We start from the raw sequence: 72,089 nt of genomic DNA, 5'->3' as shown, positions 1-72,089 counted from the left end.
GTTTTGTTTCCTTTCCAAAGGTGCGAGTCTGCCTTCAGTCTGGCTACAGAAGAGCTGGGAAAGGCCGGTAGGCAGCCAGGACCATCATCACCAAGAGCACATGTGCCTGGACTGTGCACATGTATGGCTGACACTCCACAGCCAGAGGCACTTGCAGGGACTGCAAGACATGAAAGGCTTCGTGCCCAGGAGCTGGGATCTTCAGGGAGGCAAACTGTAAAAATCACAGTAGGAGAGATAGTCTCCATCCTCCTGGTGTTCCTTCCCCTTCCTCCATGGGTTCTAAATGCTGGAAGAGATATAACAAAGTGAATAATTGGATAAATCTCAAGACAATTTTTTTTTTTTTTTTTTTTTTTTTTGACAGTGTTGAAGTCAGGCAGGTTAATAACAACTCCTCAATCAACAGGAGGGAAAGGGAAGGGAAAAAAAGCAGTGACAAGGAAAGTAGATTAACAGGCTGCACCTAAGGGAGCCCTGGGTCAAAGGAACTGGTATGCAACCAGTATCATTTAACAAACATTGAGGTTTGCCTGGGGCAGAAAATTCTTTTCTTTTCTGGCTAGAATTAAGTGTGAGCACGTGTGGTAGAGACCTCAATGTATCTGCTGCTCCCCAAATGTGGGCTGATGGTTGCAGGCTCTGCTTCCCAATGAGGATATACAAGTCACTCTGTCTGTGAGGAAACACCACAGAGAGCTGTTGCTTGGGGCAAACTCCTTGTGAAAGTGGGTGGTGGCATCCAGCAGGCCACAGCTGTGCCCTCAGCTATTACTTCCTTATCTCCTCACCCCACGAGAGGGCTTCCCCAGCTTCACACAGCCACGGCAGCAAGATGCCCCTATCAGGAGTAGTGAGAGACAGCAATGGGAGATCATCGTGGAGAGAAGGATGTGCAGAAGCCTTCTTAGTAATTCACTGCTCCCAATAATATCATATCAATAATCCCCTCTAAAGTACAGTTGTGACTGTAGCCTGGCAATTTCTTTGCCTTTTGCCTTAAACCAGTTGTAAACTGAGATAATCTGTTTCTGTGGGAATCACACATCTATGTGATCCTCAAATCAACCGTTTTTGCACCTTGTCTTAACTCCCGTGCCCTTTCACTCACACTGGAATATAAAGAAACCAGAAGTAGTTTGTTACTCAGGCCTGCTTTGCTGGCTACCAACACCACAGCAGACATTTCTAGCAGGAAGGCAAGCCAATCTGGTCAAAGCTCTTCAACACCTTCCCAAGTGTTACAACCCGTATCTCCAGGGCTTTATGGTATCTTTAGTTAGTGGAGCACAATATGCCACTACAGGAGACCAAGGAGGCCAGCAGTCTTGCTCTGCTAATAGGGATCACCCCAAAGTATGCTAAAGAGCACGATAACACAGGGTTACATTTAAGGATAGCAGTAAGAAGTTCAGTGAAGCTGTGCGCTACATTGGAAGCATGTATGTAACATTGTGTGACTATGTAACATGACCTAGCAATTCTCTGTACTGAAACACCAGTCTGGCTTCTAAGCAAACCCTACGGCCCAGGTACCAGCTTTCTGACCCACCCCAGCTGCAGAACTGCCAGAAGCAGGTTTGCTGTGCCACCCGCCTCAGTTATTATCAGGCAAGGCTTCCACCTGCTCCCCTCCTGCCTCAACTTGCACAGCAGCTGTGCTGGAAGGGTGGAGGCCTTTATATGTGCTCTGCAGCAGCACTGCTCAACAAATTTAAGCATGAGCGTGAGGGGTGTGTTGTGTTTTTCTCAGCTATCTTCTGCTTCAGCATTACTGGGCAGCAGTGGAGGCTTAGCTAACTTTGAGGATGTGTTCCTGCAGGATCTCTGGCTTGCTGATGTCCGGTGCAGGGGTGGCTCCGAGAGCTGTGGGACAAGGGCTGGGCTTCAGCCGGCCCTGGGGGAGCCTCATGGCAGCACTGCATCAGGCCTCATCCTGAAGGCTGCCACCTCTCTGCCCTGCAGGGATTGCCATGGGTCAGGCTCTTTGAAGTGTATCTCCTCTGTACCCAGGCCTGTGTTAAAAGCAGTGTTCTCACATTGCTGAGAGTCAGGCCTCTTCTTAAGGCGTCTGATAACGGCTAAAGGCGCCATATTGGCCCCTGCAGCTCTTCCTTCACAAAGGATGTCCCTCCAGTAAGAGAGGTTCACCAAAAAGCTGAAGTATTTCCTCTGAAATCCCCTTCTGGACGCAGCATGTGAAACCTTTTCTGAACAGTGCAGAGGTCTTTAATCCAGTGCTGTGTGCTCTGCTATGAACATCACATTTCCTTTGATAACGACTCCTCCCAGGCCCTCTGTGAGGTGATACGGAGTCACTCCTTGGGCACAGGCAGTTGGGCTGTGCTAATGCAAAGATGCTTGAAGCTCTGGTGTCGCCACTATCATGTTTAGGCATTATTATCTGGGTGCATACCATCCCTGAGGCAGGCTGTGTGGCTGAGAGCAGCTGAGGAGGAATATGAACAATTATGTAAAGGGGGGTCTGATCAATAGTTGCCTGAGCTGGGGGCTTGGTCACCTTGAATCACTCCCCCAACGCAGCTGCCCTACTGCCTGCGTGGTGTTGGCACCTACACAGTAATTCATAAAATGCTGCTAAAACTGGGGAAAACAACAGCCATTTTCATTAGCAAGCTGTCTGAAGTAACTGCTTTGATTATGGGGTAAGGCAAAGAACAGAAGTAATGCAGTTTCCTTGCAGCATTTTTGATATTCTGTTGGTATTTCTAAGATTTCTCATCTCCTGTCATGCCGAAACATCCATCTTCAGATGCAGTGAAAACCCACAAGCTGGCAGAGAAGTCAAAAATTTGTCCTCATCTGCTGTCTGTGATCCAGTCAAATGTTTCAGCCCAGCAACTCCTGAGCATCTCATCCCTTTGGCAGTTTGCTCGAGTGAGTCCACTTGTCCCAAGTTTTCTGCTCCTCTCGTGCTGTTTCTCAGATAATGGCTGTGTTTGAAGAGGGCTTCACCATGCGCTTGCAGCGAATGAACATCAAGAGCTTTCAAGGTGCTCTGTGAAGAGGTTTTTAAACCACTGTGCAGCTGGAGGAAAAAAAAAAATGATATTGAAAGTAAAAGTAGTATGGCACAGCTGTTATACCTCACAGAAACACAGCAACAAAAACCTGAGGGGTGCAGGAGGACCGAGTTAAATGGAACTACAGGATGGTGCCAGTGGGGAGAATGCAGAACCCGATGCATTTCTCAGAAAGAAAAAGAAGGGAAATATATTGTAATTCTGTGCAAAAATCTGAAGCAGAATATACCTTCCAGCTGTTGATTGTTTTTTCCTGAGCTGGTGAACAGAATAATTCCTATGGAAAAAACAGGGCAAAGATGGGAAGAAAACATATTAGTAAATCAGAATACATTTGTCAATCCAAATCACTGAGCCTTAAAAAAAAGATAGAATACAAATAACATTCATAGTGTAATCCACATTCATCCACACAGGTTTACAAGGTGCTGGGGCACTTATGGGCAGAGGAAGGCTTTTGGAGGGGCAGAGGAATGAGTTTTGTGGCACAGGGGTTGTGCAGCAGCTTCTCTCTGGGCAGCAGCCTGGCCTCAGCCATGCACAGCTCACACTGTGCACCTCAGTGCTGGTGTGGGAATGGCAGCACCGAGTGCACTGTGCTGGGGAGGAACAGGTACCGCGTCTGGAGGGGTGCTCACCTCTGTGATCTCTGTGGATCAAGAAGTCCTAAATTAGAAGGATTTTTTTCAAGTGTGAACAATCACACTTTTTGGCTTTAACGGAGAATATACTTCATTCATATCAAAATTTGGTAACATTGTGTGAAACATATTGTGTATTCCAGCATACAGTTCATAAGCAAAAAAGCTGGTGCTGCGGCTCTCTGAAATCCCCCAGGTAATTGCATGTAATTTTAGAACTGGTGGAACAGCGGATGCCCTGAATTAACTACAGCAATTAGAAACCGATTTTGTGCTGCTGGCACAGCCCTGAACGTGTTCGCTGCCAGCAGACGGAGTGCTGTGATTGAGCTTGGCTGTAGCTGGGCAGCAGGCTGAACTGATTTGGCTGGGCAAGGTGGTGTTGAGCTGTGGTAACTGGAGTGCTGGTGTAACTAACTGGGGTACTGGTGTAACCAAGGTGCTGGGGCTGTTTAACATTGCACCTGGCACTGCTGCTGGAGGCATTTCTCTTTGATGTGAGGGTTTCTTTCAAGGCCAGGCATCCTTAATTCCTGACTGGAAGTTGTAAGAAGCTGCAGTGGATGTTTCTCCAGCTATTGCTTGGGCATGCTCCTCTTCTTACCTCTTCTCATGTGACAAAACAACAGTGATACCCTGCACTTTGGTAGGCAAAAATCTCCTTAGCAGCAGGCAAAGGAGCTATCAATCTCTTCTCTTTCCCCTACAGTAGCTATGAAATCATGTATCTATATCTCCTGTATTTTTTTTTTCTTTTAAATACGCCTTTCCTTTGGAAAGAGGCTCTTCTGGGACTTTGAATCTGCCTGGCTTCAGAGGGTGATGTTACCAGAGCCCTTGGATATACAGAGATTGTGCCTTGCCAAGCAGCAGCCAGTGCTCCCCTTGCAGACGAAACAAAGCCAGTCCCATTTTCCCTGTGGTCCCACATCCTAGTGAGCTGCTGCTTTCCTGGCATAAATGGGCAGCCCCACCCTTGGCCATTCTGTGAGCCTGAAAGCCTCAGAGCAGCGAAGGGGAGCAGTCAAGGAGAGCTGTGTTAATTGTCTTGAGTAGAGGATCCTTTAGGTCTTTGCCAGTTTTATCAAAGCATAAAAAGCAATTATTAAAATTAATGCAATTTACCATGTGTTCTACTTCTAGCAAAGCTATTTTTGGCATGGGTTGCCATCTGTCCCATTCAGCAAGCTCAGACGCAGACTTTTGCTCTCAGTTCCACTTCCCACAGCCCTCACGTGGAGTGAGACAGGCACACGCCTGCTTGCAGAATCAAGTACCTCACCTGCAGTGCTTAACTCACCAGAACATTGTCCATTATCTGGTGGGAGAGTCCTCTGCATGGAAAACACTTCTTTGTTTTTCTCCTTCGCTCTCAGATGATGTCCTTCATCTGAGGTGGGTGGGTCAGTGAGGGTGATGCTCTTTCCCAGACCTTGCAGCCATGGAGCTGCAAAGACAACACAGGGGAGCAGCTAGAAAGGATGCGCAGAGCTTGTCTCTCTGCCCAGAGACATGCCCTGGCACTGCCCAATATTTCAGTATTGGCACAGTATTTGAATCCAGCAGCATAGCTGTGACCTGTCCCACCACGCTACTCTTTCCTTCCTTCTTGCTTCAGCTTATGGAATTCAATTCTATAAAATACAAATGATGCTGTTTTTCTCAGCTGAGAGCTGGAAAGTCAGGTCCTGGCCTTTTGTAACTCTTTCTAGTTCTTTAGGGACATGGGTCAGTGGGTATGGTGCTGATGGGATGACAGACTAGATGATCTTAAAGGTTTTTTCCAGCTTTAATGATTCTATGACTCGCTCTTATAAAAGCATCAGCAGAGCCAAGCATTAGAATACCTTGTCCCCAGGTGTTCACAAAATACTTTGCTGGGGGCTTCAAACTGAGCCAAACTGTGTTCATTTACTGAGAGAAGACCAACTTTTTAATCTGTTTGGGAACTGTTGAGTCACAGCCTGAACTACTGATTGCTCACCTGAGGAAAGGACTTGTCAGCCCTGAGAGCACGGGTGAAGGCAATTCAGCTGAGTGACCAGAAGGGGTGAAGCCTGGCTGCACCTCTCTTAGACCCCATTTAAGGGCTGACTGCCACTGGGGAAAGGTCTCTGGTTAGAGATCCTTTCCTTGTGCAGTCCTTTCTTTGAGCCTACATCTTTGGAAATGGGTGAGCACCTTTACTTTTCCTCTGAAATACAATTCTATCTGCACTGGTCCCCTTGCTGCTACATTCTTGTGTTGTCCTTCCACTGCATTAATCTGTCCAACTGCTATATGGTCTGACTGGAGTCAGTAGAAACCAAATCACTTAAGCTTTTGTGCTACTGAAGATGAAAATGGTGCACAGAGAATAAGTTATGTCCAAGAATATTGAAAGCAAAGCCCTGAGTCCTGGTCAGTGTCTGTGGGATGGGGGCGTTCAAAGTGCTCTCAAAAGAAGACCTGGGGAACTAGTGCAAGGTTCTGAGCATGTGGGAAAACTACAGCTATGGACAACCAGCAAAGGAAACTTCTGAGTGAGTGGGTGTCAGAAACAGAAAGGATGACTGAGTCCATCCTCACACCACTTGTCTGAAGCTGGGCAGATAAATGAGGCTGCTCTAGAGATGTGGAGTTGTGGTGAGCCAGTTAAATCTCTGCTTATTGGATTTATTTAAAAAAGAAATTGGCATTTTTAACTGTTCACTGAGCACAGCAAGAGGAAGGAAAGTACAGGTATAACAGTGTTGTTGAGATACCTACTTATTGGCTTTCAGCTAGTTACCTATTTGCACTTCACAGTGCAGGAAGTTGTAATAAATGGAGTGTATGGAAACTGCTGAATCATGGCCTGAACCTCTGATTGATCACCTGAGGCAAGCACTGAGTCAGCCTTGGGAGCACAGGTGGAGGCAATTCACCTGTGCTGCTGGAATGGGGGGAGCCTGGCTGCACCTCTCCTAGACCCATTTAAGAGCTGGGTACCCCTTCTCTGGAGTTTCATAGCGTAGCCCAGGATACGGGTAAGCATTCTATCTATTCTTTTTTGGTATAATTACTGCGTAGCCAAACTCTCTGGTATACTTCATAACTATAACATCTGTACATTCATTGATTATACATGGAGTGGGAAGAAACAGTAGCGATGTAATTAAGAACAGAAAGCTATTAACAGATATGTTAAATGCAGAATAGAAGCCTAACGACCGAGAAAAGATCTGTGGTATAATCCTTAAGGAGACAATTAAATGCACGAAGAAGGAGCTCTGACTCGAGGTCTGCAGCCTTGCGCTGCTCTATGGGTGGATCTCACAGCATCCATGCCTGGCAGTGTGACAGCACGTTGCTTTCTGCTTGCTGTCCTTCCTGAATGGAGGAGTCTGAGTGGCAATTTAGCAGCAAATTAGTTTGTGTAGAGAGCAGTTAGCATTCCTACCTGGTGGGAGACAAATGTTGGTGGAGCAGTTACTGGGCGAGATGTCGAGAGGAAGAATTTGGTTGGGGCCATCTTGAGGTCACTGCTGCATTTGTTGAAGTGCTAGGACTCTTCCTGCATGTGGACTCTCTGCTTCGTGCTCTTCCTTCCTTCCTCAAAATTAATTTTCCAAACAGTGCCCAAATATGCCTACTGTACTGCTATCCCAATGTAACTGCTGTTCCCTGGAAGTGATATTTCTTTTGCAGTTCTTGCCCACAGCAGCTCCCTGTCTCACCCTGCTCAGAGGCACTTCTCTCTCCTTGTGTCCTTTCTCTGATTCCCTCAGCGCTCAGTGAGAAGCGGCATTTGCCAGGATACTCCATGCACATTCTTTGCATTTCATCCTCTCTCCCAGGCATTAAGCCTGATAAAAGATTCTTGCCTCTTCTAGGTGTTTAAAGACTGACACTGGTGATTTAAAGTTAATTAAACAAAAGATCTCAGGTTAAAATTCTATTCTCCCGAAGACTGGGGAAACTCTAGCATGTGCTCAATGAGCTGCATAGTAATATGAGAGCCTGCCTTCTAGGCCAATGGAGCTGCCCATGTGTTAAGTGCAAACACAATTTGGTGCTCTGTCAATTAGCTCTGTGGAGTAACTGTGTGTATGGCAGTGGTTGAGAATATTGTCACAGAATATTGAGTATATCATCCTGCTCTTTTTGGTTATATTTCAGCCATAAAATACAAAATGGCAGCTTGCTGAGTTGTAGTAACCGCAAGGCTCAGTGTTCTGCTCTGATTCCAGCAAAAACATGCGGAGTTCTGTGTGCATACATGTGCATGGGGCTGGGGAGGAGGGGGTTGTAAACATATGTATAATGTCTTACTGTATGCAAGGAAAACTCTGGCTAGGATTTCATCCCTCTGGAGAGAGAAATCCTCAGTCCCCAGATGCACTCTTCAGCCAGTCACATTCTTCTTCTCACCTGACAACTTTTGGACTTATGCAGTAGTTGAGCATCCTAGATTTTTTTTAACTGCATAGAAGAAATACCAACAGCCTAGCTAAAAAAATGTGTGAGAGAACACATAAGAACACATACATGTCTTAGAAGGTGATCAAGACTGGTTTTTCCTCTCTAGTCTGCATTCTTTCAGTTGTTGTTGCTAAACGCACAAACACAGGTTGAGTTCACAATTATTGAAATTATAGTTACATCCATATAGAATAGCCTAATAATAATAATGACATCAGCAGAGCACAAAGCTGAGAAACATACACAATGGTTTCCTGGCATGGCTCATATCTCTACAGTGCTGTGAGGAAATGTCTGTTCCCCCTCCTCACTGTGGAGGCATAACCCATCCCTTTTAGGGAAGAGTGCATTTGTGGGATCCTTCTGTGCTTTGCAACTCTCCAAAAGCACTATAAACAGTGAATTCTGATCCCATGCACGTGTGTCAACTTCTCAGCTGAATCTTTTTCAGTGGAGCAATCCTGGTTTGTGATGGATCAGACCAATACAGCAGCACAGTTTTTATTAGCAGTGCAAGGGTAAGTATTACAAAGTCTCAAGAGCAGTTGCTGCTATAATAACTGAGGGCTCAGCATCTTGCAGGATCATGCCAAATTCCACTGTGTGCCATTTTCTTGTGAAGAAGACTGCTTGGGATCAAAGAGCCTTTTGCTTTAACAAATGAAACCTACAGAAAGGAAAATGAATTATCAGAAATAATTGCAATTTGCTAAGTAAATTATGCCAGTAACTACTTCAGAAATCAATAATTGGGCACAATAAGAAGATCAGTTGAGGAGATGATAGAAGAAAAAATAAATCTCATGGGCAACTTGCCACTCTTGGGATTTTAATTCTGAGTTTTCCACTCCCAGCTATCCATCCTTATTGCCCATCCATCAACCTCCTGATGAATATAAAGGACTATGATATGACACACCAGAAGATTGCTGGGTTGGTATAACAATGGAAAGGGAGTCCTTTGGATCTGGAGGACACAGGGTAAATTGCCAATGACAGTTTAGAAAAGCTGGTCTCTGCTCTTGGATTTTTTCTCCCAATATCTCTCTTTAACCATCTAGTAACCATTTCAAAGATAACTGGAATTGTACTCGTGGCCAAATAGTCTGGAAATCTCCTTCTGATTGACTCTAACGACTGACATAGTTTGTAATAGAAGTGCAACGTGATTTATGCCTTTGCTTACTGGTATAGTTTTAAGCAGGCACAAAGTGGTTGTTTAATCTCACTCTCATGTTAGAGGCATTTATCTTCTATCTCTTTGTCTTTGCTGTTTACATCTTCATAAGAATTCCGGCACTGCACCCTTTGCCATTAGCAATACTCTTTGATTGAACTGCACTTATGAATACCTGTATATTTGGGGGTTATTAATGAATGTTGTGAGTTCTTCTGTCTGCCTGCTTATGACAGATTATCTGCAGTGGATTTTGATCAAGAGGGAGCTAAAGGTGGGGGTCAAGGAGAAAGCCTACATGAAAAACATTTCAACCACCAGCATGCTTAACAAGGTGGTTGCAGAAGCCAAGACCTCATCACCACAAGAGTGATGAGTTACCATGCCTGCTTTACAAGAGCAGCAGTGGGGAGGGAGAAAGGCCCAGTTGGCCCATACCAAGTGAGAGCTGGAGCCTGCCACGAGCAGGCACTGTCATGGTCTCTGGGGCACTGGATGCCCAGGCTCCTGTGAAGAAAGCTATGTAAAATAATTCATTGTTTTTAAAGCCATTTCTGGAAATGTAGTGCATTTACCAGCAAATGGAGGCTACTTATGGAGAGGCATTCACCAGCTGGTGCAAGCTACTGCTCGCTGACAGTTGCACAGTTCTGCTGCTCTTAGTGATCTCTTCAGAAACCATCTGAGTGACAACTCCCTTGAGGAGAGCAGGGGCCAGCGCTTTGCAGGGAGGCAGATCAGAGAAGGGGCTGAGCAGGTACAGCTCTGCCCAGACAACACAACACTGACCTTGGGTAACAAGTACAGATCCTGCAGTTGCATACTGTCACCAACACAACAACTATCAGCTGCTCAAGGACCACTGGTACTGGAAAAGCTGTATCAGTAATGCCACCAAAAAGTGTCTTAGAGTTCAAAGTACATCCCATGTGCATTGCAACGGCTTTGTGTTTGGTGCCTTCGGGGATGGGGAGGGGAGGAAGGGGATGGAAGACAAAGGCAGAGGCAGGCTTGCAGGCATGTGTGCAAGGAGAGGAGAAATGTGCAGGAGCAGCTTTCATGTTTGCAGCTGATGGCTAATCTCTGGAATAAACAAGGGCTCTTGCAATCATGAATACCTTTTATGCTCAGTTACTGTTAAGTAGGTTAACAATTACCAAGTATCATCTGAGACTATTTATAGCCATAAAATTGGTCAGTTAGATGTATAATTTTTAGTTTTGCTGCGTTGAAGACTTGTTTTTACATACACAATCTGCAGAGATTACCTGTCAGAACATAATCTGGGTACTGATCTTTTCATTTTAATTCCCCTCCCCCCCATTAACTAGTCATGCTTGATCTTTTCAGATTAAAAACTAAAAAGGAAAAGAGATGTGGAATTTATTTGCAAATTCTCCTTGTTGAGCTGTCACTTCAGTGGCAGTCCCCCCTGAATTCTCCCCTCATTTGACTTTGAAGAGTGGTTGTAACCCTTGCAAGGCCAAAATGATTCTTTGAATTGTACTTTGAATCATTCTCCTCTTTGATTGGAGGGTCAGAGACTGATCTTCATGGAGCTATTGAAGGATGTTATTAATTATGGGGGGGAAAAAAAAACAACAACAAACATAATTAATCTGGACTACTTTCAGTCACACACACAAAGGTTTAGATCCTTGAATAGCAGAGAATATCTTGGTGAAGGACTTCTTCAATTTCAAAAGACAGGTAAAACTTCCAAAACATCAACAAAACTTTTTTTTTTTTTTTTTTTTTTTGTTACACAGAAGCTGAATTTCCTTCGATGAGTACAAAAACCTTAATTTTAAAAAAGAAGCCAGTGGGCAACTTACATCATTATAAATACAAATGTTCTTCACTACTGATGGAAACAGAGCTGTGGGAGAGCTCAGCTGCTGCTACCTGCACAATCCTCCACCAGAAAGCAAAGCAGGAGCCTCTCTGAGACCCATGGTATGAAATAGAGTGAGGTGGGTGAACAGAACTGAAACAGTACTGGAAGTGGCTTAGGGTAGCAGCAGCATTTTCACCGCTCATCGTGGTGCCTTTGAGCCATCTATACCTATATGATTATTTCCCCTCCATCTGTAACTTGACTTTGTTCTGTAGCACTGAAGCCAGTGTAGCTGGGGTGAGTGCTTGTCGCTGAGTGCTTGGTGCTCTTTGACTACAGCAGAATTCAGCCACTGGTGCCCGGCTGAAATGCCAACACTTACATACATGGTTCAACCCATATTTCTGAAGATGCAGTATAGCAATGCCTTAATTTTTGGGATGACTGGAATTCAAAACGTTCCTCTAAAAGATTTTTTTCAATGAGTTAAAGTATAAGCAAAAGCAAAGCTGATGCAGATAGGAGTGAGCAGGACGGCTGGAATTTGGCATGGTTTTGGAGCACTCCCTCCTCTGCATTACTGCTGCTCGCTGTAGTACTGAGGGGTTGCCCTTCCCATGTGCTGTTTTCCCCAGGCTCACCCTTTGGACTGAGCACCTCGGGCTGAAGGAGTCATGTTGTGCCTGGGGACTGCAGAGCACCTTTCCTTGACAAGATGTTTGGTTTTCTCCCATTTTTCCCTATCCCAGTGGTGAGACAACAGTACCCCCCCTCTTTCAGACACACAAGAAAAATTAACATGCATGTTATGCTTCACGTCTTTAAGGCTCTGTGTGAATATTAGCTAATTAGTCAGTGAGGGAAGGAGCTGTGGGCAGGCTGCTTCAAATGGCAGAAGCTGCAGGGGACGCAGCTCACAGGGCAGCCCCAAAGGAAGGGGAGGTAAAGGAAAAGGACAAAGAAATGTAGTAATGGTCACTGCATTAGGACAAGCAGCATCTGACCTTGGTGTAATAGTTTTGTTAGGAATGGACGTCCATCTTCATTTTTAGCCTTTTGTGTGGAGAAGAGATAATATTCTAACAGAAGTGGCTGTAACTGAGTGAGTCGATGCTTTGACAAGTCACTCCAGGGCAACAAATGTCCCATCACAAAAAGAGGATTCTGCATTTTCCTTGTACCAAAGTACTGAGCCCTTCAGTGCGTAACTTCTCAGCCCTTTGATTTTTCCACTTTCAGTTTCCTTGGAAAATATATTTTTACCAAGGATGACCAGGTTCCTGAAGCACTGGTGTAGAGCTCACAGTCCCAGGCAGTGTTCCCAGCTAGCACACAGTCTTCATGGACAACTCAGCACAAGCACCCTCTGCTCACCTCTGCTTGCTCAGGCTGTGATGTTGTGGCTGGCTCAGACCTTCTTGGAGAGAAAGTCTGCAGGAGTAAATGAGCTTCAGAGATGGCTGACAATACACATGAAGATAAATCTGAGTATTAAGGAGATAAACACGGTAGGTTGGTAGGAGCTTGCTTTAAGATCCAGCATTCCAGAGCTAGAGCATGGAACTGAGCACACGTGGCACACTGCTGCTGACCTGTCACCAGGTCACTGTGGCTTGGCAGAGCACGATGAGTTGGTGTCCATCTGAAGGCTCAAGAGTGCTCCTTGAGTGTAAGGTGCAATGGAAGCATGGATACATCCTGGTGCCACAGATGACGGAACGCAACACCCCGAGGGCCATCCACAGTCTGAGGCACAGCTGTCACTCTACACAACTTTTCTTCTTGCACAGACTAAAGAGTGGTGTTGAAAGCCTTTTCCTGTGGGGCAGGGAGAGCGATGAGATAGAACAATAATCCTCCCGATGTGTTCCGCTGCCTTCCCGGGCCCTGAGTGGGAGCCCTTTGCTGAGGGAAATGGCTCGCTTGTGCCAGAGCCAGATAAAGAATCACTGAAAGATGAAGCGTTAAAGAAAAAAATAGAGAAAAAGAAAGGGGGAGTGGGGTATTTAAAAGTGTGTGAAATGGAGGCTTTATCAGGAGTTTTCTGGGGAGATAAGGAGCTGGGAGGGCCCGTCTCTGCGTGGCATGGACACACTCACTGCCTTTGAGTCTCCCAGGAAAGAGCAAAAGGAGCCGCTGACATTTCTGCTTAAAAGGAAGAATCAATGAATCTTTGTTTCCCACTGCCTGCTTGTTTGACCTTATTGTGTTGTGAAACAGAAAAGAAAGAAAAGAGTGCGGGGGGGGGGGGGGGAAGGGAGAGGGAATTCGTGCTAATAAAACCCGAGACAAGATCACAGCCCTCTGATCATCGCTGGAGATGCTGTTATTTGGTTGTTGTCCTACTACTGCCGCCGCTCATTTCAGATTCTTGCCTTGCCGTAATAAGTCACACTCTTTCCAGCCATCATCCCTGTATTGACAGGCAAATGTCACCCACGTTTGATTGACGTCCATTGCTCCTGAATACAGAAGTATGATTTAGGAATCAATTCTGTTTGTTTATTTAAGCAGCTCTTTGTGTACTTTGTGTATCTGTGAGCAAGACGAGTTGCTTAATATTTCCTTGGGAAAAATGCCACCAAGATTGCACATTCACCTTCTTACCGTGGCACAGAGGTGCACACCAACCCTTGAGGGAGGAGAAACCTTTAGCAAAAACAAAACAAAAATACTGAACAAAACGCTTTGCTACCCTCGAGGTAGGGCAGAGAGCTTCGTCACAGCTCTGGGCATCTGCTGGTCCGTGTATGCCCCGCACTTTCCCTGGGTTTTTGAGCACTAGGGAACCGTGTTCCTCTGTGTCACCGATAGCAGAGGGGTGGCTGCTTTTAGCACCGGCGATGAGAACATCGGTTTTAATTCAGGGAAAGGAATGTTTCCCTCTCTGCACTTATGGCCGTAACTGGGGAGAGGTAAAGAGGGAGCTCCGGAGCTGTGAGAGGTGCCGTTCTCCGTGCCGGTGCTGAGCGGCCAGAGTACTTCCACCTGAGCAATCGGGAACCGCACGGCACCCCTACAATTAAAGCGCTATTTCGCAGCAAATAGAGGCGCGGCGGGGCGGCCCCGGGGCAGCATCGGGCGGGAGGTGGGGTGACCTTCCAGTTCGCCGCCGGTGACCCCGGGGGTGCCCAAAGGCCGGGCACAACTCTGCCTCTCGCTGCGCTCCGGAGGAGCCGTCACCGCGCGGCGCAGCACTGAGCGAGGCGCACGATTTTGCTGTTCATCCGCCTGCGGGGGGGTGAGAAGGGGGGGGGGGGGGAGACGTGGGGAGGGCTACGGGGGGGAGACAGGAAAAAAATATATATCTCCCACACTGCCAGAGTAATGCCAAACTCCCTGTGAGTGGGAAGAGCGGAGCAGATGCTGGAATGAGATGCCAAAGCAGCTCCCCTTTCCCCTGCGCTTTTGGGTGCCTATAAATTGCTCCAGCGCGCTCGGCAGCCTCCTCCTCTGCTGGCAGGTGGCACCGGGCGGGATCCCGCTCTCCCTCCGGCTCCGGCGGCACCGCGGGCTCTGAGCGGCTTCGGGCAGCGGGCAGCGCGTCCTCGCTGAGCGCCGTCACCTCTGCGGGGAAAAAAAAAAACAACAGCGAGCGAGAGAGAGAGAGAGAGAGAGCGGGGCGATCGCGAGAGGAAAGGCAAGTTGCAGGGAAAGTTGACTCGGACTGGCACGGTGTGCAAAAAAAAAAAAAGTCAATCGCCGGCGGGAGCATAAAAGTGCGGCGGTCGGGGCGGCGGCGCCGCTCCCTCCACACCCGCCCGCGGCGGCCGCAGAGCAGCGCCGGACCCGCCGGCAGCGGGAGGGCCAAAGCCCCGGGAGCCGGGCTCGCTCGGGCTCGGCGTTTTTTCGGCTCTGAGGAGGTCCCCGCACAGCCATCAAGATTCTGTCCAAAAGCAGGCAGGAGGATCGCCCTGCGCTGAGCCGGCTGGTGGGCAGCAGGCGGCGGCTGATCGCGGCCGGAGCGCTGGGAGTGGTGATGGTGCTGCTGCTCGTCGTCCTCATCCCGGTGCTGGTGAGCTCGGCCGGCACCTCGGCGCACTACGAGATGCTGGGCACCTGCCGCATGGTCTGCGACCCCTACGGCGGCACCAAGGCGCCCAGCACGGCGGCCACGCCCGACCGCGGCCTCATGCAGTCCCTGCCCACCTTCATCCAGGGGCCCAAGGGGGACGCCGGCCGGCCGGGCAAAGCGGGGCCCCGCGGGCCGCCGGGGGAGCCGGGACCGCCCGGTCCGGTGGGGCCGCCGGGCGAGAAAGGCGAGCCGGGACGGCAGGGGCTGCCGGGGCCGCCCGGGGCGCCGGGGCTGAACGCGGCGGGGGCCATCAGCGCCGCCACCTACAGCACCGTGCCCAAGATCGCCTTCTACGCCGGCCTGAAGCGGCAGCACGAGGGCTACGAGGTGCTCAAGTTCGACGACGTGGTCACAAACCTGGGCAATCACTACGACCCCACCACCGGCAAGTTCACCTGCTCCATCCCCGGCATCTACTTCTTCACCTACCATGTGCTCATGCGGGGCGGCGACGGCACCAGCATGTGGGCCGACCTCTGCAAGAACAACCAGGTGGGCCGGGGCGGGCGGGCAAACCTGCGGGAACGGAGCCGCGACGGGACGGGGAGCCGCGATCTGGGAGTCCCGAGAGGAGCGGGAGCCGGGAGAGGACGGGGAGCCCCGAAGGGCGGGGAGAGCTCTGGTCCGGGCGCCCTGCAGGGAGCGGGCAGCCCCGCGGTCTCGGCGGCCACGGGTCCCGCCTCGGAGCGGGTCAGCGCCGGCGGACGGCGGCTTTGTGCCGAACACCCCTAGAAACACCGTCGCGGCCCCGGCTCACCGCCGTTCCCCGCGGGGGGATGGCGACGTTCACAAATAATTAAAGATCTTGCGATGCCGCCGCGCGAAAGACGGCGGAACAACCCGTTTTAATTAGGAGAGGCGCTGCCGCCGCGCTCGGCGGGGCTGTGGCGATACCGCCGTCCCCGGGGCCGCTCCGCGCTCCCTCGGCGCGCACTCGTGGGTCCGGGCAACGCCGCTCTCGGCGCCGCGCCCCGAAGTGCCGTCGGGCAGCGGCCGCGTCCCGGGCAGCGCGGGGCCGGGAGGGGCCGTTCGCTCGCTCACCTCTGCCCGCGGCGGCAGCTGGGTCCGACACGGCGCTTAACCTTTTGTTTATGGCTCCTCAGAAACGCTGTGAAAACGGGATAATGAGGACATCGGCGGCAATTAATTAAATTAAAAAATGTCTGCCGTAAATATCATCGCGGCAGATAAACCGGGACCGGTAAAGGAGAGCGCGCTGTAACGCATTTGGTTTGATTTCTCCACGTAAAGGCAGCGCTGCCCGCCGTGGGAATACAATTATACCGGCAATTAGAACGTACGGCCATTCCCAGCCCCTATTATAACGCGTTTTAAAGTGTTTATTTTCCCAGGCCCCGGCGCTGTTTAAAAAAGTAACGGGCTATAAATATTAAATGGAGCCCGAAGTCTGTTTCCAAACACGACAACTTCCAGCGTCAGGCACGAGGCGCACTGAACTCTCGGCGTCTCAAAGAAAAAAAGGAGGGAGGTGTCTGTGTGTGGAGCTGCAGATGTGTGTGCAGATATTCAGGCAAATACCCGCACGCAACTTATGTATCACAGATGCGGTTCCAGCACAGCAGTCCCTCTTTTGGCTCTGCTTTATCCTTGGAGCGCCAGTGGCTGACGGTGTGTGTTGGTGGTGAGAAAGTGCAGAAATTCTGCAAGTGAGGCGTTGGGGATTCTGACAAAGAAGTCACGGTAAACGCAGTGTTTCTAACAATGGAAATGCTGGGTGGAAGATGCGCGGCTCGAAGGAAAGCCTTTCATACCCACGCGAAGCCTCCAAGGAGCACCGAAGTGTGCAGAGTTAATCCATCACAGCGAGGTGCTGAGTGCGGAGCTCAGCGCTGTGTCCCCGTGTGGCTGCAGGATGAGGTGAGCACCGTGCGGCTCCAGCGCCGTTTGGGGCTGAGCGGCTTTGCTCTGAGATACGCTCACACCCACAGCAGTGCTCTGAGCATTCCTTGAGGCTCTTCTCACAGGCTTTACCAGGAAATGATGCTGGCTGACCAAACGAGCAGGTGTAAGCCTACGGCACGCTGGATGTACAGGATGTTTAACACCAGGCACAGGGAGTAACATCTGCACTTTGGGTCTTTTTTCTTTTTTGCCTTCAGGCACGAGGTACTGACTCAAATCTGAACATGAAATGTCTGTTGCTGTATCCAGTGTGCATATGCTGACCATACGACAGTCAGGAATACAGTCTGAGTTTGCTCCTACTATCCACAGTCAATACAAAATTTAGAGAAATACAGTACATAGCATTTAATTGTGAGCTAAATGGAAATTTGGGGAGCAATGTAAGCCATTTTGTTTGCCAGCAGGCAAGGTAGTTGTTTTCTGTGAAAGTTTCTCCACCTCGTCTGCAGCCATTTCACCCCTTTCCATTCTGCCCTTTCCATTTACACTACCAACACACCCAGTCCGTGCTATTTTTTTGAGGGGTGTTTCTAGGGTTAATGCCCAGAGCCTTCAGCTCCACCCGCTGGTCATTAACTCAAAGGAAACACCCTGTGCTTAGAATAAGGCTTGCTGAGACACCAGCCGAAGAGATGCGCTCTGTAAACAATTCCAGGCGGTTCGGGATGAAGAAGTCCTGACATAGCTGGGGATTGTTAACATGCAGTAGTAAATTTGCAGGCTGTCAAAGCACTGGAAGACTTCTCAGCCCTTCTCACCCATACAGGATGAACAAAGAATTCCCGCCTACTGTGGCTTTTTAGTACTACGCTGTCCTCCACGGTAAAGATCCCTCCTCCTTTTTTAACATCTCAGCATTAATGGGCCATTTCCCGTGAAAGTGCAATTTGGAAATTTGTCATTTAAACTTGAAAGGGATCCGTGGCCATTTGTAATTGACGGCCTATTCCTTCGTTCAGAACAGACAGAATCCCACACGTAGAACACCAAGTCATGCATTATTACTTAGTGCAGGTTTGCAGCGCCTCTAAATCACTTCTGCTCCATAACAATACCAGAACAAAGACAAGCAATGATGTGTTGCACTGCAATAAATCACACACAGCCAAGTTTAAATATTTTAACAAACAGGGTCAAACTATATATAAATGATTTGGAGACCTACAGTGCCACAGACATTGCTGGAAACCAACGTCCATCCTGAAATTACAGATTACGTCCAGTTTGCTGGAATGTCACATCTAATCAGTAGTGGCTTAGCCAGGGAGAAATGGGACAGAAATGCATGTTCGAGTGGAAGTTGTAAATGGAATTAGAAGTCCTCCACTGCCTGTAAATTACCGAACCTCTCAAAGTAAACAGCGACGTACCCATCATTTTTCAGTGTGCCTCTTTTACACTGCACAGAAATAAACTGCTTGCTCAATGAAATGTGGCACTAACAGCTCTTCCAAATCCTGCCTGGTTCCTTACCTGCCTGTGTGCGCTGGGGCGTGCTGTGAGTGTGTGGGTGTGCCTTTCTCGCTTCTTTCTGCAGTGTGATCCTATTAGCTGTACGGCAATAAATCGGCTCTGGAACAACTCCAGCTCGGTATCCACAGGGCCTCGCTGCAGACCTTCGCCAATGTCAATCACTTGTTCCACTGAGATGAAAGTTGCACCAATGTAAAGCTGGCACATGACCAGAGCCAGCTGTCCCAACTCCAGTTGTTGCTACATATGTGGTTTCAAAGGCACAACACGTTTACAGGAATGCAAGTGGTGCTGTGCTCACCGGGTGGCTGAGGAATGAGCAGGTCATTGCTTTAGTTTCAGATATTTTGTGTGAGTTTTGTGTGAGAAGATCAGCAGTACCCATAAGAAAAATAGGCAGTGTATGTTCTTACACACGTGAAGTGGCAACGTACAGAAGCTGAATAAAATGTTGAGGCTACGCTTTAAATCTCAGCACGCAGGAGAAGTTATCTGGGTTTTCTTAACCACTGATTATGTGTTTCGTGTAGGTTCGAGCTAGCGCCATTGCTCAGGATGCCGACCAGAATTATGACTACGCCAGTAACAGCGTGGTTCTTCACCTGGAGCCAGGAGATGAAGTTTACATTAAATTAGATGGAGGAAAAGCACATGGAGGCAACAACAACAAATACAGCACATTTTCTGGATTTATTATTTACGCCGACTGATAATGAGTCAAAAGACCCACCCAAGCACTCTGACAATGAAGCTCGCCCTTCTAAGCAATGGATTTGTGTGGCAAAAGTCAGTGAAACAAGCACCCCAGCAGAGATTGACCGCTACACCTCACCAGTGGGGGAATGTCGAATGCTACCTGGTTCACATCTGTACGACACAGAGAAACTTTGCGTTAAAAAAAATACAAAACAAGCTAAACAGATGTGCGATCCACTACCGCCAAAGCAAATACTTCCTCATTGTTAGTGTCCATGTGAATGAAGTCTTACATAGATCAGATTTTTATAGGAAACAAACACAAAAAGACGCTGAGTTATTTCTTCAGTGTATATGATACTTTGATGTGCTATGATCTTGCTGCTTTATCCATACTTCAGCTTTGGTTCTTGTGACTTACCTGCTAACAATGATGCTTGGAGTCCACTCATAGTGTGGTGAGGAATGATTTTACAATAAAAGGAAGAGGTAATCAAAATACACTTTCTCTCTCCAAAGGAATTGTTTGCCTTGTACTTTTCTTCTCCTTCCACTTAAAACTAGAAACTAACCAGCTTCAAGCCTTAACTCGATGTTCCTGCTTTGTAGGTTTACATTAGACTTTTAACATAATATCCAACCACTCAAGTTGTTCAATTTTGTCTTCCCCTTAGCTGTATTCTAAAAGAAAAAGAGGGATAGAAAAAACACTTTTTTTTCCTGAAAAATTGAACAGCTGTCAAACTATTATATTGGACCAAATCCCTGATTACACTGAAGCCAATGGCAAAACTCCCATTGATGTTAGTGGAAAGAGGATTTGGCTGTTAGTTTGTAAACATGTGTAAATATATATTTAGCCAATGTTACAGGCCCATTCCTGATGGTTAGTTGTGTAACTATTTAGGCCTACAGTCCACATCCTCAGATCCAGGTCACATGTATTCTTTGCAGAAACTAGTCTTCATTAGTCCTTTAGCACTTAGTCTGTACTTGGCTACTATTTTTAATAAAACAGTGATGACTTAACATACTGCAGGTGTTCAACTAGGATTTTGTAGGAATGGGCCAACACTTAATTGTCTTCAGTGTCTCATCTCACTGAAGTTGGTGGGATTGTTCCCACAAAGGAAGAGTGGGAGATGAAATGTAGGAGAAAATGTTGGGACGCAGGCCTTCTCCGTGGTACTTAGCTATCAGTTTGTAGTAAGCTGTGCCTGAGATGGACACAGATAACTATATTACCAAAAATGAAAACACATATGCAAAGAAAGAAGCAGATACTTACATGCAAGAGAGTGTGTATTAAAACCTATTTTTCTCATTCATATATATATATATATATATATATATAAAGATATATATATCTAAAGTCTCAAAGAAAGAAGTTTAATACGTACAAAAGATTAATAGCTTGGAGAGTTAAACTAAGCACAGATACTATGAGTTACATAGTTATAAAAATGCTTTAAAATCAGTCATACCAGGAATAGCCACAGAATACTTCTGTTCTGAAAATAATTTATTATTCTCTTTGTTTGGGGGACGGGAGGCTATCTATTTCTCTCAGTTAAATCTTGCAAATTTCCATCTAAAAACATTACTGAGATTATTAACTAGCTCCTTAGCACAGCTGGTTATGTTATTCTTAGCAATTTGGCAAATTCAAGGTAAAATTTGTGAAAATCATTGAAGAGTAATAGAGGCAATCCCTAGCAGTCCCATGTCATGCCATTTGCCATAAGCAACCTTGTCTAATCCGCTAAGGGTATGAACTCAGATTTCTCTGCAGTAAGACGCCCAAAGTGTCTGCCATTGAGACAAAGAGCTCTCCAGTGCTGAGTCCTCAGTAAAGGTGATGAAGATTTGAAGAATGTCTCTAGAAAGCCTCGTTTGAATGAGTAAAGCTTTTAAAAAGAGCATAGTTCTCGTTCTGTTCCTGGTTTGAGTTGTCAAAAAATAGACTGAGATGGTCCAGGCAGAGAGGATGGCTGGCCTCATTCATCTAGGTGTTACAGAGGGACAGTGAGTTGCAGACTGCTTGTGTATTGTCTCATCAGATCGGTTACACTTTCGGGCTACAACACAGCACTGAGCTGTGTGTAGTGGCAGGGATCACTCCTGAGCTGTGTGTGTACATGGCGGGGATCACTCCTGGTTTCCTACTACTACGTCACACATTGCAGTAGCAGATGTGTAGCTGACTTCTTGTCTGTTCAATCCAAAATTGCTTTTATCACTCAGCGCACTGCCAGCAGTGCAGCTGGAGGTTGTCTGTGTGGTATCATGCAGTAATGTAACAAGCTAGAAATCATTTGCAACTAGCAATGCATATTTACTGAGGTATTTATGGGACAAACTTCAGCACCACAAGACATATTAGGTGAAATCTGAAGAAGCTTTTGAAATCAGGCTACCATTACTACCGGGTAAGACCTTTTTTTTGGGTAAATCGCTTGGTAAAAGATAGACAAGAGGAAACAACACACTTCATGTGAAAAACACATATAAGGCAAACATTTATTCCTTTTTAATCATATCTTGATATACTGATTTGTAAAGACTTATATCACAATCTTTGTTATAACTATTGCAACTCATTAAAACCATATTATGTAATATATTTTGACTTTTGGTGTCGCATCCTTACAAAAAGCCGATGGTCTGTATGCACTTACATGTGATCATTGGGAGATTCCATCAATTCCAGATGACAAATTAAAAAAGAAATCCGTAACACTACTACATACAGGAGTCTACAAATTGCTTTATTAAAAAATAGCATTTGTCATGTATTTTTTCTGCCAGTTTCAGTTAGAAATCAGTACATTGTTCAACGAGAAAGAAGCAGCGTCTTTTTAGAATTATTTTGCCCTCTGTTCTCTTTGGAAGTGATTTAAAAGTGACAGACCTTCTATCACTTAAATAGTGCTTAATAAAGGGATAATTAGCAGATTATCAATATTACAGAAATTAAAATCACACCCTGGAGAAGGGGAATTTAATTGAAAACTGTAATTTCTTTCAAAGCTCAGATGATGCTTCTTCAAAAATATTTTTGGAGAATGTAATAATAATATGAGATTACTCTTTGGTAACAATTATTTTAATACACTGAAAAGATTTTGCATATCCAGCAAATCATTCATGAATGGACTTTTCTAAGGGAGGAAATACAGAGAAAATAAGTAATTTTGGTGGTCTAATTAAGAAGTCATGATCAGGTTGTTCATAGCACTAGTACCTTCTGGATCTCTGAAAAGAAGCACGTATTTAAATGGCTGCTCTCCTAAATCAATCTGAATTGCACCAATCTTCCCTATAAGGTAGGGATATTAATTCACTATTCTTACTTAAAAGTCAACCACCGCTTTGGATTTTTTATCAGTATTTTATCAATTTTATCCTGGGATATGCCTCTAATCAGCATTTTAGGAACAATGTTTTTGAGGATATGTGAATATCCGTGACCTCCGTATTTCATCAACCTATTCTTTGTGTGCACATCATGAGCCATCAGAATTCTGTCTTCGTAGCCTTCATCGATCAGCATACAAATCCTGCAAAAGCAAAAAGCATAGCTCTCACTGACAGGTCCTCAACACAGGACTCGTCAGTATTTAAACTTCTTACATCTTTGTACTCCTACATTGCATTATGACTATTTTTAGGTACTGAAAAGACACTTTCCTTATATTTATTTCAAATTTAAAACATTTATTATATTGAATTGAAAAAACTCCACTCCTCCACGCATCTCAAAGCGGAGAAGGAAGACTCTTCCCAGTTGGCACAGCTTTGGATTTCCGACCTCACTGAGCCTGTGGAGGTAGTCAAGAATGTCACTCTCACAAAGCACGGGGTGTGGTTTTTATTTGTACAAGTAATAAGTTCTCAGAAAAGCTCCTTTTCAGCATGATCAGTTCATGGGATTAGCTGTTGCTGCTGACACAACACTAGTTGTAGTTAATAGCCATTAAGGACCTGACTGGTTGTGCTCAGTTGCTTTCACATTGTCAGTTAATTCTCATCTAGAATAACCAGGTTGATAAAAATTCTGAATTGTCGACATCATATTCCACATAGTTATCAATCAAACATGTTTCAAATATGCTCATTAGATTAGATAAATAAGACGAGCACTGTAAAGTGCTGGCATGTGTCAGCAAGTAACAGGAGTTAATGCAGCAGCCCAACTGAAAGACTCGGCAAACTGACAAACTTGACTCAAAGACTTCTGGCCATTGCTTTGTGGCAAGCCTGCTACAAGGAGGCCTTCTGTTCCTCATTTCACTCTGGGAACCTCAATCCCTTGCTACACGCAGTTTTTAGAACTTATTCTGTAGGAATCCAAACTTCTGCACTGCATGACTTTACACCCGTAAGCTTCTGTTTTTCGCTTGCATTAGTAGCAGGCCACAGCATTAAAGTGGCAGAGGCAGATAGACTGGACTATTTCTCACTGAGCCACCTAATTCCATCATATACCAGCACTGTGAAATTCTAATTTTCACCTTCTTGACTGTACTTTGATCAGCAAGAAAGCAAACTCTAGTTCTGTAAGTAACCACACCATATCTGGAAACCCTTACTGTCAGTTTTTATTACAATTACTTATGAGAAAATACATCTAGCATGACCTAATTAATATGGGCACAGTAGGAAAAAGTCAAGTGTGACAGAGCTTGGTAAGAAAATATCTTTCACAAGAACAATATAAATAGTATGTATATTGTAGGATTACGATGTCACCAGTTGTATGGGAACTGCTGAGTCACGGCCTGAACCTCTGATTGATCACCTGAGGCGAGCACTGAATCAGCCATGGAGCACAGGTGAAGGCAATTCACTGTGCTGCTGGAATGGGGGGAGCCCAGCTCCACCCCTCCTAGACCTACTTAAGAGCTGGCTACGGGGGGGGGGGAGGAAGGAGCTCTTCTGGAGATCTGCTCTGCTGGAGTTTTGTGAGTGAGCCCAGGAAAGGGGTAAGCTTTCTATCTATTCTGTTTTTATTGTCATTATCTGCTTTGCCAAACTCTCTTGTTTATTTTGTAATTATGATATCTTAATATTCATTGATTATACACCAGTATTTTCTTGATCCTGAAACACAGAAACCACAAATTAATCAGAGAATAAGAGCAACAATACTGGAGGGCTGTGTACATTCTTGGATGATTAAACATCCTCTTAAGATCATCTTCTTCCACAGCTGGACTCATTTTGTGGTTTGGGGGGGCATAGGGTCCTTTACATTCCATATTTGAAGCTTGCTCATTCCTCTGAGTTAAGTTGGTACTTGCTGCTGACACAGGGAAAGCTGCCCTTGCAAAAATTCAGTTTTTTACTTGCCCTGGCAGTAGATTGCAGCATAAATGAGTTAAGTACAAACAAATTAAACTCTGTTTGAGTGGATATTGTCTGACCACAGAAGTTTACTTATATTTTGAATAGATAAGATCTGAACAGACTTTATTTCCATTTAGTTTGGTAAAATTTGTTCCACTGACACACTTGAAGACCATTTTGATTGCCACCTCTCTAGCATTGATTGACCAAAAAAAAAAAAAAAAAAACCACCCACAAAAAAACCCCCAGCAACTCAGGAAGATTGCCACTGTCATTAAATGCCCAGTGCGGCTGCACCAAAAGCTTAGCAAAACCCACCTAACAGCACTCCTAACTCGAATGCAGGTTTTTGCATTGTACAAGAGAAAACAAACTTTCAGTATTTTCTGCCTATGAGCAGTGCTGCAATGAACACTCAGCTGTCAGAGAGTTTAAGGAGAGATGCTGGTGGCTAAGGACTCATGGATGGAATGAAAACTTTGCAATGGCTAAACAAACACTTATTAATCAAGGCATAGTCCATCCTTCTACACATTCTCTTCCCAGTACTTCTGTGCATGTTGACCAACTGTGGCACAGGAGAGAGGAGCAACACATTCACATTCTCAGTGTGAAAACTGCAGACTCATTCCAACCCTTCAGAACACTGAGCACGAGACAGAGAGTTCTGTTAGAGAAAGGATTCCCAGTGTGAAAAGCAGCAGCAAACGCTTGGCAGTAAGTGGAACTGTAACTACAACAGCCTTAAAACAGATGTTTCACAGCTAATCTGATGGTGAATGGCAGAAAAACAAGATCTCAAGTGCAGGTGAAAGCAAGCAAGCTACTTCATTGGTGATCAAGAACCTTACAGGCTTTCTCATGAAAGAGAAATGAAGAATTACTTCTGATTCTGAAGGTGGAAAAGACGTAAGAGAGGCTGGCATCCCACCCCTCAGAAACCTGTCACTTGACTACACATAAACACTGAAAATGAACAGCAAAGGAGGATGGCATATCTGGACAGAGAGAATGGAGCAATGCTTCGTGTTAGCAGTGCACAGCAGACCTGTCTGCAGCTGAGCCGGCACTGCATGCACTGCGGAAATGGGAAAGAGGGATCCTGCCAGTAGGCCAATATTTTCACATTGTGAATGTGAAGAGAATGACAGCTCTGAAGAGACAGGAACCTCATCCTTCCAAAGCAGGAAAGGACAAAGCAAACAGGGAAGATAAATGATAAAAAGCGTGGATGACCAAGCGTGGTTTTCAGGATGGAAAAAGGGAATCAAATCCACACAAGAAAACCAATGAGTTTTGCTCACTTGTGAGAAGTCATTACAGGCTCAGACAATGCTTGGTAGTGACACTGGGCTTCAAACTAAAGTCAAATCTTAACACATATCCTGTATATCCAGACTTCTCTTTTATAATTTGGCAGCCTATATACATCCAGTAAATGATAAAATTAAACAAAATCAGCATGGAATTAGGACAGAGAAGGAAGTTAAAGCAGCTTTTGATCTTTTTCTCAAGTTATACTCCACGACTCTCTGATGCCACGTTTTCCTTTGCAGATAGAAGAAATTATACATGGTGCCCTAAAGAAGTGACAGCAGCAAAAAAAAAAAAAAAAAAAAAATCCATTAATTTAGTATGAGAAAACGCAATTTTGAACTGTAAGCAGAACTGCTCTGTGATACCCTTTAAGATGTACAACAATAATATTAATTTGTCAGTGGCAATGCTATTGCTTAAACCACACTGAAGCAGGTACCTTGCAATTCTGTCATTGTCGCTTGGCATGTCAATGTCAGGTTGAAAGTGGTAATAGATAAATTCTGTACCAAATAGGTCATACTCCAAGTAGCATCCAAGTTTTGCAAATTCCAGAAGTTTCTTTGTATCAAATATGGTCCTGCAGAACACACAGAACAAAATGTCAGCACTGTAAAAGGGGGAAAAAAAAACCACTAATGGTAGGATGGTGGTATATATTGTGACTTCCTACTTGTAAGGAACAAAAACAATGTAAGATGTTGAAAAACAGAACTCATGTTTGACACATGCAACATAACATAACACACAGCATTGTCTTTCTTTCAATCATGCATTAAATGCAGATGAAGCAAAAGCAACTCTTCCCCCATGATATAATAACATTTACAATCATCTTTAAATGGAAGCAGAAAGGTTACTTACTTTTAATATCACTAAACTACTAAATAGACAATCAAACAAGGAAGGACATTTAAGGAGGAGGTTAACTCAGTGACATTTAAAAAAAAGACAATGGATTGCTTACATAAGACAGATTTACTTTCCCAGAAGAGTTACAGGAGACAGATACATCCAGGGCTTGTTTCATCCATCAAGCACTGTTAATATGTAACTTTGTCTTTAGTTTCCATAATGTACAGTGATGTCTCCAGACTGTCACTGGAAATGCAATATATCACAGTCTGCCCTGGGATGTGGCCAGAACACCTTAAGGAAATGCTCTTATGAAAATATATAATGGGTCTGCAAGTAGCTGAGGTATGGCTTTTGCATCAGATTTGGAAAGTGAAAGAACAAAGCTACAAAAATCCATCACTCATTTGGAAAAGAAGAATAACTCTACAGCTCTGTGATTTTTCTTTTTTTTTCTCTGAAACGTTTTTACCAAAAATATAAACTATGCAAATGAAAAACAAGAATAACAAGAAAACCCACTATCCAACCCTCAAATGTAAACCTTTTAACCCATGTAAATTTATTCTTATAACCATTACGCATTTTTTGCATCTAGGGAGAAAATAGCTTTCCACCAGGGCAACACAGCTAACCAGAATGGCTGTAGTTCTGTTCTTCTCTTATTGCTGATATTCACGTCATAATTTTATCCTATACAATTACATCACAGTCTGCCACTATGGAAATGCTTGATGTCACAAATTCAATGTATTATGACTTAACAGGATCAAGGAGGAGGAACAGACGAGAGAGAACCCTTGCTGAGAGAAGCCTGCCATCAGTAGGAGTCTAAGACTTGCCAAGTAAAATTAACTTAAAGTGTTATTTCAAAATAAATGTTACAGTTTACAAAGACTGAAACTACATGTGTTTTCAAGATGCAGAGCGAGCACGTGGGTTATTCTAGATCCAATCACAATCAGCTCGGACAGTAGCCAAGAGCACCTATGCCTGTGCAGTGACCCTATGTGTTTTTAAAAATAAAAACTAATCAGGGAAATAATAAAAAAAAAAAACCAACAAAACACTCCACCAACAACATATTTCAAAATCACAGCCAGAACAACAGGTTTTGGAAACTACACTTAGCACAGTGGTTTTGCAAGTTCTGTCCCACCAAAGATCAGGAGAGCTTGATTTCCCCAGCCCCTGGGTCCCCTTGGAGGCCTCACTGATGCAGCAGCAGCAGCTCCCAGTTCCAGTGGCTGGTCCGTGTGCTGGGTGTAGGTGTTGGGGCAGCATGGCCCTGAGCTGTCCTGAACGCAAGGAAAATGAGATGGGATGCAGGTCCTGCAGGCTGGACTTCATCTGTAAGTCACCTAAAGGACACCCATCGAGACATGTTCAGACCAACATTCCCAATAGCTCCTGTGAGTCTCTGAACAAAAGTTCCTGAAGCAATGGATGCTGATAACTGATCTCTACCAAGATCCTTTACAACCTTAATCCCTGTTAAGGGATTGGATTCAGTAGCCAAGATTCAGGAGCTTTTGCTTCCTAGCCTTCATGTGTGCTGTATTTCCAAGATGGACACTCGCTACCCTTTGTTCTAAGATGCTAAATGGCAAAATGGTGGCCTGCATTTTAGTTTTAGCATTTGACTGTAAATTCACCTGAAAACTGTCCCTCTGTGTATGTCAAAAGCTGGCATGAAATATGGAGCTACGTACAAATTCATCTCACACTGAAGGGGCTGGGATGCTCCCAGATGGATTCTTCTCAGTGAAAGAGACCTAAAATGTTAAACGCACATTGCAAAGCCAAACTTCACAGCAGTTTAGAGCCTGTGTTACAGCAACTGCCAACCTGAATGTGTGAAAATAACGATAGAAGAAAGACAGAATAAGGAAATGCCATATTGCTTATCAGTGGTTGTAAGAGAAACCGCACCTCTGCCTTGACTGTTTTCCTACTTATGTTGCTTATTTTTTCCACCAATAAATCACTGAATCCAGTGACTTACAACAGTGTATAAAGGCAAAAAACCAGAACTGACGTTGATGTTGTAGCAAAAATGGGTCCGTAAGTACTACGCTGCAGCCTGCTCAGTCATCTTTCACAGAAACATTTAAGCCGTTAGTTTTTCTTAAGAACTGAGAAGACAAAAAAGAGCTATGCATACAATGGAATTCAGGCAAATAAATAAGGAAAGGCTGTATCATTTCTGTATCATAGAATATAAGTAAAATTTCATGACACTGAATATTATGCTCCTAAAACCCCCATATAAAACACCGAGCTCTGTACAAAACCTGCAGCGTGATTTGTAAGCTCATAAAGCCCATAATGATTAGAAATTTGGAGATCAGAGCTCTTGCCTGCATTACACTCCTATTGAGGACAAACAATCCAATTGCTGATAGTCATATGACCACATTATTCAACAACTGTCCAAACTAATCAATGCTCGGACTTTTTCCAACTCATCACGAGTCACACAAGATCACACAAAAGTGATTTGTTAATAGAGAATGTGTTTCTAAATTGGAGTGAGAAAAGCACCTGGTTCTTCCACACATCTGATGTAGGGCTTCAGATTTTTATTCTCCAGGAAAGTAGAAGTTAGCTCTGTGGTCTAAGGTAAGGATCATCCAAAATCCAACAGTTTTCATTTTAAGTAGTATTTCTTCTGTCTGATAGCAGAATTGAAAAGTTCCAGCTTTGATTCAGAATTTACCCAAATCACAGAGTGTTCCATTAGCATCAGTGGCTCACTTTCCAAAACGCTGGAATCCCAGCAGCCCTCTCCACATCTGGGAAAGCCACTCAACATCCAGTTCTCATGATTTGTACAGGCAGGTGAATTCACCAAATCTTCTTTAAGGAATAAAAAAATGCAAAATGCAGCTACAGTTATTCCTAATCTTGCATCTTCTGAAGGAGTGTTTAAAATTCGTGGGTGTTTTTATCAGTATGAACCTAAGAGCTGATCCCGATCAAAGTGCTGGAAGCCGATCAGGCTTTATATAAGGAGTTACATATTCAAAGTCAGTAAACACAAAAATATATTTCATGTCACGATATCAGAGCACAAGAAAAAATAGTTTTTTGCAGAGCTGTTCCCCAGAATTCCACGAGTTGTGGAAGCACGGCCAGAAGGAGAGCTGAGCAGCCCGCTTACCTGTCGAGGTGAGACATGACTGTTTTGGAAGTGTCAGCCCCGGCTTCCTGCAGGATGCGAACTATCTGGAAGGGTGCATCGCTGTGCCTGCCAGGGTGGATGATGATGGGGCACCCGATCTGTGCCTGTGCGTGTGCAGCCGCCTGCAGCACCCTGCGCTCGCTTGCAGTCATGGGCCAGGAGCAGCCGATCTCTCCCACCACACCGCACCTGATGTCAGTCCCATCTGCTCCGTGGAGGATCTCATCAACAATGATGCCTGTGAGCTGAGGATTGGGGATATGAGGCTTTTTGTTAGCAGTACCATTTTTATTAAAGAAGCATCAAATGTGTCCTATGGACGCTGTGCAAGCTCTACTACCGAGGTCCTTTTGGACTTATTTAACAGTTGGGTGTGTGAAAATGCTGCAGTTAAAATCTCGTTTCTGCCAACTAACATTAACCTAGCCATTAACTAAGACCAAAATAAACAGAGAAGGAAATCAATATAACAGTATCCACAATTAAGAGCATTTCTCCCTCAATTGTCCGGTTTGTAGGGAAAGCTGGTTCACACACAATTTGAGTACTGATTTAAGTTGGTAGATCCAGAAACAAGTCCTGCTAAACCGGGGCTCAGCAAATAAGGAATTCTTGTTATTCAGACAGGAAAGGAAGAAAGTCTGGCAAAGATTCCAGGCCACACGACCCAAAAGTCAAGTTTAAGGTAAATCCTGCTCTTCGGAATGCAAATGTAAAACTACAATAAATCAACTGATGCCAGAACTACAAGCAGAAATCTCAGCTGAGCATATGCCCAACCCTCCATCCTATGATCACACACCTTCTGCTTCACGTATAACCAACCTACCAAACATTTCTACAGACAACCAGACAGGGAATTCACTTTTTTCACTTCTCTCCTGAGATCAACTCAAAGAACATTGCTCCTGTATCAATAATACTCTCATTTCATTAAACACCTCTGAACTTACAAACACCTACTTATCTCCCTCATTCAGCTAAGGCTAGAAAAAAAACCCCCTCAACTTATCTTTGCCTAATCCGAAAACACATCATTAAGTCAAATTAGTCTTATCACAGATCACTGTACAATTCTTTGTTAGTAACCATAAGGGCTGCTCTAAAAGTAATGTCTCCTATTTTATGATGCTGACCCAGAACATCAGATGCGGATGTTGGTGGTACAGCAGCAGAGGTGGAACCTTGCCTCCAGTATTCTGTTACATGTTGTTGCCATGTGACAGATGGCAGCAGAGGGGCAGTCTGACAAAACAGTGTCTGACATGAAAGTGTGGATGAAGGAAAGGTGTGTGAATTCCTCCATGCGGAAAAAAATCACATTCAGTGACATTCATTGATGCTTGCTGAATGTTTATGGAGAGCAAAGAGTGGATGTGAGCTGAGTGAGCCGACGGGCGATGCGTTTCAGTGGTGACAGTGACACTGGGTCACCTCCGCTAGTGCAGACTGCTACAAGCATAGTATGCAGGGAGATTCCTGCTAAATACGCGGAGCTAATGGTGGTGACCATGCTGAAAAAGTGTTTTGTAGCTGAGGATTTGCTCTGTCAAATAGTTTCACTGCGCTCTTTGTTGTAGTTTCCATGGAAATAAGCAGGAGGCATTACTTCTGGAGCAACGTATATAATTGTCTTTTGGACTGGATTCAGTATTGATGAACTGCTGACTACAGGACACCTGCTGCAGTCCATCAAATACTGAAGGGAAACCTGTGCCCATCTACTTGTACCAAATTCTAAATGTTTAGGAAAAGCAATATCCTACAGCTTGTTCCACTTCTGTCCCCTGAGGTTTACAGTACTATATCACATTACATCTGCTGAAGTTTTAAACACTTATTTTTAAAATGAATTTGACTCATTTGTAAACTGTGATAGATTAAAAAAACAACTTTTCTCAGCTCTACTCATTCACATTCACAGCCTCCTGCCTTGGAGAGTTCCCTCCCTTCTTCTCCCTATCATCACATTTTCTTAATAAAAGATGAATGAATATTTATTATTGTAGAAATATCTGGGGATCTCAGTCATTATTAACACATTGTCTTGGGCACCGTGCAAACAACAGGATTTAGATTCTGCCCTGAAAAGCCTGCAAAACAGTACAGAAGAGAGAAATAACTGGCAGCTTGAGCAGCGTGATGATTTACAACTGTCCTATAAATACTGCTATTTTTTATGCTTTTTACAAGAATTCTGCGTGATCTAATTGGGAAGTAATTACCAGGGAAACAGACAAATGAGGAAGAAGAGATATGCTTCTTCCCTAAATAATTGTAAAAAGGATAATTGGTGTTGTACCAGATGCCTACATGAAATATTTTATTTTCCTTTTGCTGCTGCATTATAACTCTCTGAGAGAAAACACAGCTTAAGCACTGGAAATGCTGACAGATAATCCCAGTACACACCAGTAGGGCTGGGCCAACTATTACACAAAAGCAGGAACACTGTTCTCAAGTTTTGCAAATCAAGAACTTAAGGATTTCACCCATTTTGTTTGAAGTTCTCTCCATCTTTGACACATCCAGAGATGATTCGCAGCAGAGAGGCCCCCAAGAAACGCTTAAGACTTACCTGCTCCACTGTCATAGCCTGCGTTTGAGAAGAGTGTGTGGAATCCACGTAAAACCCAGCCCCAGCAATAATATGGACTCCAGTTTCTTCAGCGAGTTTCTTCAAAGTCTTCATATCCCGACGGATTCCCATGGTCGTGTTCTCCACAATAGTTCCACCGCCTGCTGCTTTAAAATGCAGCAGCTCCTCCCTCACGGCATCCATCTCCTCACACAGAAGAAGGTTGTCTTTATGGCTGTAGGGATTCTGCTTGATCCAAAACAAGTTCTTCATCTTGATGGGCCCCTCAGACAAAGGCTCCTGGCCTGGTGAAGGTGGACAGAAGAAGCTGCTGTAGTCCATGGACAAGTGTTCATGTGTCAACGTACAGCCGAGCTGCTCCGGCTCCACCAGGCCCAGCACAGTTTGTGCCTTTCCACTCAAGGAAGACATTTTTCTTCAGCTATTGTAACGGGAAAAAAAATCAGATTTGAAAAATTCTGGGAAGAAGAAAGGAAACAAAACATTTTAGAAAATGCAAAAGCATTTCTTAGAAGATTTCTGAATTCTCACTTACACACATAGCTACAAATCCAGTGTGCCTGAATGGTTTCAAGATGGTTTCAGCAGAACAATCAATACAAAAACCGAAGCACTTATGTTATCCAGTTACAACTGTGCCAGTACCCTAACACTATAGAAATATCACATTTCAGTAAAAGGAAATCATCATCATTATTCATTGTGCAGTAGTCGGTACAACATTAAGATAAATGCTTCCTATTTAATAACAACCACTGCATGTTCATTTTGGATTCTCCACTCTTTAGCAGCTGTCAAATTTTGTCATCTTGAATTTTGTCAGCTTGAGCCACCAGATGAACAAACTTTGCATCCAAACTGAGTATTCCTGACTGGTACCTTCACTCCAAGCGTCCTCCAAGACGCGCTTTCCCCTTCCCACATTGAGGAGCCTCGTGTGCTCCAGCACAAGAAATGCAGGGAGGGAGGCCAAGTGCTCACTCTCTTAGCATGGGCTGAGTCCTGCCAGCCCTGCTTGCCTAGCCCCAGGGCAGCTCCTCCAAGCAACAACAGACATGGAAAACCCAACCTGACCCCATCCAGCTGGGCAGAAATTCCAGCGTGCTTCCAAAATGCTTTTTCCATCAGCTTCCTTGACCAAATATTTTACCAGTTAAGAACAGACTAACATTTAATTTACATGGCTCAGCCTCGGTGCTGAGCTTTTTTTCCTTATCTTTAACATAAATGAAACCACATTATTTTTCAAAACTTCAAATGAACGATGACAAAGACATACCTGTAGGCTACCATCTACAATTGGCTCACGTCACAGACATCTGCTCGGTGGAAGTTCAGTCTGGACCTCTACAGGTTAGAATTAGCTGCTCCATTGGGATTTTGGGGTATTTTTCTTCTTTTGGGGGTGGGGGTGCTCTTTTTAGTTTATGTGCCATATTAACATTAAACACAGCTGACTACTCAGCTCATGTTAGATCTTCCTGATGCTAGCTGCAAAGGCTAGAGGATATGTAGTTACAATCCCTAGTCAACCAAAATCAGCAGTTATGAAACAAAATACATGTTTAATCATGTCCAGAGGACAGGACTAACTAGAGCATGCATTATTGATTAAAGAGAGAGGTCTTTCCCATTTCTGTCTCCCTTCAGTGAATAATATCACAAACATGGATTTGCCACTGGTGAAGCCCTCAGAAGACGTTTTCCTTTTAACTGCTAATGTTAATCTACCAGGATGGCAGAAAGCTGAAATCTGAAGGGCACTCGAGTCTGCATATCAAAGGGCAGTAGAACACCTATAGTTCTTTGGGGATACTTTCTTTTCATAAGCAAGACTCACTGTCAGAGTACACTTGTCACAATGACCTGTAGAAGACAGACATCACCTGTCGAGTTAAGTCAGCACTGCTGGCGGTTCCTTTATCTGAGAACTCGGCCATCCATAAGAAAAAGAAAAGACCGACTGACCGACCGTACTTCGTGCTCTCTGTGTAAGGAGCCGTGTGTGATAATTCCATTTAGGAAGAACTGTTCTTTTATGAATTTCATTTGTAGACTGGTGCACTGACTTGTTTGAGAAGGCAGAATAATAATTATTCTCATAGAACAGACTGCTGGCTGACTAATAGAATGATTTATTTTTTGCCAAACAAATTATGAAGTGCATGATTTCAGAAAATATTATTCTTGAGCAAACACTTAAAAGCAAAATACCTGTCTTAGTCAGAAACTGCTGCTAACTGCAATTCAATTAAGTTACCCAGCCATTAATTGCATTCTGGAATAAAGCGATGCTCTATAGAGCAGCCCACTATTCTGGAGGAAGTTCAATGATCTGAGTCATTCTTATGCACACAGCAAAGAGACTATATGGTAACTGTACTCTTACTTTTTTCTTTTTTTTTCATTAACCACCAATGCTCTGGTGTGCAGAAGGACCCCAGCAACACAAAAAGTGATATCGCATTGTGGTAGGAACCCAGCAGCACAGTGATACCCACTCTGTATTGCAGAAGTATTTTTTTCACTATGTTCATTCACGGATGATTTTCAAATCAGTGTATTAAGTTAGGAAGACAAACCTATATAAATATTTAGGTCTCTAAATATGTAAGTATTGAAGCTCTTTTAAAAAATCAGACACAAAATAATTACAGTCTCTTTCCTGTTAAGGAAAGAGTTATTTATTCAGTTACTTGACACTTCAGAGACTCTAAATAGCCATTCTATGTGATTCAGAAGTTTTGCTCCCTTTCCAGTGTATTTCATTTAAAAAAACCTTGACTTTCAACATTAGTTCCTGCCAATTCCTTTCTGATACAGGTAAATTAGATTACCCTCAATTAATCTGGCCTGAAGATTGGGAAGACCCATGGTTGTGTGAAATCTTCATACAGCCTGAGGCTGCTGTCTTCTGATTTACAACAGCAGGAAAAACCTAGAATTACCTGTTAAAGTGCCAGTATTCTCCTGTAGCAGGTATTAACCTGTTAACTTTTCGACTGGAGTTCAGATTATAGCATATCTACAATGCTTACAAAAGCACTACCTATTATTGAATCTTTTGATTGAGGCAAGTATTTTTATGACTGTAAGAAGCATCTCAAAAATGGAAAATGACACAAACAGCATTTAAAGTAAGCCTAATTTTATCTTACTGAAAAATATGATTAACATTAATGTCAGTGCGTGCTTACTAACACAATTTTAGAAAACCAACACTTCTAATAAAAAAATATTACGAGAACTAAAGACAACCAACAATTCATGGCTGGAATTATTCCTAAAAACACTGTCCTGTTATCTTCTCTACTGTCATTTACATAGACAGCATGCCATGAATATGCTGCAACGATACATTATTCTTGATCAGATTCGCCTAATGGAAACATAATTTAATTAGTGACTTTAAAACATTTATGTGCAAACAGCTATTAAATTGAATAACAACTGCTGCTTAATTTAAATGTGTATATGTTTCTTCAGAAAGCAACATCCATAGCCTTTACTAATGACAGGTCTGCATTATTTTACACATAACTTTCCTCCAAAAGTTTGTTCTTTCGTACTCTTGGGGACTGAATTCATACCCTCTCATTTAGCCATCTAAAATGGTGCACATCTTCTGCAAAGTAATTGCCTAGACCGCTTTCGTAGTGGGATAGAAAACATACCCAGAGGCAATTCATGCAGCCTACTCTGTGTGCTCGAGACAGGCCGGGACAAGTTACGTTTTGTATCTGCCTCCTTCCACGGGCTATGTAGGGAGTCAAGAAACAGCTCTAGACAAGCATTTTAGGTGGCCCCATAGGAGATGTGTAGGTTCTGCCTCCTGAATCCTCACACAGGTTGAGGGGAGGAGAGAGAATGGGAGGGAAAAAAGAGGAAAGGTGCATCTCCCTATGACAACAGGGCAGCTGCCTACCTGGCCATAACAGTATTTTGGGTTTGGAAATCTCCAGTTTACACTCTGGTAGTGCCAAAGCACTGCCCCACAGACCAAGGTTCCTCTAAAATAGAAATAAATGATATTTCCTGAAAATTGCATAGTGAGATAAAAGGGAAATAGATGTAATCTTTAAGATACAATCAAATGTATTTTTCACAACAGCCTTCAAACAATGTCCTAACATCTCTGTAATAAACTCCGGACAAATCCCTACAACTCATTGTATGGTGCACAAAATACAACTCTCACCATTAGCCTACTGTTAAATACTGGTGAGGTAAATATTTTTTCTAACAGCGTTATTAAGAGAAAAGAAACTTACGGCTAAAAAGGTCACAGTACTGCATTCCTTGCTCTGGTTTTTACCACTAAATTCAATAGATGGTTTGACTGAATACTGACAGCAAGATCTGTGCTTCTGCTTTCCCCGTCTGAAACGTGCACATCAGCCACTGTGCCATTTAATGGTCTTGTAATGGGATGTCTTCCTAGGTTTGGATTAGTTGCTTCCTACAGTAATCTCATATTGCTGAAACATTATAAACACACAGGCACGGCTCCCACATGCTAACGCTGCACTTGTTTTGATTCGGTAAGCACATTTTAATGCTGCTAGCACAGATTCTCTCCAGACTTGTATGAGAATCATTTTATTGTCATTACGTTACAATGCAAGATTACAGTGACACTAAACCCTGATTGAGGTGACAAAAAAGAATTACAAAAAATGCAAAAAAAGAGTGGCTGGCGAAAAAATATTTATTATATTAAAAAAAAAAAAATTAAACATGGCTTCTATTTAGTAACACTGGTTGCTCTGGCTGCGTGGGGAACATTGTAAGAGGGTCTTTCCCTGTATAATCAGGTAATCCTAGGAAGTGTGATACAGCAAGGTTTGCTATGTACTTATAGCTGGAGGAAACACTTCAAGCACTCAGTTCTACTGTGAGCGACCTCTACAATGCACAGAAAGCCCGTATCAGAAACGCAGAGCATAGATGCAGTAAACTACCACAGAGGTTTATAGGGCGAAACTATTCTCCCTTTTCCCCAGCACACAAGCAAGTTTTCTAAGTTCTCTGATACATGAAAACCTGATTTGGAAATCGGATCAAAGGACCATGAAAAAATGCAGGTTTCTGGGCAAACTCTTGTCTCTTCTGCACAAACAACAGATGTGCTTCTTTGAAGGTGAAGCAGATTATTTCCATTAAAGTCCTAACCGTCCTTCCCTGATTGAATGATAAGAAGTGACATTGGTTGCTTTCTTATCCCAGACTGGAGCTATGAGACTAACAGACTTTCTGAATTTCATGCTAACTCAGAAAATAAAGCTGCAGCAGGTCATCTTATCATCCAAGCAGAGGCAGTGCTTTCTTTATTCACTAGCTTTTTATTCTGTTGATTAAAAAAAAAACAAAAAACAACAACAAAAAACAAACAAGTCTCATGACAGCTTTTCATTGCATGGCCCCTTGCTTAGTGCAGAAGTACTAAGGGAAAAGGATGTGCAGTGCTGTCTCCCCGCGTAGCTCTCAGTACAAATGCATGAGAATGACCTAATAGTACCACCCTGCAGGTAACACCGGGGCAAGCCTTAGTGTCCTAAGGATTTATGTGTGCTAGGAGTGATTTTGCTTACCTTGATTAAAACCCTCTGACAGGAGGTAAACACTTCCAGCATCTCTCTCTTACAGGAGCTCTCATCTAACCCCACAGAAGCATAATTGTAGCTCTTCCCTTAATAGGGTATTTGCAGTTTCTCATCTCTGTGTGGCTATACTTTCATGGAAAAATAAGAACCTCACCATTTCACGTGTCTGTAATCTCCTGAATAGGTAGGAATTGGCCAGTGGATCCAAAAAAAAGAGATCTTTGGGGGGAAATAATAAAAAAGCATTGCCTGTCCATTGTATTTTTTTCCTTTAAACATGTGGTCCCAGAGATGCCCAGAATAATGTGCTGACACAGCAGCCTTCAACAATCTAGCTCTGGTCCAACAGCAGTGAGAAGCACCATCTCCTTAAGCAGCCAAGGTAAAAGAAATTTCAAACACTGTTTTTCCTCTACATTTCCTACATATGATTTGAGCAACCAAAAAGTTTTTAGACAACAGAAGTAGAAATAAGACTTTGCACAATATGTGCCATGAAAAAAAGTTACAAGACTTTTAGTGAGCACAACATACTGCTGGAATGGTACCGGCAATGTCCTACAAATTAGAAGCAAATACACTTGAGTTGTTAGAGAATTTAAACACTATTTCAACATAGGGGGAAGGCCAATATATTGATTTCTTGCCCTTGGAACCTTTGAAAAATACACCTTTGGGAAAGAAACTGGGCAAGTGAGAGCAAAGCTTTTAGAACATTCACCTGGAAGGATAAGTGAACATTCTCAGTGCACACTCCTTGCATTGCTCAGCTACTGGCAGACAGGCTGACCTTCCAGCATCACGCAGTCTGAAGGGCACATTCTCACGCTACTTTGGTCTTGAATCAGACAAGCACAGAACTGATTTCTTCCTTACCATTTAATACACACATTTTTTAAAAAAATTGGTTTAAGTTCAGCTGCTGTTAAGACAATGGAGTCAGTCTTTCATTTTACCTTATTTCTAGGCAGATACTAGATTCAAATCTGAGCATTCTCAGAGCAAAGTCACGTGGAAGTTTCTCTTCCTCAGAGATCTGAGATCAACATCCCCATAAATGTTTTTCTCATCAACTTCTCCTTTAGAACTCCAGGGGATTCTGTAGTTTGGGCAGCTTCCAAAACTATTCCTGATAAAAGGTCATATAAAAATTCTGCCCCAGGATCAAGCATTACATTAATTACATTTTACATGCATGTACAGTGGTTTTAGGCCAAATATCAGGACTGAAGTCATTTTACACTGTGTAACAGTCTATGCAAACACGGGCCAACGCCCGCATGCTGATACATGTGTTTGTATTCCTAGGGCTAAAAGGAATCTTATTTGCTTCTCAAGGTGCTGGGTAACAAGCGCATGCTCTCTTGCTATGACAGTGTAATACAGGAAATGAATATGTCTCCAGTCTTCATTCCCTCCAAATTTCAGATCCGAAACTTAAGCATACAGCTAACTACCATTATTCTTATTGATTTAATTGGCTTTCTCTTTACTTAAGGTCACACATATCTCCATAGCATGGATACAAGGTTTAGTGCCTCATCTGAGATGGCAGACTGCGGCAACTTCTGTTCCAGCAGAATATAGCCCACACAGCAAAACATGAGGCAACCGAATGCTGGGGTGCAACTTAGAGCTGTCTTGTAACTCTGAGTCTGTATGCTTTATAGAGTCTGTATACTTTGTCAGCAGTCAAAGTCAATCACAGAAACACAGAATGATTTGGGTTGGAAGGGACCTTTAAGATCATCTAGTTCCACACTCCTCTTATTGGCAGGGACACCTCTCAATGGACCAGATTGCTCAATGAACTCTTACTTGTACAACCTGGACTATGCGCTCACCCTCAGTTAGGTACAATATCAGAACAGCAGGAACAACCGACATGCAGAAGCTGGAAAGGTTGTCAGCTCTCCTGCATATCCTTTGGCTTTTTCAAAGTACAGTTGAATGGTCATAGTTAACAAGAACTGCACAGAGAACTGTCTTCTCTTTCTGTGTCACAGAATAACAAAGTATCTCTGCAAGAAGATACAAACTCAGTATCTTCTTTGTCCTGGAATCTTCATCCTGGAAACTACTAATTAGTTGCACTGCAAGAAATCTTTGATACCCAGTGTGAAATGAGCAACAAAGAGTGAGATCTCCACATCAAAGTTTACAGCCCTCAAGAGTTCCAGCAGTGAGACCAGAAGAACTTCTCCAGACCCATCTGAACATGCCCAGTGATAAGCAAAATCTGGAAGAGTCCGATGCAAAAATCCAGCTTTATTAATTTTCATGAAATCTTAAGAAATCTTGGCTTCAGCTTGCTGAAGAATGAATGTTGTTCAATGTTTTAATTTCTGAGAGATGGAAAAAATATTTTAGATCCACATGAAGTGAAATAAGAAATAAAGTACACAGAATGTTCAGAGAAACATTCCTTTAATAAACACTCCCTGGTGCCATATGGCTGACTATATACTGATTTTGATATGTGAGGAGCAGGCTGATGTCTTCCCAAGCACAGAGGGAAGTGGTGACACTTGCTCCTGCTCCACCGTGCATTAATTTAATAAGTTAACGCTGGTCACCTATATGAAATGTAATTAAACATCTGAATGCCATTGTTGCCACCTTTGATTATTACTACAAAAATGAATGAGATGACGGTGACATGAGGGCAAATATTATGTCTGTTAAATTCCAAAACATGAGAGGCACACATAATAATAAATGACACATACGTAGTCTTTCATGTAACAATCCCGAAGTACCTGACAAAACGATACAAAACCACCTATTACAAGCATCACTTCACCCATCACCAAACCGCAGCCCCCAGCAGGAAAAAGGCAACAACCTTTAAACACTACAGAACATATTATGGCAGATAATGTTGAATAACAAACACATCCAGCATAAACCGCAGGGCAATTCTACACAGGCAAAACACTACTTTCCAAAAAAGAAGTGACCTCTGGCTAGTAGCCTGTTTCATTCAACAGCTATCACAGGCTTCCAGCACACAGAAGACGGCATTCTCAACAAGAAATGCACCTAAAAGAAAAACAGATTTCAGATTTCCTAGAGGTCACTTGTACTGACGATGAACTTGCTCGGCCACAAAAGTTGTTCACCTGAGCTGGTCACCAACGTGACGTACATGTTTCAGCTCAGGATCGGGCCCACCTCAGCACAGTGCCTGCTGCAGGGGCTGCCCAGCCCTGGGCACTGCTGTCTGGTGCCAAGGGAACCTTGCTGAACCTGGCACAACACGCTCCTTCCCGCTGCCCTGGCATCGCTGCAGGGCAGGACAAAGCAGGGCTTCACGGAACCGAGCTTCCTAACGGGCGCTGCACCTCAGGGCACGGCAGACACACGGTGCCTGCATGGAGCTCTGCTGTCGAGCTTCGTGCACTTCAAGCATATCAGAGGGCAGCGGGAGCTTCCAGGCAGAGCAGTACCTAAAGACAGTTCTGAAGGTCCGAGCTTGGGACCGAGGCACTTGCTCCCTCACAGAACTTTCCTTTGACGGGAAAGTACTGCAGACAGAGGACGCCGTCCCAATATATAGCTGGCTATGCGCGCACCAACAACAAATACCAGCTCTAATAATAGCACGTAGCGCCGCACGCAGCGCAGCGGCCTCAGCTGGCCGCGACTAGCTGACTAGTGCACAGGCGATGCTCTCCAGCCCGGTCCCGCCCGCCCCGCCTCCCGCCTCAGTTCCCCAACCCCCCAGCACCGCCCGCCATCGGGCTGCGGCCGCGCGCGACGGGTGGGCCGTGCTCCGCCTCAGCGCTCCGACCCGGCGGGCCTGCGGTGCCGCTGCCCTCTACCGAGCGCTCAGCTCGGCCCCGCCGCCTCCCGCTCTCCCCAGCGCCGGGAGCCGCTCTCGGCCGTAACTTCGGCGAAGTTTCCCGGCCCCGCCGGCGCTTACGCCGGCCCGACGGGAGAGGCGTCGCACCCGCCGCTCCTCAGAGCCCAGCCGCGCTCGCTCGCTCACCTCGCGGCGGGACCCTCCGCCGGCAGCACCTCGACTCCCGCGACTCCCGCCCCGCTCGGGGAGGGACTTACCCGCCGCCCCGCCGCGGCCCGGCCCCGGGGACTGCAGAGGGTGGGGAGCGGGGTGGGCGTGAGGCCGGCGGGGAGCGGGCGGCACCCCGTGGCGGGCTCTGCCGCTTCTTTCCTTGCCCGCCCCGTTCTCGGACTGCGCTGTCGTCTTTGTTGCGCTCAGGGCGACCTGCGAGCAGCCCGTGCCGCTGCCCCGCACGCTGAGCCAGCACAGAGAGCCGGCCCTGCTCCTGCCAGCGCGCGACAGATAACGGGAAGGCTGAAGAGGCGCTTCCCAGTGCTCACAAACTGGATGATAATGGACGGTGATTCTAAGTAAAGATGCAGATGTAAAGTATGAAATGAAATTGGTCCTGACGCCTAAGGTCTTACAGTTTCCACCCAGGGTCTCAGAAATGTCTTATTTCCTTCCCCAAGGCCCATGACATGTGTATGGCACTATTCCTTTTTCCAGAAGGGTAAGCAGACACTGGTGACACGAGTGGAGAAGGCACTACGGACAGCAAACTCCTCCAGCCCTCACGCACACAGCTACAGCACAGCCACCCTGTGTACCGTGCAGCTGAGTTGCTACACTTGGGAAATGCACATCACACTTTTCTAAGTACCCACTGTTCTCCTCACTGTCCATTCTGCTTTGACCACTTTCCAGTCACCATTTTTACCAGATGGAATCAGCAATGGCCCTGAGCACTGCTGTGTTGAGCCTCAGTCTGTGTTCAGTACTATAGCACGGCACGTGTGAAAGGATTCTCATATGCCTGGCTTCAGTATGACTGTTTGTTGACTGGGGATGGGATCCTAGCTCTTAGTCAGATCCCAAATATTCCTGTGATGCTTTCAGCATCAAGCAGATAATGAGTGGGCAAAACTGGGAATGAAAGCCAATGCATTATGATTTCAGGCCTTTTATCATCTATCTTGCAGTGAAGGAGAAAGGTGGAGGTAGTGGATGAAAAATGAGGAGGGCTCTTGAGTAAACAACTTTAGAAAGGTAGGAGGTAAGAGAAAGTTGGACTTTTATTAAAAAAAAAAAAGATGAAGAATTGAGTTTTAGCTTAAAAAAAAAAAAGGGAGAGGGAGAAAGAAAGAGGAAAAGAGTCATCAAATCATAGAATCATTAAGTTGGAAAAGACCACTAAGATCATCCCGTCCAACCATCAACCCATCCCCACTGTGCCCACTGAACCATGTCCATCAGTGCCACATCTACATATTTCTTGAAAACCTCCAGGTATGGTGGCTCCACCACCTCCCTGGGCAGCCTGTGCCACTGCCTCACCGCTCTTTCTGAGAAGGATTTTTTCCTAATACCCAACCTGAACCTCCCCTGTCACAACTTAAATGCATTACCTCTTTTCCAAGGAAGGAGTGAAAGGGAGAAAGAAGAAAAGAAGGAAGAAAGAAAGGTAGGAAGAAGAAAAAAAGAGAAAGAGAAAAGAGAAAGCGCTGTGGAATACCATGTGGAGTAGAGTCCATGATGAGGAGTGGTATTGACAAGGCCGGACTGTTAGGATCTGAATTTGAAGAGAAATTACTGCCTGTTAAAGAGAAGGCAGAAGTGAAGTTGAAGCAAATGAAATGTTTGGGATGTTGTGCATGAGCAGTCTACCACCATGGGTATGGAACAGGGATAATACAGATACATGGTTAGAGCCAAGCTGCTGGGACGGTTCCAGCTGTCAGCGTCACTTGTTTTTATTTGCTTTTCATATGGAGTCAAGTGAGCATGAGTCTACCAAAGATTAAGTGGAGACATGAAAGCATGTCATTTATAATGCCTTGTATTTCACCATGTTCATATTGCTGGACAATCAATGAAGGAGAAATAATGTGTGAGAGCTATGTTAAAAACAGTCATGCAGTGCTTTATAGGACATCATTTGTCACTGGCCATAGCAAACCTATTTTGAAGATTTGTGATAAATTTTGCATGGGGCTTGTACTTCTACATCTCTTGTATTTTAAAATATAAAAACAATGTGAAATCTGAGATAGCTACAAAGTAGAACCATATTCAGTTTGCATTTTTACACATACAGAATGATCTTCTCTTTAAAGTAATCTTCAGTATGTCTAAATCAAAGTAAAGTACTATATATAAATATATATATATATATTTTTAAGTCTTTGCTTCACCCTCCAACAAAAACAGTCTTGTAAACATAAAGTAACAAGACTGTCTTGCTCAGAGCAGGTGTGTAGTGAGCAATGCAAACAGGTCAGCAGCTGGCAGTGTATAGGAGCTGTACTGAGACAGTGCCCAGAAATGTCAGACCCCAGGTAAAGTTTCCCAGGACAGGGAGGCTGTGACAGGCCCTGCATCCCAGACAGTGATGGAACAGCTGTGCTAGAGCACCAGGACCTGCAGGGACTTGGTTCTCTCCAACCCGAAATCTTATCAGGGCTCAGCTACTCAGGTGTGACAGCAGATATAAGAATCATGCCATGTTTTGATTTGCTCAGACAGCAATTTATAATGTCTATACTAGATTAAACGAAACTGTTTCTTCTTTGAAATAAGACCCTTACTTACTCTGATAACAGTGCAATATTATAGCATTTGTTAGGCCAGCTGATATACCTGGAAAAACAAAATGTCAGATGCAAACTGTCAGCATCAGTACGATGCTGCATATCAGCTGGATAGTTGGCTGACTGAAGACATTAGTCTTCAATAAAATGTTAGTCACAAGGGAATTCCAGTTCAACAAAAATTAGTAACTGGAGACCACAGATTGCTGTTATTCTTTCTTCAGAAGGATAATAAGCAAGGAAAGGAAAAAGAGGCAATGTGTAAATTAAAGCAATGTTTGCACAAATGCTATTGCAAACATTAAATGTTTGCACATATCACTGAAAAAAGAGAAGTGAGAGTATGACTTGTGCATATATATAATATAATCCATAGTTTACAAGTTAGTATGTATAAATGGAAACCCTCAGTACACAAAAAAATGTCAAAAAAAAAAAAAAAAAGTCATCCAGAAAAGTTAAAACATGCAAAATTAATCCTTCAGGAAAACTCTTCATTGATCATGAACAAATGGATTTTTTTCCCCTCTTTTTGAAGTGGTTCAGTGAGTTGAGAGGGTCACAGTGTGTAATTTGCTTGTCAGTGGGGCGTACACTTGTTTCTTTAAATGACAGGACAACTAACAGGAGTCCTTCAGTAAGTGCAGGAGATGAATTGTATAATAGGTAGGGCTTGAAATCAACACGTTTGGAGAGGGCCTTAGAAGTATCTTTCTGTTTAGAAAGTTTTCTTGTTTGTTCATTTGTTGTTTTGCTTAGCAAAATTAGTAACAGATAACAGTGGCTATTCTTGCATAATTCTGCTCCATGTCAAATTGCAGGTGCTCCAAGGAGCAAAAAGAATTGGAGGAAATAGGTAATACACAATATTTAACAGAAAATAACAAAGTTGTTCATTCATTAACAGCAAAAGTAAAAGGCTGTTTCTGAAGAGTACTAAGTTACAGTTTTCTGGAGGCAAAAAGCAGAACACTATTAATTCTTGACAGAGAATATATTACTCAATATTACATTCTTAGTTTTAATCTGAGATGGCGGAGGGTATTTAGAAATAGACCAACTGGGCTGATCGTTGTGAAAGTTTGAAGAATTCAGCTTTAATATTGTTTCTGAATGCCATCTTTCTTCTTGCATTTAGAATTAACATCTGCTTAAAATCCATGGAAATAATGCAGAAGAAAATAAATTGTAATAACTGAGGGAGTTTGGAGGACCAAGCATCTGTAGGAGAAGCTGTGGCTTTCCAGCCGTTGAATGCAATTGTCTCAGCACCTTCATCTATTTTCCCTTTGTTTGACAAGGCGAGGCATGGGCTGTGTACCTCTCTTGTTATCCTGCTGATTAATATTTTAGGAGGATAGGCATTTTCAAGTTTTGGTCTCACCTGAAAAATGTCTTTTTTTTTTTTTTCCCTAGAGAAGAGTGTGGAGACAAGTTTTACTGTGAGTCTGTACACTTCAGAGGTATTCACAGCAAAAAGTTCGCTTTCTGAGTTAAGAGGAATTTTCCAATGACATGTATGTAAATCCACTCAATCTAGATGAGAAGTGACTATACAGACTTTTTTTAGAAGATGACAGGTTTACCACTCATGTATAATCTTAAGCTTCAGGTGCCTTACAGGGATGATCACAGAGTACAGGAACAGAAGGAGGAGAGAAATGAAACTCTTGGTTGTGCTGGTAGAATGGAAAATGGAATGATGGGGCAACCTGTGTGATTTATTATGGGCTTTCAGTTGAGAGCAAAAAGTTCCCAAATAAACATTACAGTCTCTTTTCAAGAAAGATTTATTTTTACTGTACAACAGCATAAATTAAAATCAGCGTGACTTTTACTGTTTCACTCACTATAACTGCCTTTAACATCATTTTATAGTACTAGGTAGAGGAATTTTGGAAACTTCCACTGCTGCATTTCTATCCCAGTGCTGTAGTGGTTTCATTCAGTAGTACAAGACAAAGGCTTATTTGTGTTAGTGATAAAGCACATAAGTAATCAAATGGTTGCCACTTCAGCCTGCCACTTTGCTTTCATTCTTTTGATAAAACCCTAGAGCTGCTGATAAATGACTTTGATACCATCTGTATTTGCAATTAGTACCAAAGTTACAAATATCTTCACAGGGATGTAATTGCAGGACCTGAGGCCATTATGTTTCAATTCACTGTACAAACACAATTTCTTCTAGTTAGTTGCCACCTTTTAAACTTTGTGTCTTTAATGAGAGAAACTGAGAATGAGAAAACTCCTTAATGAGAGGAATTGAAATGGAGATGGCTCTACAAGCTGAAACTGAACCATCAAGTGAGGCCAGACTATTTGATTTTCTAACTAACTCACCGGATCAAATCCTATCTCCTTAAATCAGTTCCCAACCTCCCATTACTTTATTACAAACAACATTTGTCCTTTATAGCCTCAAATTATCATATTTTAGGATTAGGCCTCTGAAGGCCGTGAAGTTGCTTACGTTTAAGAAAAGATAAAGCCTTTGTCTTGCCTAAAGCACATTTCAATTTTGTTTAAATGTGTTTCTCTATTTGTTTTTCACGGAAAGATGCTGTAAGTCATAGAATCATAGAATTGCTCAGGTTGGAAAAGACATTAAAGATCATCGAGTCCAGCCACAACCTATCCATACTACCCTAACAACCCTCCTGTATAGGAACTGTTGATCATGGCCTGAACCTCTGATTGATCACCTGAGGCAAGAATTGAGTCAGCCATGGGAGCACAGGCAAATGCAATTCACCTGTGCTACCGGAAGGGGTGGAGCCTGGCTGCACCTTTCCTAGATCCCATTTAAGGGCTGACTGCCACTAAGGAAGGATCTCTTTTAGAGATTGCTCCTTGTGGAATTTATTGTGAGCCTGTAACACTGGTGAGCATTTCCTTTTTTTTTGTTGTTATCTTTTTATTGCAGTAATCTTATTGAGTCTAACCTTTGTATGTCTCCTCTAAATCATATCCCTGGGCACCACATCCAAATGGTTTTTAAATGCATTCAGGGATGGTGACTCAACAGCCTTCCTGGGGAGCCTATTCCACTGCTTAACAACCCTTTTTGTAAAGAAGTGTTTCCTGATATCCGACCTAAACTTGTCCTGGCACAACTTAAGGCCATTTCCCCTCGTGCTGTCACCAGTGAAAAGAGCAATCCTGCTCTCCCCATAAGCAGCTTTCAGGTATTAGAAGAGAGCAATAAGTTTTCCCCTCAGCCTCCTTTTCCCCAGCCTAAGCAGCCCCAGTTCTTGTGTTGTGTTCTTTAAGCCAAAGAGTGACTTTAGGGGCATGGGATTGGGTCTTCACTGCTTCAGCCCGTAAGCAGTGCTGTTGAAATTAGTGAGAATATCACCCTTGTTCTATTTAGATGGAAGTTGAATTGTGAATGTTATTTGATCAAAGGTGCAAGTGGTTGCAGCTTAGAAGCATACAAAGTCAACAGGGAACATCCTGACTGCCACCCAAAAAAACAAAAACAAACAGATGGACCCGAAACTAGCTAATGCTTAACCAAGTAAAACTCAAGTGCTTGTATTTATTAATGCTTGGTTACCTTTGGTAAACACAAGGTGCTTGTGACTGCCATAGCTTGCCTGTACTTTGCACTAAGCTAGCCTGATTCAAAGAACTGCACAGACAGCAAAGGAGTCTCACACAGTATCTTTAACCATTGCCCTGCTGAATAAAACTCAGTAGTTTTGTCTCCAACCATCAACATCCTAACAGTAAAAATTTGTTATGGATTTTTTTAGCTTATATTAGTGGTCTGTATTTTTTCACAAGTAGAGTTTCTTTTTTTCCCTTCTTGTGGTACAACCATCTGCTAACACTTCAACTTTAACAACGTCTTTTTGATGGTTCATTCTCACTTGTTCACTTCCCTGTTGTTTTCACCTGTCTCTCTAAGTAATACTAAGCATACATCTTTCCATGCTTCAGTGTCCAGTTTTTGCTTTGCTCTATCTTCTCAGTTTTTTGCTCTGTCATGGCTGATGAGACACACAGTTCAAAACTTTCTTTCAGAGAAATGAAAGATTTTTTTTTTCTCCAGTCTTTCTGCAACTATTCACTTTAACCTTGATCCTTCTCTCTTTTTTTTTAATTTTGATATAAACTGATTCATAGCACTAGACCAAAGAGATGCCTCCCCATGCAACGTATTATTATTTCCTTTTTTATTTGAAAAGTAAAATTAGTTTCTGTGCACAGAAAAAAAAATCATAATTCAGCTTTAGGCATTATAGAATGTTGTTTGGGAGATTATGCAACAATTGTTCTGATCCGTGAAATTAACTACCAAACTCTAATCTTGATGAGATTTAGCTTGCTAAAAGGGTATTCAATTAAACATTTAAATACCTGGGAGTTTTAATTCTAGTTTGTAAAGCTGAGGCTCATTCTTCCTATATAGCAACTCTGACTGTACTCCATTCCCCTCATAGCTGACATGCATTGAAAAGAGACGTTTTCTTATGGAATCCATTTTTTTAATGCCTTTGTTTTTGGACAACCTCTATGTGCTTGCAGGGACAACTCTTCGACTCTTGCTCTGCTGTCATATTTCCAGTCAGTGAAGCTGCCACGGTGTCAGGTCTGTAAATGACCTGGAAGCTCCCCAGGGAGTAGATTGCTGTTTAAGAATTGAACCCTGTCAGTTGGCCTGCACCACAAGGAACCTGCTCTTATCTATGGTAATTGCTTATAGAGCTGGATGGCAAAGAGTCTCTTCCTGAGATTCCCATGCTTCATCCTCGCTTGTGGCAGACTGGTGTCACAGCTGCTCCAGCCCATTTAGGAGTCATTTTTCTTTCACCTCGTGGATATAAATCTGCTGCATCCCGCCTACAATTGACTGTCTCTCTGCTTCACTTTAGGACTTGTCCATTCAGAACTGCTTAATGATCCTGATCCTTCAGTCCCTTGGCATTGACCATAAGTTGGGTGGGAAAGGGGTCAGCTTTGAGGTTGACTGATAGAAACAGAAGTGACTGCCCCTTTCAAGTCAAACTATGGTGAGCCCTCTCTGCTGGCTTGCTCAGTCTAGAATGCAGCTGCAGTCCATGCTGCTTAAAAGAAAATGTTTACAGGAGCGAACCAGTTTTCACAAGGCAAACAATTTTCTCTGTTTCTTACAGATTTTCTAATTATTGATCAGCACAGCCACTTTTCTGAAAAGGAAGAAAAGAGCTTCTAGGTTGAGGAGAAAAGTAGCAAGATTTATACTGTATTAATTTGTATGATACCAACAGTATACTCAGTGGTATTGCTTCTAGCCATATAATTTAGCCATAGAAATGTCAAGGCTGACTACCTGTTGCTTCCAGGGGCTATTGCAGCACATCGAGACTGCTGGAGTGAGAGTGTCCTGGATTTACCTGCTTTCTGCATAATTCCTCAGTTGCAAATTTACCAACAGGGACAGGAGTACAGATCTGAAAGTTAAAGCCTTTCCCTTCTGCCTCATGCTTACCACGCAGGAATTGATGCATCTGTGGGGAAAGGGAAAAACTGACAGCTCTTCAAGGATAACCAGCTGGAGACTAGGCACACAAACAAAAAGGGTTTTCTCATATTGAACACTCATGGGGGAAGGACAAGGAAAAATCTGTTTTCTATTTTGTTGTTACAAGGAATTCCTTGAATTTTTAAATCCATAGTTTTTGCTCTTTAGTCGAGTGCCTGCTTCAGACAATGTTTTGCATCATGAATTAGCCCTGGATGCTGCAGGAAGTTGCATGTGGGAAGCCCTGTGCTCTCATGTGGAGCTTCACCATCTTAAATGGTGTGCTGTGTGGGAAAGGCACTGCTCTCAGAAAGAAACTTTCAGCACCAGTCTCCTGTTGTTTGCTTGCACTGATCTAGGAAAAAAAGGGGAAGTAAAAGAAGTTAGCAAAGAGGTGAAAATGTGTCCACATACACAAGCGTGGAAAGGCACACGTGCACAAAGACAGATCTGGGCTTCAAAATAAACTATTCTAATTAATTTGTATGTTGCTGAAATTAAGAGCTGACAGTTTCTCCTCATATCCGAAAAAGCATTCAACAACTGCAAAAAAACTCACAGGGAGACATTTCACATGTTCCTATGTTCTGATTTCTGAGGACATAACTCACATTGGTGAATGTTTTTACATTTTTATTTCTAATCATATTTTCTGTTGTACTTTGTCTTATATCCAGATGAATAAAATCAAGGGTAATTCTGTTCAGCCGAAACACTCTTTCCTAAAAAAATTGGCTGCTGTGTTCTTTGATTTGTTGCCTGGCTTATGTTGGCCAATATACCAAGTCTCAAGTCACAATATTCTTATTACAAATAGCAGTGTTTGCTGTTCTGAATATTATAAGTTATCTCATTCACTGCACTTGAGACTCTGCATCTGCCTGATTAATCACCTTGCAGAAGCTGTAAGGATGAGTTCCTACGTAGTTACACAGATTTTATGATCAGTTACCCTTGTGCAAAAAGTATGTGAAGGCTGTCCTTGCTGAGACTCCTCTATTTGTACTATCAGCAGCAATCATGTGGAAGTCCATGTTTACAGAGAGATGGTTTTCTGAGCAAAACAGATGGGACAAATTAATCAGAGATAATAGGCACATTTTACAGTTTTCGCTTTTCTTTCTTTCCTATTTGAAAAGCTATCAATTCAGGAATGTTGTTAACATGGGTGCCAGTTTGCTAGAAGTATTCAGAGCCAGATTGAGCTGCTTGTGTTTCTCTTGGATTGTGGCTTCCTCTATCAAATTAAGGGGAATACTCACAACTAAGATATAATGTTAGATGCAAGAAGTTTGTGCCCAGCAAAAAGGTCAGTAATTGACACAGAGCAATTCTATCTCCAGTGGCCCTCACAACACATCGAGAAGATGAGAATGTTGGGCACAGCTTCCTTCTGGCTGTGCCACTTACCTCAGTAGCCCTGAGAAGTGTATGGCTCCATTAGCAAGGAAGCCTTCACACTGAAGTTAAAATGCCTTTACATTACAAGACATTTCTTGCTAATTTGTTAAGGTTAACTTAAATAGGTTGCTACATATATATGTATAAAGCATATATATATATTTATATATATATATAAAACATTATTAAAAAAATATATATGTATGTATGTTTTACTTTTTTAAGAGAATAAGGTATTCTAAGAGAATCTGCTGCATGGGCAACAAGGCAGTGCTGCTGTTTTTTTGAGGGCACAGTGCACACGATACTCAAGAGATCAGCTCCAAAATATGTCTGCACGATTAACAGAGGGGAGAGCAAGCAGCCTTGAAAAACCTGCAAATCTTTGTCAACAGATATTTATCTTTATCAAATCCTGGTGAATACTTGAAACAAAAAAGGATCTACTAATGTTTAATAGAATAAAAACAATGTTTTTACATTCAAAACAGAGCAGATGTACTGAGCAAGTTAAATATCTCTGTGATCTGTACTGTAAAAGCCAACATTATGAAGCACCAAAGAAAGCTGTGAAAAATCTGTTGGACTGTTTATACTCCTGGCCATCCTCTCACAGAAAGACCCTATTAAGTTAAGGTAAATTGTACCAACTTCCTAAAGTGGTACCTGTCTGTTCTAATTTTATTGATGCAGAGAGCTGAAGCTTGGTGTAATAGTGATTGCACTGACCTATTAAGGCTGAAGCAGGAAAATGCAATTGTCACCTACAGGTTTATTATTGTGATGCAGCAGAAATATTTTTCCATGCACTGTTCTTGTGTGAAAAGGAGACAGGTTTTCTTCTTTTGTTTTCCGATTAGATAACATTTGTGACTTTTGCTAAAAGGATGCATTTTAAGTGGTGTTCTTTTTAAAACATAGTTAACAGCCTGAAGATACTACCAGAATGAATTGCTTATGCTTAATGCTGTGTTTTAACAGTACCTTTTCAAATGCTTTGAAAATAGAGCCGCTTCACAGTTGTATCTGTTTATGATGGTTCAGTGTAACTCATGTTGTTGGGTTAAACAAGACTGGTGATTTTTCCTCTCTTAGATTTTTTATTTAATGTTCATGACAGATGCCAGATTAACAGCCCTGGAGACTTTCTGTTCCAAAGACATCCAGAGGACCAGGAGTGAGTGTCCAGTTTTTGCCATGCTGCCCCTGCAATGTGACATTGATGTGACTATACTGACCAAAGAGAAAGTAGCTCAGATTGTTCAGGTCAGAGTGTTCAGGTAAGGTTGCCATGGCAAAGCGTTTTGCTGGGATTGAATAAAAAGTACTGCACAGTGACCGACATGTAGGCATGAGTTCAAAAATTCTAGCAGTTGGCAGTCTTGCCTGTGGCAGGGGGATTGGAACTTGATGATCCTTGGGGTCCCTTCCAACCCAATCCATTCTATGACTCTATGCAGCTAAACGTGGTCCCACAGAAGATGCTACCTGCTTTGGTTTATTTATACACTTAACAGTCAACTGATTTTACCAACAGTTCTCTACTGATAATCTCTTTTGATTAATATTAAAAGTTGTTGGGCAGTCCTCCTGCAACCCTTTATAAAGTAACTTAAGTCCAAGACGTATCTTCTCTTTTTGGTACAGGATATTTTCCTGTTCGTTCAAGTGACTTGGGAGCCAGTATCCTGACTGGTAAGCAAGTGTTGTTCCCAGTGCAGACAGGACTTCAGCACTCAGAGAGATATTTTTCAAACCATGATATAGAAAGTGTCAAGCTTTCTTTGCTTTTTGCGCTTAGAATTCAATTGTGTAAAGTTTACATCTGAGTACTTGGACCGTGAACAATTTATTTGGAGGTGCCAATCAAACAGGCAGCAGTACAAATACTCCCAGATGTACCTGCATTTTCTTTTGCAGGTACAGAAGAAAAACTAGTTTTCAGTGAGTTGAAAGCCTCCAAATTTTGTTTCTTGGTTAACCGTTTTTATATTTTGTTTGTTTTATTTTGTTTTGTTGTGTTTTCACACGTGTGGAATTGGGTGTCAGGAATATTTCTTTGGCTTTTCTTCAAAGATTAGCAGAAGCATTTTTAAAGCTGTAGTTTTGGTGAAATAGACAGGAAAGAATTATGACATTATTATCAGTAGCATCATGATAGTTTTCTTCTCAGGATCCATATGATAGATTCCTGGACTAGTACTACAGTTTTCTCTATACTTAAGGGACACTTTAACAGCCAGATGAGGCTTACAGGGATTTTTTGGTGCAGAAGCGCTAGTGAAAACACTGCTAACTCCTCTGCCAGCTCACCTGTGAGGCAGTAAACACATGGGTCAAGAACAGGGAATGGGCAAGGCAAGGCAAGGCTCAGTGATATTTAATCTTCCAACATGTTGGTGTTCTGTCAAGAGAGATGTAATTTTTCTCAGGCCATCAGTCTGTTAGCTTTGTGTGTTGGTGTACTGAAGTGTGAGGAACTGAATCTTCCTTTGATAGGAAACCTGTCTGATACAAACCTACAGAATATATCAGACCTATGCAATATCAGCATAAAGTAATTGGTTTGATATGTTCATGGGAGCTTGCTTTGATGTAGCTAACTTGAAGACAAGGTCTTAGGTCCATGCTGCATCTGGTCCTACAGATTCTGAGAGTGTAAGTATGTGGTACAAAATGCAGTAAGTATGTGTGTGTTATGCAGTCCCCAAATTCCTTGTTAGAGTAAAAAATTCACATTTTCAAGCCTTGGAGTATGGTTGAGAATTGACATGAGCTGTAAAATAACTCATGAGTTTGATTCAAGCTGCCTGTATTTTGTAGTTAAGCATGTGATGCGAGAGCATGTTAATCAACTTGACATTTCCCTGTAGGAAAGGTATGTTCTTTAGGCTAAACCTATGCCTCCGGGGTCCTTGGAAACTGTTTCAACAGGGGTGTTTTCTGTAACCAGGGGAGCAAATACAATCAAATTCTCTCATTTATGATCTAAAAATGTAGACACAATAGACTCATTGTTTCTAAATTATTCAGTATCTCATTTTAAGAAAATTCCTGTCCTGAAATTAAATTGACATATTGAGTATCATCCAGCTCATACTCTTGTGATTTCTCATGACGGGTCTGTTCCCTCATCCCCTCAGAATACTCTTGCTTTACATCTCCTTGTACATTGTCTGCTTTTCAGAAGCAGTAGATGCTTACGAAGGGGATTTCTGTCCTGCCTAAGATCAAAGGCTTAGTTCTTGCCCTTATTACAGACTGAATACAAACAGTATTTACCTTTCCTAACTCCCTTCTCCCTGAATGTGTTTTTTCTTCAAGTAATCTCTCCTCTTAAATGCACTTCAGTAGAAAAAAAGGTAAAATATCTTCTATTACATAAGATTGTTTAACATAGCTCAAGAAAATCATCTGCTATGCAATATGCATGATACAAAATTAGTTTATATTTCCAAAGTCTTAGACATCGTACTCCCAAGCTCATGTTGTAATAAGAACATAGTAAATAATTGGTGATAACTGTATGCTGAAATAATGCTATGTGCACATTAACATGAATCTGTTTAGGCCACAGACACACAGACTGTAATTACTGTATGAACCAAGTTAAAGTTATAGATGGTATTGATTTGCAGGTATTGGTTCAGGTATGGGTATTTGAGTAAGCTTTTAAAAATTATTTAAAAAAAAAAAGTTTAAAAAGTGCTCTCAAATTAGAGATTCTTGATTCTTTTTTTTTTTCGGAGAAGCATTTTTTCTTTATAAAAATTTGATTTTTTTCATTAACAGAAAAACTTTTTTTCAGACATGAGATAAAATAGTCAACATTTACATTTTATCACTCCTCATAACAATTTCTAGAAATGCAATTTTAAACTTGAAAAACACAGTGCAGGACATAAGATTGACATTATGCACATTATCTGGAACTTGTCTACATAGTAAGACTCATAGAATAATAGCAAATGGGAAAGTAATTAACTGGCATGGACAAGACATCTGTTCTTGGTTCATTGCAGTTCAATTGTCTAATTATTTTTTGAATAATCAAATTAAAACTTACACAGAAATTGTAATGAAATAAATTGCATACGATATAGTTACTTGAAGAAAATACTTTTTTAAGTATAACTGAATACAAAGACTTATAATTCAAGTCACAGAAAGTATGGCTAAGATGACAGTGTAAATTCAATAGCCCTGAAAATCACAGCATATAATCAAAAGAAGCTGACTTCCCAATCTGGTGCTTTATGCACAACAGCAGCATGATTTTTCAATCTTACACCTGCGAATATCAAATAGAAGTGGGAGACAGAATTACACCAAGTCCATAATGGCAGTGTCTCAGGTCTAGTTTTATAATTCTTTCTCATTTTTGTATCTTCTTTCACTGAAAAAAAAACAAAACAAAAAAAAAAACACACACAAAAAAAAAAACCACCAAAAGAAGGGCTTGGGGATGGGTTGCATGAAGAAATACAGGGTAACAGTACAAAGCATATTCATTCTATGTTAGTAAGAGGTAGCCATTTGTATGTAACTTCCCATTAGGAAAAGTAAAAACACTGAACCTGAAGCTAGGCAAAATGGGATGAGAAGCAACACCCCATTTTTTAACAAGAGCAGTCAATCACTTTACAGTTCAAAAATTATTTATCTAGGGAAGGAACAAAGTATTCGTATCAAAGAATTAAAGTCAGACAGAGAATCTGGCATTGTGATATGAAATGTTGAGACAAACTTCCACAGTGCTCACCTTCTTAGAGTCTGTTAATAGCTTCCAGTCCCTCTGCTTTAGTTCCGATTGTCTACAGCACTACTAATGGCTCTCGCATGGATCAGAGAGGCTGAGGACCTTTCTGAAATGAACCCAATATCAGGTCATACACTAGAGCCTTGGAAACCCAGGTCCATGTGCGCTGTGAGCTACTGCTTCATCCTTCTGCTCCTTTAGTTCTCAATTCTTTTTCATTCTGCCCAGTTAGGTCATTAGCTTTGAAGACAAGAATACGTTAAAGTACAAACAAACAAAAAACCACAGTGGTGTTATTTTGTTTCTCTGGTACTAGATTTTCATGTTTAGACACCTTAAAGTGACCTGCGAGTATTCATGTTTCCAATAATCAAACCTGAATATGTACATTTCCACATATTTTTTCCAGCAGTTCAAACTCTCCAAAGATTTTGCACTCTTAAATATTGACTTTCACTATGTTTGCCATTTATTTTTCTATATGTGTACATATATATTTATATATTTAGGTACACATAATCTGTTCCTCCTTTGTTCTTGAATATCCCCCCCCCCCCCCCCCCCCCCCCCCGTATCTCTTCCTATTGTGTTCCTCTAAGAATCCAAAGCCTCTGACAATGGCTTGACAAACAATGAAAGATCAGCTTGGTGTTTCTGGACAGAGAGGGTATTTTCTTAATTTCTTTTGTATTTTTTCTTCAAATGAGGTATTTCAGTACAGAGCCTTAAAATGGCTAATTTTAAAATGAGGAAACCCGATAAGAATGTTTCTACCTCTTCTTAGTCTGTGCAATGTGATGGCAGGGAGGAGGAGGAGAGGAGAGGGGAGAAATAAGGGCACTTTAAACTTGTTTGCTCCTGAAACAATGTTGTCTGGAATCTATGTGCATAGCACATATAACCAAATGGCTGTATCTTGCCTACGTGGCTAAAACTGTTCTTTTTACCAGATCTGCCAGTTCTTGTCACTCCATTTCTAATTTTGTAAGGAGGGTGAAAGCCTTAACAGGGCTTTTCCAAGAAAAGTGGAGAAATTTGCACCACACCCTGTGCTTTTGAGATAGAAGTGAACCCTGATTTGTTGCAGTGAGATTCTTGATAGAGAGCAGCTGACAGCCCAGAACCATGCTCCCAGTATGCTATGGAGCCTCTGTGCCCATCATGTGGGAGAACTGCTGACAGTTGTCCCTGGGCTCATGAGAGCCAGAATAGTGGGGCCTTTAGGCAGGATTCCAGGTGCTGTACTCCAGCACCTTTGCAGCAGACTGGTGCTGGGCTGCATGAACTGGAGCTGGTTACTTTCTGTTTTGGTTGATAGTTTAAACAAAATGTTACATGAAGATTTGTCACAAAAAACAAACAAACAAACAAACAAACAAAAAAAAACCTGTCAGGAACAAATTATTTCAAATATAGGAATGGATTTTTCAAACAAGAGATTGAAATACGCTTGTTTTGAAGAAAAAAAATCAGTATTCAGATTTTCAACAGAACCTTTTATAGGGTGAAACAGTAGGGTTATTTCTTAAAAGTATCTTACGACAATTTTATTTTTAACCAGCCCCACTGTATATATCTGTGGACTAAGTAATATTCCTAGAAGGCTTCATTCTGCCTTTTAACTCAGTTCTGCTATATCCACTTGTTCAGAGATTCTCAGAAGCGACAGGCATTCAGATGGACTGATTTCAATGAATACCAAAGCAATTAATAACGATTAAACACTTAGATTAAATGTCATTCTCTGTATTTCAGTTAGAAAAGAATTTCTGGCACCTATTTTTACTTGAAGATAGTTATATTGCCCACAGAAAATTTCAAGTGCATCCTCAAAGTTTAGCAATTAGCTGAGATCAGAAGGCCAGGAGCAGAACAGGCAGCGCTGGGCCTTTGGAGTTTGGGTTATTTCACAGGAGGCATGCGCCTTCCCAAGCTGTTTCTTTCCTAGAATCAAGATTAGAGTAAACATGCAGAAAATCATTTCCATTTCTTTTTAATAAGAGAAGGATGGGAGAGTTTTCTTTGTTGTTGTCACATTTGGTTATGAAAATGTGGAGCAGGAACAGATTGCAGAGCAAATGGAGACTCCATTGCTCGATTTCCTTTGTGACCACACATTTTTATATGCATAGACATTAATGGTGGGGAAGGAAACAGGAGGCAATAAAGCAGTTTCATATTTCTCTGGCCATATAAAATACAATAAGCTCTGTAGCAGGGGTGAAAAGAAGGTGAGGATTTAAGTAACCTCCAGGGATAGTTTGTCATTGATTTATGATTAAATCTTCTCCAAAAATCGAATTGGACTGGTTTCCAGTTCACATTTGCAGACCCTACTGTAGTAGCAGCCTTGTTGGCTTCCAAAGGACAAAAGGAAACACAACAGTACAGTGGAATGATGCATATAACCTCAAGGCTATAGAAGTTATTCCCCTTTTCTGCCATCATTGTGGACTAGAAGGACACACTATTGCTGAACTTGTAACAAGATTCAGTAGCTCTGATAAAAGTAAAGTCACAGTCGCTTTTATAGTCTTGATGGCATTTAGAGCTGCATTACAGGGCATCACAACTGGACTTTCAATCCATGGGATGGCTTCTTCACTAAAGAGGAAGATAGCTGAGTAAAGGACTAGTGTAGCTTCATCCTGGTCACTTGTGTGGCGGCCTTTATGAAAAAGAGAACTAGGGTATGGCAAAGTGTCGTTAATCCACCATAATTAAGACATCAGTTTGGTTGGCAGGCATGAAGAAACCTTAAGCAAAATGGCAGAGCCACTCAAGAAATATTGGTTGTTAGTCTCCAGTAACAGGCTGATGGAGAAACCCTGAGGAGGCTCACATCAGTCTGCTGCTAAGTGGCCTTCAGGGAGGCTGCCTGGCCTCTGATCCTGCAGAGCACAACACAGCTGGGGATCAGTGTGAGTGCCTTGCTCGGTTATAAGTGCCCCAGCTCTATGCCTGGCTCCTGCTGCATGACAGCTCTGTCCCCAGAGGTGCACAGGATTCTGCTGGGTCTCCAGCAAAGGCTGCCGAAAGGAGGAGAATTGACATTTTGCTGATTATCTTGACTGCTTTGACATCTCACTGACAGTACAAATGATCACTTATGTAAAGGTTATTTCAATGAAGGTAACATCCCTTGGTGTGACTTAACTGTGAGTGTTCCAGTTCCCTTCAGGTGTCCCTCTGGGATTTCTAGTCTCCTAAAGAGTGCATGTATTTCTAATTTGCCTGGGGGCTAAGAAAAAGTTGTAATCTCAAGTCTGCTGAGCTTGTCTGAGCTAGCAGACAGCACTGAAACTGAAGCTTACTGCAAAAGGCTTTGCAGAGCTACCAATAAGACATGAAAAATGGGAGGAAAATCTGGCTCAAAGAGCTCTTTTCACTAAAATCAAAACAGGGATGGGAGCAGTCAGGAACTGCTGGAATGGTTGCTTGTGCCACCAGCATCACTTGGCAAGCAGTGGGCTTGTCCCAGCAGTGTCAGGCTGCTCTGCTAGGGCTTGCTCCCATCCTAGCCCTGGAACTCTCAGCCTTCTCAGGATGTGCAGAACAAGGAGACATAGTGTAGAACTTGATCTTTTGGTAAACTGGTTTTTGTCAAATTAATGATACTTTGCTCAGAAATCAGTGCAAGTCCATGGTCACAGCTCAGCTCCTCCCTTCCTGTGAGTGTAGGAGAAGCACACCACAGCTATATCTTTATTTAGGAGTTATTTTCTTTAGGAGCTCTCAGATCATGTTTGTAGGACTTACTTGGCAGACTCCCTTAGGGCAGGAAAAGACATGTTGGCTGGTTTTGTCTTTGTTGTTTGTTTTGTTGTTGTTTTTTAATAAACACTGAACATTTCTAGATGAAACTATTTAACTCAAGGAGCTGAAGCTTTAAGAACCACCATCAAGGACTGCAAAGGGCTCATGATATGGCAGCAAATCTATGGCTTAGCTGTGACCTGGACAGACTTACCCTCCTGCACTCCTGTTGTGAGTAAGCCCAGGGTGGGAATGAGGCAGAGACATTTGAGCAGAATCCTTCTAAAAGGGGGAAGGCCAACATCCTGCTGCCCTACACCAACTGTGCTGCGCACTGTGCTGCTAGACCTCGCATTTGCATGCCCATATAAGCATTTTTTCAATAATTTTATATTTAACAATTTGACTGATATACACAGATGTATCTGAAATTTCTTTACATATTTGTCATGGAAAAATGCAAGTATAATTTCAGATATTGCTTTTTCTCATGTCTGAAAAATGCTCACATACTTCACTGCACTGATACTGGTAGCTCATGAGATAACAGGCCAAAACAAAATTACCCCAGGTTACTGAAAATGCCTTGCCTCTGTAGGTCAATAAGCAGTTCATTTTCTAAGTACTTGCCATGAGCCCTGAATTAGTCTGATATGCAAAATCATTTTGAAAAGATCAAACCTGGGGGTTAATCTCAGTGCTATTTCATTGCACTCTAAGGTGAAGATGGTGGTCAGAAGCATTGAAAACTTCCCCATGTCTCAGTTCCCTCAGTTATCTACCTACGATAAACTAGAGCTAAGGGAAGAGCCCGCAGACATAGTATTGTAGAAGTGTGTTGACTATCTCTGTAATTATGCTCTGGTCCTATGTCCAGGCTGGAGAGGGGTTGTGTGGAAAGGTAAGTCCTGTGGTTGGTTTACAAAATCTCCTATGAAGTGGTATCACTGTAAAATCATGTGAAGATCATGTAGTAGTTACCTGAACAGATTTCACAGTGCTCCTTTCAGAAGAGTTTATGTCATGATTCCGCATTCTTATCAAGTACACAGAAAAAAGCCTACATTCATATATTCCCTTTATATCTAAAAAACAGTATTCTTCAGGAATGCACCAGAAATTCCTGATGTACCTCAAAAATATTAAAATTTGAGCCAAATCTTGTTGCACAGAGAAATTTCCATAGCTCTGGAGCTGGTGGAAGGTTTTTATCAGAGGGGCACAAAACATCAATTACCTTTCACAAAAGATCTGCACTCACTCAGCTGACACAGAAGAGCTGTAATACATTTGAGTCTGAGTGCAGAGGAGATAAACGGTGTTGTTTTTCTGTGTATTTTGATTGTGAAGTTTTGCTAAAGCTCTTTGCTTTAAATAAAAATGTGTACCATAAGTATACTAAGAGCATTAGCTGATGCCAAGCTATAGCAGGCATCTGGAAATGCCTGTTGGATTCAAACTTGCAATAAATTAGTATATGATGATTTTTATAACAAATTCTGAAATGCCAAGTTAATTATTATTTATTGGACACTTGTTATACAGTATTGCCTGTCAGTGAATGACTCCATCTGGTCTGAAACTGTTGCAGATACTCTGAAGCAAGACTCTCTAAAAGAGAAGAAAGAGCTTCATAACATGAAAAGTGAAAGGATGACAAAATAAGAAAGAACAAATATTTCCAATTTTCAATTTCATTTGCTTGGTATTTAGATTCAGTGAAATTCTCGTTAAGCTTTTCAGAGGCTAACAGTAAGGGACTGTTCCTCTGTGCAGAGATGACTGCATGAAGTTCCATGAGGTGCAGAATGACTGCTAACACAAGCTCTCACCAACACGTGGGGCTGTCTTCTGTTCTGCAAGAGGAGTATACTGGCAATGATAGAAGAAAGGATTGTTATTGCCAATTCTAAAATAATTTCTGTGCTGAGGAAAGTTGGGCATCCATATCACCATGAGGGATACTGACTGAACAGTGCAAGGTGAAGTGAATTCAATGTGCTGGAAATCCAAACTAGAGGAGTCATCTTCTCTATAGTCATTCCAGAATGGTGCTGAAGCCACATTTAATGACCCTCCTTTGGCAGGCTGTTGTTAAGAACTAGCCATGCTGGTCAGATTTGTTTGCCCAAAATCAGTATGCTTGACTGCCTCTCACTTTGCTTTTTTCAGCTTTCTTAGTTTTTGTTATATTTTACCATTTGCTCTCCAGTAAGAGCAAAATGTTTCCTGTGCTGAATATATCAGTTGACCTCCCACAAGCCATCTTCATTTCCTTCTAACTAGGCTTTTCAAATGATAAGCTGCAAATTAATTGCTGAAAAGCAATTGAGCATGCTTAGTGATAACAGTATGATACTGGAAATAAGTGACTTCACTGATGTGACTGTTAGTCACTGTAATCCTGCCATGCAAGTGGGATGTGATGAGCTGGCCCAGCTTTGAACAAATATTGCTCAGACCCAAAGCCTTGAGTCTTCTCAGGGTCTGGGTCTAAATATATTTCTTCTCGACTTGAAAAATAAAACTCCAGGTTTCTGTTGGATCTCTCAAACCACACAGAGTCAATGAGGATGATTCCATGATTCCTCTGTCTTTTGGATTTCACTGTGGCTTGGTTTTGATGATACATCTGCAGTCTCCCATTAGAAAGGATTTTACTTGAGTACACATCTGCCTATTGACAGCCAGCTAATCACAGCCATTTGAAATCTTTGGGCCAGAAACTCCACTGATGTCATTTCAGTCCACATACACTGATTTGCTGAAGGCAGCTGAGGATCAGGCAAGACACACAGACCCATCTTTCAACCTCTATTATCTATGGACTGCTTGATCAGTTTCTACTCAATGACCAGTTATTTTCTTCTCTTGGACCACAGTAGATCTGAAGGTTCTTTTCTCCTTGCTTATTTTTCCCTTTTCTTTCTTAAGCAACAGTGGCTTTGGGGGTTATCTTTCTGCTTGTGTATGATGTGTCTTCTGAAGCTTCTTCTTAATTCCCTTTTTGAGTCATTTCTTTTTGCTTCCTGCAAAAAAACGTTTTGCTTTTATCACTAGGCAACATCTGACAATCTTTCCTGTCCTTCTTGGTTGTCACTGTACGCCCTTTTAAGTCACAGGAAAAAAACAATGGCTCACTTACCAATCAATTTTCCACTTACCTTCCTATTGTCCAACCGAAAAGGTTAATTCTCATTCAATCTCCAATTGCAGGCAACTCTAAAGAGGGGTGTCATACTTGCAACACTATTCTTCCTCTATTAAAACTGTTTTTCAAATAAAATGGTGCAATTTTGGGTCTGACTTTACCCAAATGAGCACTCGCTCTAAAGAATTTTCCAGATAATACTCCAGAAGTGCTTTTATTTTGCTCTGAACAAACTGCTTTCTTGCCGACCTCCAGCTGTCTTAAAACAAAATCAAAGCAATTATCAAGTAAGACTGATATTCTGTGACTCAGTTGCCACTTGACTGCAGGATCCCTCCAGCACTTTGCTGCTTTTTACCTTTCTTTGGTTAGCACTTCTGGCAGTAATCACCTCATCCATCAGTGAGTTCTGCTCACCCAGGACTGAGGCTCTGCTGCCTCCCATCACTGCCAATTGTCACGATCTTACTAAGCGTAGATGTTTCTGGTGTTTTATGAGAGTAACAGATGCTTCATTTTGGCCCACAGTATTTCCAATAGCAGAGGAATTCTGGGCAGAAGAACTTTTTGGGCAAAAAAATGGAGAGGACTCGGAAACGTAAGATTTCCTGAGTGCTTGTTGAGGCACAGCCTGCCCCTTTCCCAGAGCAAGACATCCTCTTGCAGCTTTCTGCACAGCTCTCATGCCACAGGCTGATCAGGAGTATGGAGGTGCATAGGCGATCTGAGTAAACTCATTGAAGCAGGTAGTCAAAGGAGCACAAATTGTGCTGTTGCTGGTGGTTTCCTGGCAACAGGGTTAATATTTTTGTCAGCGTTTCGGTTGCCCATGACTTCCTGGGCTGCCCTGAGCACCTGTAATCACCTTTACTCCCCAGCAAGCATGGGTGCCAAGGGGGACCCATGGGACCTTATTCTGTGTTATGGCTTGAGAGTAGGACAGCAGATTCCAGGGACAGATCCAGACTTTCAACAGGTGCAGTTACTGAGTAATATCTATTCTAGAGTGTATCATACAAGAATCCTGGCTTTCTGCTAGAAGTAACTGTCTGTTTTTATGTATGTATTTTTTATCTGAATCCTTGGCACCTAGGGACTGACTGTATTCATATTCCAGAGAACTAGTAGCGAAGGCAGAATTTAGCAGTTTGTGCTCAGCGAGCAAACTACGCTTGTGTTGATTTCTTGTTTATTTTACTTCTGTGTTAAAATGTGGTGCTTAAGAACAGCATTTTAATTGTAAATGAAAGAAACACAGCCTTCTTGCTTCAGCAGGGTGAACGCCTACCTTCCAGGCTTGGTTCTCAGTGACTGGCTGTGAGGAAAAGGCTCTTTTCCTCTTTCCTCGGAACCCCTCAGGAAGATGGGGATGGGGAACTCAGAGGCAGCCCAGATCCCCTCAGGAAGATGGGAAGCAGAGCAACAGGGGGCTCGGATGTGGCCAGGGCGGGTGCAGTGCACAGTGGATAGGCCATGAGCTGGCTGTGATGGTGAGGGAGGCTGCCTGGCACTGACAGCTTTGGTGTGTGGATGGAGAGAAGGCTGGAAGAGTTTCCTGCACAGCAGGGGATACTGCAGTAGTTCCTTTAAGCTGTGGAGTGTCAAGGAATCATTAAGCATGAGCTCAGGGTCAGCATCCTGATGTATGATTTTTCAGCAACTTGTTTTCCCTCACAGGTGCTCAGGCTCTCAAAACTCTGCATTTGTTGCCATAGCGAGAAGACTCAGCTCAGACAGCAAAGACTCGCTTTTTTTTTTTTGACAGAAGTCCAAATTAAAAATAAGGAGAGTCCTCCTTTGACTTCAGTGATTGTCTCTTACCCAGGGAAAATTTATGCTCTTGGAAAGAAATGTGCTCTAGATGGCATGCCCTGGGGAGCTGCATTCAGGACTGGACCCACTGAGACATGGCAAAGAGAGAAGGAATGCAGGGAAGATGTGGAAAGGGCAGTTAGTGTGTTTACTGGCTGAGAAGAGTAAGTGGTGTGGGAAGGAAGAAGGAACCTTGTCAGTATTGCCCGCAATGTGTGAAGCAGATTTCAAAAGAGAAAAAACATGTTCAGATATTTTTTGGAGGGAAAGACTAACGTGTGTATACAGGAGACATCTGTCATGCTGTGTGGTCAGTTGGAATTTTGCCAGTGACTCCAATGGGGATGATTTGGCAAGAAAGGAAATGGGAAATATTGGTGAAGAAGGGAATCGGCTTTGCATTCGTAGAAGAAAATGCAGCTGCCTTAGCAACTGTCGCATTAAAAGGTGCCCAGGGAAACCAAGATTCATTACTTCTATCTTCTAGGCATTAACTAAGCATTTTTACTCTACCTACTGATTAGAATATTTAATTGAACTAAGACCCATTTTTTTTCCCTTCTGTATGCAATGTAATCAACTCAAGCAAGAGTTAAGCTTAAAAGAAATGAGACAAGTGGATGAGGGTGTTCTTCCTACAGAGACTGAGATGCCAGGCAATGCTCTCCTCCGTGCCATGTGCTGACCAAGAAGTGACACAACTGTCACGTCCAACTAGACATGCAGGGAGAGCACATTTTAACATGACCTTCACTACTGCATAGAAGTAGGAGAAAAGTACTGACCCTCAGCCATCTCACTCCTTCACAACTTTGCCACTACTCAGACTATGAAAGCAGAGAACTTACAAATACAGAGAGTGGGACATTAAACTCAATCTACAGATTTGGAGCCCCCTTCTGAAATTATAATCCCTCATGGTAAAAAAATAAATGTGATTAATGATAAAGGAAGCAGGAATAGGCTGATTTCGTGGACTGGCAAAAGAGCAGAACATGCTCTGGAGGTTACCCTGGCAAGTATCAACTCTCTGTGACCTAATGCCAGTCACTTGAAAAAGTTTGTCTTGACTATCACAGCTGAAAGCAAGACATATCAGAACATCAGATACCATGTTAGATTTGAGCTGTCTGGATCAACATATCTTCCATAGCTGACAGAAGTTTTCTTTATGAAATTGAAGCATATTCCCTGACTTTACTAATCAGCTAAGTTTCCATATGTGGTGTGATTTTTTTCATTAACCAGATTTGTTCCTTCACTCTCAGAAGTTCTGTAAAATACCAATTCTTAAGGATTTGCCAATCCATTAATTCTTATTTTCCAAAAGTCACTGATAAAAAAAAAATTGGTTTTGAAAATATTGCCTTTCTGTGAGCAATTTCAGCTATCTTATGAAGTGATGATATCCCAAAATACTCCTAGCAAACAATACTTACAGTTCATTACAAAAGCGAATGATCCTTTTAGTAGAGAATTGATGGCTACTTACATGGCTCCTTTCTTTATCAGTGATGTATATTAAAAAATCAAGCTGAACTAAAATATGGTTGCAGCAAAGATGAATCTTTCAGTATTTAATTTTTCCTTCTTTTGTGTAAACAGTATATTTGCATGTTTTGTATATGAAATACATTATGAATATGAAAAATGAATCCATTGGTTGGACTTGCATTTTCTGCTAGTAAATGGGCTAATGTTATTAAGCAAGCAATATTCCATGCTTGTACCTTTCCTCATTATGTATGGCATCGTTCTTCTTGTACTAGAATATAGTATAGAACCAAATTCAGAATATCATGAAGAAGGAACTGGGTGATCAGAGGACTAAAATAGATCATGTCATAGAATATTGATTAAAAGGTAATTGCACTTAAGGGAGAGTAACAAGACATTCTGAGGTGAATTAAGAATTCTTTGGTTTGAAATGAGAAAGAAGAAGAAAAACTTGGATGTGTTAGTCAATGGTAGAGTGGCTGCCAGCAATAATTATGATAAAATTGTGAAAAATTCAGATTTGATACTAATGTGGCATCTGAAACATTTCAGAAAATAAAAAGTATAAATGTCATTGTACAGTGCAGCTCATCACATATAGCTCTGGGTATCTATGTGCAAAAAAGTTGAATTCAAATTAGAATTGGTGCAGAGTGAGGATGAGCAAGAGAGATGGAGATTAAAACATTTGGTTGATACTGGGAAAACGTGATTGTGCTCTATAAATGCATAAAGAACATATGTAGTCAGAATAGGAGAGACCTAATAAGTAAAAGAACCAAGTAAGCACAGAACAAATAGATACATATATTAGGGTGGAAATTAGCAAAAAAGTGTTTCTAATTGTTGAAGTGGTGAGATACTGGAACAGCATCACCAAAGAGGTGGTTCTGGAAAGCAGAGATCAGAATGTAGTATGGCTATCTAAGTTTGCAGAATGAGGGACCCATGGGTTTATTTTCTGTTGCAATTCTTAAACTGTTTTCTCACAATTTCCTTTTCAAACAAGCTAGGAGAAGACATGAAAGATTTACAAATAAATAAGGACCTCGAACTGACAGTCAAATTCTACTCAAGTCATCTGTGTTTTGGCACAACAAATTGCCATGGCCAATGACCATGTTCATGGCCATTGCAACTGCTTTTCTTCAGAGAAAGTACACAGAATCACTGTCTGACACCAGGAAGTAAACTGTGAATCACTGTCTTCCAGTTAAATGTCACAACGACTCAGTATCTCAGGCAGGGACTTGTATCAGGTATCCTTGGTTGTGGCTCAGCACCAGCAGCCTGTGCAGCAAAAATAGATGCAGGGTCCTCCCTCGGTTATACAGACCAAACTGCTGCAAAGCCAACGTTCTGTTGTTAATGTGACAAATGACAAATTCAGAATGTGCTCAACTGTTAGCCTGTTCCAGAAATTTTCTCATCTAGGCAGCAAATTTCATCTCTGCAACAATTTCAATTTAAGCAATACAGAGTCTGGGACAGAAGAAATATTCATAGAAAATTATTCTTTTCTAGTAAAATTCTCTATTTAAAATATTTGTGCTGTTGACCCTTTCTCTGCTTCTCTGATATTCCCTCCCTCCCTCAAGATGGGTATTTTTGTTTTCTTCCTGTGTCATGTGAAAAGTAATCTTTCTCATCCTCCACCACAGAGTTTCAGTTCTGATTAAGCTTCAGCCACTATTCCTTCCACTATTATGTGGAAGGAGTTGTACGCTCTTAGAACAAAGCAATTACTTTACTGTACAGCGTAACCATATTTTCCATGTCTGAGTAGCAATGTGCTGCAATTCACCCTCAGCATTCTGCTATGTGTTGCATTTGGGGGAAGCAATGAACTGAAATGACAGACAGAGGAGGCCTCAGACTCGGATTCCATCTTCATGCACTGAGTATAACACTAAGCATCCTTCGGCATCTTCTGTTTAGTATGAGCTATTTTATGCTCATTTCCTCATGATGCAATTTTGTTAATAGCTGAATTCAGTCACAAATCCACTTGTAAGTAAACACCTTGTTACGGATTATGGTGATCTTGATCTGCACGGCTGCTCAGTCTGTCACCCAATAAAATCTGCCAATATTGTGTATTAACTTCTGTCATATTCAAGTGTTTTTATGCACTAATGGAGCAGCTTGTAATTTCACCATATAGGCTACCTACTCCTGGATATACAGCACATATCAGATAAATAAGCTGTCCAAAAAAGACATTTGTATTGGATGTTCACTGTTGGTTTCCTCTCATACTGGCCTCAGATGCAGAACCTGCCCTGGGAGATGAATGTGCCAGGATAAGTTATCTGGGGCTCATAAAATCTTTTTTAGAAGATTGAAATAAAGTCAGTGCTTGCAGAAGACAAATCAATTGTGACATTTCTGAATAGAGTGCGATGCATTTAATTAGCACAAGACATACTGGCAAATGCTGAATTACCCAATAAATCACTGAATGCTGGAACCCATACAGCGCCAGGAATCAGCTGTCTTTTGAGATGTACAGCAAGTGATAATAGGAAGATCTGGCCATTTCTCCTCCATTTTCTGCTAAATTTCTTCCATTTTGACATTTGCGCACCAGACCATTTTAATTATTTTAAAGTATTGAAGAATTTCTCCAACATAATCTGAGAAATCTGTACCATTATCTGCATTTGTTGAAGACATAAACTTCTGTCTGATGATGTACTACAGTTTTACCTTTCAGTCTGAGGAAAAGGACGGTAGTTCAGGCTTTGGGAATAAAGGAATTTCTATTTGTAACAAAGTGCAAGGCTGCTCCCAAGGGAAATGTTACAGGACCAGCCTCGGGATCCTCCTGAGGCTTCCCTGTGTGATGGGCAGAAGGGACTTCAGCTTCACTGCAGCCAGACAGAAAGGAAGCAGCTATAGTAATAGAATCAAAGAATGCCTTAAGTTGGAATAAATGTGCTCCTTTGTTTGACGCTGCTGGCTATCAGCCTTCTCAACTTAATGAGGTCAGCAGCAAGGCTATGGTTACATCTAGGTGGGCACAGGGAGCAGTACCATCCTTATGTGCAATCCCAATGTATTAGCCATGCCCTGTTACCACTGTCTTTACTCCTGCTGTGTGTCAGAAGTGATTTGGTAGCTGTTCAGCAAAACTTCTATTAACGTATAAAACTCTTCAAGTTTTTACATTTGCTCTCATCACCTTGCTGTTTGAACACCTCAAGAGGAGGCAAGCTCAGGAAGATTTTTATCAAAACACCATTCACCTGGGAAAGAGTCAATTCATGTACATTTTGGACTGAGAGGTATATCAAGTTGCTTCACTGGGGCAAACCCTGTTGATTTCCTTCAGTACTTTGGGTAGCACTCATAAACATGACAAAGTTAACTCGGTTAATTAGGTAAGTAGGTGTCATTTTCCAAAGTTGGACACTTCATTTACTTAAGAAAAGAAAGAACAAAGAAGCTGTTAAGATCCTGAAGTACATACATGGCTACTGAATGTTTTGCATGCAGTAAATCTAAATTTACAAAAGCTTCTTGTTTGCTTGTTGTTATACAGCTTAATCTCATTTTTAAAATCCGTTTAATGGGGAAGGATATTACTGTTTCAAAAAACTTGGCCTCAAGCTAAACTGAGCTGTCTTTAGGAATAAGATACAAAAGACATACACAACTGTACTGCTGATTTTGTGCCTGCAGTGATAGAAAACTGCATATGCAACTACAGCCATGGAACAAAGATTTTGCACGCATTATGAGGTCTGTGATTCTTAGGATTTGGTATTTAATGATATTCCACCATTCAGGGTGGCCTACAGCCTCTGCCCAACATCCTCTATCAGGCAAAATATCACGGCCACTTCTCAAGAACAAATTCAGTTGCTTTGGGTGCTGCCAGTATTTGATATTTATTTAAATCTGTATATCACCAGCATGAAAATAAATATAAATTTAGCTTCAGTTCATGCGCCTAATTTTTGTATTTCTTCTGGCTGAATACATTCAGTGCAATAGTGATGCAGAATACTTAATAACCATCCTTCTTCTGTAGAGGCTTTATTCTCCTGTCAGTTATGCATGGTCCAATGCTTGTTTTCAGACCACAGTTAGTACTGCCCTGGAAGAGATGGTCTAAGCCTCTCTACCAGGCATGACAGGTAGAATGTATGTGACTCTTTTGTCTTCTCTCTGTTACTGGAGACCCCTTGTCCTCAAGGGCTCAGTGGTCCACTGGTTTTGGTTGAGATTACCCACAAGTAAAACGGGAACAAAATTGAGTAAAGAGGTTCTGCTTTTTTTGTTTTTGTTCCTACAACATCAGCAGTCTTCACTCTCACCAAACAAGATCATGTAGCTATACAGTCTCTGATTCCATAGTCATCAGCATGGAAAAATTACAGCTATCTAATATACAGATATCTAATTAGCTGATGTTTTATGTGTGACACATGACTGATTTGAAAATTTCACTGAAAACCCTTAACCAGGAAATTCCAGTCTTTTCTTTTGCATTTGTGGAGCTGTAGAGATTTGTCTTCCACCTTAAATGTGCTGATTTCTATCTCCCTTACTTCCTGGTGTCAACAAGACCCAAATCTGGCCTTTTGTTGGAAGCAGCAAGCGACAGCGTGTACACAAAGCTGGGAATGCAGAGAAGGGCAGATGGGATTTCAGAAGCTGTTTTTGATAATTTGTCCTTGCACATTTGTCCTAGTACACATGAGGCATAGCAGTAAGTGAAAGAAGGGAAAATTAATCCTCTTGCTAACAGAAAAAAATTCTCCTGGATCCTCCCAATGAAAGGAGCTTGCACAGCCAGTTGTCTTTGTAAAATTTAAGACCCAGCATGTAGTGGATATACATTGTTCTGTAATATGGAGTTTACCTGCTGCATTTATCTTTATAGAAGTTAATTGTGAGCTTTATTGACTATTTTCTAGATCATATTCCTCTTCATAATCAACAGAATTCCTTATTAGTTTATCTTCTGCAATACCTTGCAGTAACAAAGAAAAGTGAAGCTTTAACATTTTATATTAAGACTTCTGTATTTTATTATCTTCTGTTTACTGCAGCTATCATAGCATCAAAGTACCTTTTTCCTTATCACTCCAAAAACAGTTTGTCATTTGACAATATATACATTTTGGTGGAGATAAGACGGAATTAACAGGTTGATGGTATTTTAATTATCTTATTGTGATGGTGTTGGCCCAGGATGCTCGTCAGAATTTACAAATGTGCGTTGATTTGTATTTTATTTTGTAAACCAGGCCCAAGAGGCTGACTAATTAGAAGCATGACTCAAAGCTATGAAGGTACTTATTGATTCAGATCATGAAAAGACCAGAATGATCAAAAGCAAACATCTATCTCCCTCTTCATCTGGGGTTCAGAAGGCTAAGT

The 72,089-nt window shown here is 42.4% G+C and overlaps 2 protein-coding genes across 3 annotated transcripts; one reads left to right on the top strand and one right to left on the bottom strand.

The window, feature by feature from the left end:
* Positions 1-15,097: 15,097 nt before the first annotated feature.
* C1QL3 (complement C1q like 3) lies at positions 15,098-19,326 on the top strand (the record flags this gene model as incomplete). Its single annotated transcript, XM_079538425.1, has 2 exons — positions 15,098-15,709; positions 19,147-19,326. Exons 1-2 carry the CDS (start codon positions 15,122-15,124, stop codon positions 19,324-19,326), a joined length of 768 nt encoding a protein of 255 aa, XP_079394551.1. The 5' UTR covers positions 15,098-15,121.
* Positions 19,327-22,661: 3,335 nt separating this feature from the next.
* Positions 22,662-33,027, bottom strand: PTER (phosphotriesterase related; the record flags this gene model as incomplete). 2 transcript variants are annotated; one of them, XM_079538220.1, is made up of 4 exons in its annotated part: positions 22,662-22,872; positions 26,418-26,558; positions 29,997-30,262; positions 32,596-33,027. In XM_079538220.1, the coding sequence occupies 4 exons, from the start codon at positions 33,025-33,027 to the stop codon at positions 22,662-22,664; spliced, it is 1,050 nt and encodes a 349-aa protein (XP_079394346.1). The 2 variants fall into 2 exon arrangements, with proteins under 2 accessions (XP_079394346.1, XP_079394347.1); XM_079538221.1 differs by lacking the exon at positions 26,418-26,558.
* Between the last annotated feature and the right edge of the window lie 39,062 nt (positions 33,028-72,089).

Source organism: Tetrao urogallus (genome assembly GCF_951394365.1).
Source record: "Tetrao urogallus genome assembly, chromosome: 7".
NCBI classification, from domain to species: Eukaryota; Metazoa; Chordata; class Aves; order Galliformes; family Phasianidae; genus Tetrao; species Tetrao urogallus.
This window is presented reverse-complemented; position numbering and strand designations above follow the sequence as displayed.